This window comes from Macadamia integrifolia, chromosome 6, assembly GCF_013358625.1.
Source record: "Macadamia integrifolia cultivar HAES 741 chromosome 6, SCU_Mint_v3, whole genome shotgun sequence".
Classification (NCBI taxonomy): domain Eukaryota; kingdom Viridiplantae; phylum Streptophyta; class Magnoliopsida; order Proteales; family Proteaceae; genus Macadamia; species Macadamia integrifolia.
The window spans coordinates 4944218-5006790 of NC_056562.1; the positions used below are offsets into that span (position 1 = coordinate 4944218).

The 62573-nt window shown below is 36.4% G+C and overlaps 4 protein-coding genes across 7 annotated transcripts; 1 reads left to right on the forward strand and 3 right to left on the reverse strand.

The window, feature by feature from the left end:
* Positions 1-1890: 1890 nt before the first annotated feature.
* LOC122081679 (glycosyltransferase BC10-like) lies at positions 1891-9652 on the reverse strand. Its single transcript, XM_042648869.1, has 10 exons — positions 9364-9652; positions 7648-8186; positions 4543-4641; positions 3977-4077; positions 3803-3874; positions 3477-3567; positions 2682-2762; positions 2365-2424; positions 2149-2262; positions 1891-2034 (listed from the first exon to the last, which is right to left on the reverse strand). The coding sequence occupies exons 2-10, from the start codon at positions 8029-8031 to the stop codon at positions 1891-1893; spliced, it is 1146 nt and encodes a 381-aa protein (XP_042504803.1). The 5' UTR covers positions 8032-8186; positions 9364-9652.
* An 11031-nt stretch (positions 9653-20683) lies between these two features.
* LOC122082380 (pentatricopeptide repeat-containing protein At5g57250, mitochondrial) lies at positions 20684-37017 on the reverse strand. Of its 4 annotated transcripts, none has more exons than XM_042649892.1 (4): positions 33106-37017; positions 32959-33018; positions 21377-21973; positions 20684-21270 (listed from the first exon to the last, which is right to left on the reverse strand). In XM_042649892.1, exon 1 carries the CDS (start codon positions 36512-36514, stop codon positions 33182-33184), a length of 3333 nt encoding a protein of 1110 aa, XP_042505826.1. In that variant the 5' UTR covers positions 36515-37017; the 3' UTR covers positions 20684-21270; positions 21377-21973; positions 32959-33018; positions 33106-33181. The 4 variants fall into 4 exon arrangements, with proteins under 4 accessions (XP_042505826.1, XP_042505828.1, XP_042505827.1 ...); XM_042649894.1 differs by having other exon boundaries at positions 32959-36247; positions 36772-37016; XM_042649893.1 differs by having other exon boundaries at positions 21377-21954; positions 32959-37016.
* Positions 37018-37958: 941 nt separating this feature from the next.
* LOC122080871 (stage V sporulation protein K-like) lies at positions 37959-41637 on the reverse strand. Its single transcript, XM_042647743.1, has 6 exons — positions 41358-41637; positions 40105-40203; positions 39910-40020; positions 39502-39805; positions 38678-38817; positions 37959-38592 (listed from the first exon to the last, which is right to left on the reverse strand). The coding sequence occupies exons 1-6, from the start codon at positions 41526-41528 to the stop codon at positions 38041-38043; spliced, it is 1377 nt and encodes a 458-aa protein (XP_042503677.1). The 5' UTR covers positions 41529-41637; the 3' UTR covers positions 37959-38040.
* A 16842-nt stretch (positions 41638-58479) lies between these two features.
* Positions 58480-59904, forward strand: LOC122080883 (gamma-glutamyl peptidase 5-like). Its single transcript, XM_042647761.1, has 4 exons — positions 58480-58797; positions 58924-59088; positions 59481-59648; positions 59759-59904. The coding sequence occupies exons 1-4, from the start codon at positions 58480-58482 to the stop codon at positions 59867-59869; spliced, it is 762 nt and encodes a 253-aa protein (XP_042503695.1). The 3' UTR covers positions 59870-59904.
* Positions 59905-62573: the final 2669 nt, after the last annotated feature.

Consider the following 62573-nt stretch of genomic DNA (forward strand, 5'->3'; position numbering starts at 1 on the left):
AGATCCAATATCAGCCAAATGCATCCAATTTCATTAAAAAATAAAGCACTTGAAAATCCTTAAGAGCTTGGAACACGAATATGAGTTTGGTATTCTTTTACTGTTTTCGTGTATGTGTGGACAACTTAGCAGCTGACACATTAAATGAAGAAAGTTGCTGTCATTTAATTTTTTGAGTTTATTTATTTGATTTGATTTGATTTGATTTATAAGAGTGGAGCTGGGACTGGCTCATGAACCATGATTCATGAGGCAACCACATCGAGAAATTCCTTTTGGTGTGGAACTGTGAAGTGAATCATGAACTAATACTCCTCTTTCCCATCAACTCTAGTTCATAAATCATGAATCAAAACTCCTCTTTCCCATTAATTAACCACCTCTTTAACCCAGTGAAATTTAAAAAGGGTTTGAGACCTTGTTTTAGCCTTAAAATTCTTCACCCCAAAAAAGAAGAGATGAGCACAGAGAAACCTTTCTATGGTTACCCAAAAGGAAATGCCGAGAATCATGAAGGACTTCCAGTACATGGATGGAGTTGCAATGAAACCAATACTTTTAACAGATTCCAGTGCATAAATGATGATGGATTTTCTTCCTCACTCGAGCATTATTTCCGGAATAATTAACATGCCCAATGGGTAATAAGGGTTTTAAAATCAGTCATACATGGCTTTGTAGCGCACAAGAACAGAAGGAGAGAGGGAGAGAGGGCTTTCTCTGTTTCAACCAGCCAATTCGAGCGATGATGGGTTGAGGGAATTTTCACCGCTAGGCTACCAACCCCATTGTAAATTCATTATTGCAAATATATAACACGTCCTTTCATATGTCTTTTATACACACATTTTTATTATGATAAAGATCAGAAAAAGATCTCTAATTAGGCATCCAATTAGTGATATAACAGTTATGAAGACTTGATGATACATGTCCATGTATTGGGATGCCTATTTGAGATCCTCCCAACCCTTGGACGAGGTGTTTAATTATTTGGAGATGAGTCAAATCCCAGAGATCCAAGCTTGAAACTCAAGGAGAGAAAACTGATCTAGATCACATGAAAATACCCATGATTTTACGTTTAAAGTCACGTTTTTTGACTATTTTACCCCTAGACTGTATCGATTCACCAACATAATCTCGACTAAGAATTGGGATCGGTCAAGGCCGATACCAATCCATCCAATTCCAATTATCAAACCATGATTGGGTCAGCCCGTATCGGTCCAAAAAAAATAGTATTTAATGTAGTTCTTGTGTGAAATAAGAGGGTTTACACATTAAAAAAAATGTGTTATAATAAAAGCTCTTTTATATTTTAGGTGGGGGTGGGGGATTTCTCTTAATAGTGGCACAAACCTTGAATCCAAGCTCTTGAAAGGAAAGCTTTATAGAACACCACCAAATGAATTTGCTCAAGAAAAATTGATGTCATGATTTGAAATGAAAATTGGATACCACACTAAAAGTGCCTCCCTTTCATCATTTGTTTCAATTCAACCTTTAAGCTTTAACTTCACTTTTGCAAAATGGCAAAATGGGGTAGAGAAAGAGAGGTGATTTGCAATTTCACAATTCAAAGTTGTACAAAAATTAACAACCTTAAAATGCTTTTGCATAGATCTCCAAAATTTTCTATTGATGAGGAAAACAGCAAATCAACTACCCCTAAAGGAAGCACCAGTGCGAAACTATTTCGCAGCACCCTCCAGCCCCAGACAAGAAAAATCCTAGCTGCTCTGCCGATCACCCTTCCATAAAAAGAAACCTGGTTGGGGGGCATTTGAGCCAATCTAAAACATGGCATTTTACAACATATCAATATATTTACGGAGAAACCAGGGGGCTATAGCAGGGTCAATGCTGTGGATCCGACCAAAAATAAAATCACTGAGAAAACTCTGACATTGATGTGTAGTTTGATAACACTAACAGCAAGTTATCCAGAGTTTCCGGGTAGAACTTCCTCGCAAATAGGTAACACGGCCTTCTCATACCATTCCAAATGCAAGGCCTTATCTGCACTTCCTTCTGCACGAGCAGATGAGAACCAAATACTGCTGTTAGATTTTCCCAACACACAAGGATCAAATACTAAATGGCATGCTGCAATAGAAATATAAATGAGTTTTAAGAAATCATTACTGTGAGATTCCTCAGCAGCTCATAGGTGACCTCCTGAGCCCTTGGATGCCATTTTCCCTCAGACCAATCAACATGTGTGACTGACCAATTCGCAATGCCATCACGGTCAATCATCTGAAATGCAAAGAACCAGTTCAGTTACAAGGAAAAAAATAAGGGAGGAACAAAAAATTTGGTAAACTGAAGAAAAATAATGAAATAGTCTAGTGTGCTCACATGAAAAAGGGTTGGCAAGTAATGCTCATCAGCATAGCAATTTTTCCCATCCATCCCCGGCTATGAAAATCACAAGCATTCACATCAGCCCAGATCATATTGATACAGCTTATATTATGTATGTAGTCTATGCTAAATGCTCATGGTTGATTTGACTAGAACTGCGGAAGATATCCTCAAATGTACAGCTTTAATGCTTAAATATATCAACAGAAAACTTTTATTTTAGGCCAAAAAAGAACACGGAAATTTGCTTTTTTTTTTTTTTTTTCTTTTACTCAAAGATGATTTGCAAACCATCTTTGAGTAGAAAATACCTTGCAGTAAAGCTTGAACTTCGTGTAGTAAAGACTGTCTGCCATCACTATTAGAGCATGCTGCCGCTTCATCGAGAACCACTGCAAGAAATAGGAATTAGAGCCTATTAATTTCCTTCCACACGGTTCTTTCAAGTCTTAATGATAACATAATCCCCAAACCCTTATAAAAGTAAGAGTAAAGAGGGGGGGGGATGGTATACAATTGAAAGATGAACAATTTAAATATGACTAGCGCAATCAGCAATTTCAATATAAGTACTGCATGTAGATGTTTGCGATATTGAGAAACAGATATAAACCACCGGTTGAGCAGAAGCTGACCCTAAAAGGAGTGAAAAGGAAGAACATAACTGGTGCAGCAAACCCCATGATGGCTAGGATGGTGCTGATGATGAAACAAGAACAATGAATTACTATGTCTTTTCAACATAGCAGGATTTTGTAAAGAAAAAGTGTAATAGCCACACAGCTCCAATGGAACCCACCATGATTGACAGGTTGCCCCCACAAGGTTTGAAACAACATGTTGACCATAAATAAAAGTGGTTTGATAAAGACACAGCAGGAAACTTATAGACTTGCTAACGTGCATATAACCATGTCAATCTTTCAAAGCCCTAATAAACTGTTCAGCTTCGCGCATGGTAAGTTAGGGAAAATGAGAAGAAGATGAAAACATAATCTATCAGATACTGAGGAAAAGATCAACAAACAGTTACATGTACATCTCATACTCTTTGGTGAGAAACCCTAAGTTGAATGTTAACCACATTTACATGAATGCAGATGTACCTGTGCACCCTTCCTAAAATCCTTCTTTTCAACCTCCGGTAACATATGTTCTGAATATCTGCCAGAACCATGTGGGCCAGGATCCACAAAGCTGTTTAAATGGAAAATAGATAAGTGTATTAAGAAAGACAAAGAAGTTTGGACCTCATCCAGATGAGCCATGTATTAATGTTACTGGATAAAAAGCTTCAATCTTAATAATCCCCTAGCCATCCTCACAAAGTTTTAGGAGGACAGTTATTAATAAGAAATAGTTCAGCACTTTTTAACGTGTCAAACCAAATTATATCTCGAACAAAACCAATATGAGAGTAAAGCAGGCTTACCAGTCAACAAAACTCATGTTTGTATCCATCAAATAATTATACACATAATCAAAATCATGAAGCGGCACACAACTGCAAAAAAAAGAAAACAAGTACTCAAAAAATGAGCAAAGCACCATCAAGTGCAGATCAGCAAAGATGAGGAAGCTAAAACCAATTCAATGTCCCAATCACCTGTCAGAAAGTAAGACAAATTGTTGATTATCAGGGTCTTGTAGCGCATTAGCTAAAAGTCTCCTCTCAGCATCAACCATAGAAATTTTCCCCCATACGACCTGCACAGATCCTGTCCATGTCAGCACATGCCAATCATGTATTATTTTGCCAAATAAAGATGGAGTAAGATTAGCTCAGTTGCTCCATAACAGACTGACTTATTCCAACACAAAAGCAATAATCACAAACACATGCCAATCTCATTTACTAGATTGAAATGGAGAAAGATGCTCATTAGCTCCATAATAAATAAACTCATTAAGAAAAAAATCACAAAAAACAGATAAATCGTTCTTGAATATTAAAAAAATCCAATACTTTGACTGCGTGAAAAATACATTGGTGTAAGTGTCATATATAGGACTTCATATTCTTTTCACCCCTGTGGAAATGTTAATTCAATCTTTACTAATACATTCATTAATACAGAAAATTTTACCTTGGAACATAAATTACAGAGAAACAAGAAGAAAGAAAATATAGCTGCAGCAAATTTGAAAACAGAGTATGGATCTTTCGCATACCTTCTCACTACGAATTTCTCGATCAATGAAGTAACGACTCTTATGCACTGGCTTTTCCTTAGATGCATGTACATAAACAGTGAATCTGTCTTGATGGCCCTGCACAATCCAATGAAAATACTCATAATCAATCAACTCATAAAGTAAATCTTAAATCTGACCAGCAATATTCGTTTCAGATTGGCTGAAAAATCCCCAGTATTTTGTTTGATGAGCAAAACAAAATACTTGTTCCGCAGAAATTCTTCATTAAAGCATTTCAGCCAGTTTAGGTGTGTTTCGTTTCTTCAGGCTTTTTCAGCCATAATAAATCAGAGTCATGGATTCGAAATCTTTTTGTTGGGCTAAATATTATTTTGCTTCTAGGACTAAACAAGCCCATTTATAACTAAGCTTCAAAATACCTACCTTGTAGCCCATTTAAGGGATTTCCAATGCCCCAATACTTTTCAGTATCATTTGATATTATAGTATAATTCTTAAATAAAAAATAGGGATTGAGTTCTCTGTCCAGATGTATAGCATATGCTAGCATTTTCTAATTCTATCTCCTTCCTTCCACAAAAGAGGGGGCAGATATGTCATTTCAAAGTGGAGGAGAGAGACTTAGGAAGACGCTAGCATACGCCGCGCTCCCAGACAGAGTTCATTTTCCTTGAGAAATAATATTATTGCTCATTAAATTTTTTATTTTTTTTAATATATTTTTACCAAAAATGTTGCTACAACATTTCATCAAACCTAATGAAGTGCCAAAACATTTCATTTTGGAACCCTTGTCGAATAGGACAATTAAACAAAATTTATAACTAAGTTCTATATAGAGTTGATTGGTGACACAAGATTCGTGTAGTGGACCCCATTTAGTTAATTAAGGTAAGGCTTAATCAAGTTGAGTTGAGTTACCAACAAAGCAACAACATCGATCAAACTGACTATGGGTGCATTTTGCAATCTATGTTAAGGGTTAATGTGACAAGTACTATCCCACATTTCTATGTGACATATATTCACCATTATATATAGTTCTTGCATGCGACAAGATTGTTCCAGTCTGCCCCTATGCCATCTACAGTTGTAATAAATTACAACTTCTCAAAGACCATGTCAAGAATTCTGTCCATATCCAACAGTGAGGGTGCTGCATGTTGGTCCTGTGAAGGGCCAGATGTTCTCACAAAAGTGACAGCTCCTTGTGGCTCAAACATGTAAGTTCTTGAGCTATGCATTACTTTAATCCTCATTCCACAAAGTACACAACTTCCTCAGACCTCTTAATGATGTACGGGTAATTATTTTGTTATTTTGAAGGTTATGTTCTAAGGATGCCAATTCCCTAGACTACTTGAATGAACAAAAATTTCCACCAAGTTCTTTATAATCAAGTTTTCAAGCCCTACACTAATGAAGGTCCATAAAATCATCAGATCCTAGGAAGCCATCTCCCGATGCCTACCATATGAGGAATGTTGTACCTTAGAATTCCAGAAACCCCCATGCTGCAATCTGCATCAACTATCCTCAGTTAGACTGTCTCAAGTTGAATCCTTCCCCCACAATTCCCATGATCGGAGCAAAGCAAAATTCTTCTAGAAATCCCTTTTTTAGCCCAAGGCAAATGAGCTAGGCTGCCACAGGGTCAATTTTGACTATACATTAATGGTAACACATAAGACTACAACTCCACTTGCTGGGCAAAAGCACATCGATGCATAGTTTTCACGGCTTCTAGGCGACCCAAGGCATTGGAGGGGGGCCTAGACGCAAGGCGACACCAACAAAGCAACGAAGGTGTCCAGGCGCTTTAGGCAACCAAAGCGTCTGGACACCTAGGCGACACCTTGACAACTATGCATCTTCTATGCTTCTAGGTTGGTCAGAAGTAGTGTGGCCACTCATCTTCCTGCATTTTCCTCTAAATCTCCATTCTAATTGCAATGGACAATAAAATGTCATGAGAATTATCAATAGGTCATCAGGACTCATAACTCTGGTCAGTTCCCTAGCAGACGTCACGAATTTGTTCCATGATCTGTTCTTCTGACAAGATACCACCTTGTCCCAATTCTTTTCCCCATTCTATTGGCCACTAGGTAAAATTGGTACTGAGACTCCTTTCAGTTCTTCCTGAAAGCCACCCTCCTTCCCACCTTTTCCTGCCAACAGTACAACCCATTTACTTGAAGAAACCATAACATGTTATTTGGTTGCTTTAGAACCCTCTCTTGGTCTCATCATTCCTCTTAATTCATACTGTTCCCAAAACTTTAACCAGTTGAAGAATGACAATGTTCATGTCGTTTCTCTACAAAATGAAATTTGTAGCATGTGCCTTCCAAGATTTTATCCATATGTGGATCAATCTTTTCCTCCTCCTGCCTACTTGAAGCCCAATCTAACTAATTCCCTGTTTGCACAAACACTATTAACCATAAAAGAGAAGCTCATTTTCAATATACATTTAGACTATTTTCATGCTTTTTCCATCCATTCACTGTGTACATTGAAACATGTGAAGGAAAATTTATTGAAAGGCAATTTATAGCAAAACGTTTAACTGGGACATTATATATTCCAAAAATTCTTTCAACTAAACTTGCAACTAGTCAGGGCTACGGATCAAGTCAAATCTTATACAGGTTACTACATTTAATATGATTAAGACATCTTGACACAGCACCCAATCACTTTCACGGCTTTATTTCTTCTCCACTGTATACATTAATCCTTTTTCATGTTAGGTAACCTCTTCACATATATTCTCTATTAACTTTCTGTTCAGTTCAATTCTGTGCCCACTAGTTTCACCAGTTCTATATTTGACTGGAAATGGAATTTTATATCCAATGTGACATGACAATGAGGATTTATCAGAACTTGTAATCAGCACTAAGGATCAGCAGTAAAGACCTAAAAGCATTTTCTCTACAAATAATTTGGTGTTTTAATTTAATAAGTGTGGACAGATCAAATCTGGAATTCAAACTGAAATTATACAGAAATGGGTTATGGAAAAGTTAACACAAATCTCTATTTAGTACAGGGTAAAAAAAAGGCAACAGAACAAAAAAAGCAATGGAAAAATTATCATAAAGAAAGTCTTACATGGAAGAATTTGTCCCACAGCCTTTCGAAAGGTAATGGACCCGGAGTCAAGAACATGAAAGCAATCTTAGCAGTCTTTGACTGAACAGGCGGTGTTCTCAAAATATCACTAAAAACAACACTAGCTGCTCTCTCATCATCAGTTAACTCCCTGACAGGAACAGGCGGAAGCCAATCGGAAAAAGTCTTACAGCCATTTGAAGAAAACATATAACACGTTCCATAGCTTTGGGAAGGATAAATGTAAGCAGCAATTAGCAACATGCTCACAAAAGAAACTAAGACAATAATCCACACTGGCCTCTTTACAGGAGGCCGGTGGCGCGGCGCAGGCATGATATGGAAATCTCCAATGCCTAGCCGCCACGCCTTAGCTGCCTTCATTTAGAGTAATCACATCACAGTAGTAACTCCAACCATGTTCCTTCCTTTTCAAAGTCTAAGACCATCTTATTCCTGAATATATCAGATTACAGTTTAACCATCAACAGCTCCAGCCACAAAGCCTTCAATCAACTAAATTATTAAAACAAATGACCCTGTGAAACAAGAAGGAAAGAGGAAAAAAATTCATCAGCGGAGCATTTAAGTGAAATGAATGTTTTCAAAGGCGAGTGATTCATTGTGCAACATGACACTGAATTAATTAAGATGCCAATTCAACATAAGATCTACAAATTTACAAGGAAATTTTTTATCATACAAGGATAATATAAGTAGATAATATAAAAGTTGAAAGACAATGCAATCCAATTGTAAAATATCACAAATAGAAATCATACAAACTATGAAATACGAATCAATGACATGTAAAACAAACTAAACATAACATACAAAGTACGGAGGAGTTCAAGGACAAAATTGCTTGTCCAAAGATAACAAGCCAGTTGATGCCAATTGATATTAAAATTAATCAAAGACCTATCTATTGCTAAATTTCAAATCTTTCCCCAGATAATGCAAGTAAAAGAGACATCATCCAAAGGGCAAGACATAAAATCCTTAAAAGAATAGGAGGAGGACCTTGAAAAAATGAACGAAGGCCACTTCAGAGAGGGAGAGGGGGAAGCAACCAATTCAAATCCGACACAATTCGCACCCAATCGAAAACAAGAGAAACTGTTTGAAAAAAAAAAAAAAAAAGTTCCGTCCCCCTCAGCCGGCCAACAACATAAACCCAAGAAAGATCCCGAGCAAGTCATAAAGTGGAAGCAGTTATAGCAAAAGTCAAGTCAATCCAGCAAAATGAAAGTTCCCAGGAAGAAACTATTGAAAACCGAACATCTGGGGGAGGCAGAAACGAAATCCATCACCATTGTGAGCAAGGCAACCAACCAAGACTTTTAAATCCAGGTATCCGAAATAAATTCGAATGCCATCACTATTCCACCTTTAAAAATCCTCAAAAATATTTACCCTTCAAATCGGAACCCAAAATGGTAAAAGAAAACCAAACTACATGTAAATGCCATTAAAATCAAAACTCATATAATCCATCTAACCCGGAAAGCAAATCAAAACCCAGCTTCAAATATTTCAAGAAAATCCACTCTCAACAGAAAACGAACCGATCAAGAAAAAACAACCAAAAAAAAAAAAGGACTCGCCCACACCAGCTGAAACTCAACAATTCCCATTCCAATAAAAACCAGACGCTTCGAATTTCAAACACAGAACACAAACACGTCAATCGACGTGGATGCAAAAACGAAGTACCTGGTCAACCGCTAGCTGAAAAGAAAGCTCAAAAGAAAAGATCCCAGGCTTTCCAACTCAAATCAAGATTCAAAGATCTCAGATAAAGAATCCATCACAAAACACTTTCACTTCGATTGCTTGGGTTGTTTCGAGATCCAGGACAAGGAAAGAAGCAGATGAAAGAGAGGGGAAGGTGAATATAAAATAAAAGAAACAAAATAAAAGGCAACGAGAGAGTCCGTTTTTAGTCGATTCCTCTCTCTCTCTCTCTCTCTCTCTATTTCTATGTCTATGAGCGAAGCAGTAGTTTCGCTTTGTTTCCATCAGAGAACACTTCAGCCGGCGAATTAGAATATTTATTTATATGTTTTCGTATTCTTAATTTCTTATACTATTATTATATTCCCCATATACGGATACGCTGTATTTCATGCCCACGGTTCCTCTTTTGTTTTGAAATTACTTTATTACCCCTACTGGCCCATCTCTTTTCTTTCCTTCCTTAATTCCGTCACCTTGGGTTTTTGGTGTTGATTTTTAAGGTCAGAAATCACCATCGGCTTCCAAGAATATTGGAGTGTTGAAATGACATAAATACCCTTAAGAAATCTTAGTGTCTTGAGGAGGTTGGAATCCTTAAATGATGTGAATGCCCCTGATAATTCAACAATAGCGGATTTTGTGTCCAATCACCAATGTCAAGGGACTGTTGAACGGGTCTGGGGCATCCATGTCCTCCACGTGTTTCACGTCTAATAACGTGAAGACCAGAAAGTTTTATGTTAAAAAATTTAGAGTTCATATTACTTTCTAATGTATGGAGATGAATTACCTTCTTCACATGAGATCCCATTGTTCAAAGGTTGTTCGAAGTTTTTAGACTTTGAATCAAAGCATTTACTGCATTATTAATTCATAATTTAATACATCAAGATTTCAAATGAGTAAGTCATCACATTTGATGAGATTAGGGGTGTCAATTTGTGGCCCGAATCGGCTAAATCGATCGAGACCGACCATTTATAGATCGGCCCAGCCCGGACCATTTATTAAACGTGTCGGGCTTGAGCCCGACCCATTTATAAATGGTCGGTCTTGGTTTTGCTACTTGGACCGTCGGGCGCCCGATTGAGACCGACCGTTTAACACCCGACCGAGACTGACCTATTGTGCACCGGCCTAGCCCGACCCTTTAATGATTGTATAATACCTATTTTACCCCCCAAATTAAAAAGTAAAAACATGTTCACATTTTAAATAATGGTTATATTTGGTATCATTTATCAATTAATTGTCATTTTTTTGGGCTTGCATGAGTGGGTCGGAATATAAGAGCACATTTTAAAGAGGGCCCGTTTAAAAACCGGTTAAAGCCCGTTTAACATTAAACATGTCCGTAGCCCGGTTAAGGCCTGACTAAAGCCCGATTAAGGTGGTCCGATTATAGCCCGAGGTCGACCGACCGAATATAAAGCGTACCATGCCCTCAATAACTAAGCCCGATTAGTTAAATGGGCGGACACGGTGTAGCCTTCGAAAGTCTTCAAGCCCGATCGAAACCGAACCGGCCTGACCGGTTGACACCCCTAGATGAGATGATCTAGACTTGGAAAAGGAAAACGTGTGATCAAAAGTTCCAATATATAATTAGAAATGAAGAATGTTAAACTGCTCGTTTTTCCTATTATGCATTTCAATAGGGGGAGCACATATGGTATCTACTTGAGAGCATACAGGGGTGTAAGGGGTAATTTCATGGGACCTTGCGAGAGGGCGTAGGGATCATGACTAGTTAGTTTTTTTTTTTTCCATATATTTATGGGGGAGATGTTTCCGTGGTTATAAATATTAGTGTAATTTACAGCGCCATCCCTTAGAGAATGCCACAATTATAAGAACACCCATTTTGTTTCACCAAATTAGACTCAGACCCCCTACCGGTAGTTACTGTTAAGTCAAGAGTTAAAATGACTTTTATACCCTTTTCACTAAAATTCATTTTAACCTTATTCCTCTTCACCCATACCTCTTGTGCGTGATACGTGTCATATTCTAATCTAACGGTGGATCAAACCCCTTTTTCAAACATGAAAAAACATGAGTGAGAACTGAGTAGACGAGACTCATCGGAGTGAGATGAAGTTGTCGCGGACCTTTTATTTTGGGGGTTTCGAAGACACGGCTCTACACTAGCGAATGGCAATGGACTTGGACGATGCAGACCTGCTCGAGTTCTTAGCAAAGGGATTCTTCAATGTCAACCACAAGCTCCCCAGTTCTAATTTCTTCAACGCCTTTGAGGACGATTTTGATGATTCCGACATCTATTGCAACACAAAGATATCCCCTAAATCAACCGATGGTCGTCTCCCAACCTCAAATTTCATAATCGAAACCCTTCTTGAGTCCTCTCTCCATGGTCGTCTCCTTCGTTTCTTAGTCTTCTTATCTCCGACAAACCAAGCTGAACTACTTAATAATCTCTCTCCATCTCTCTTTTCAATTCATCAATTAATTTTTTTTAATAAATTTCCCCTCTCCGACAAACCAAGCTGAACTATTTAATAATCTCTCTTTTCAATTCATCAATTAGCATTTATTTATTTTTTAATAAAGTTCCGAAAGTTCAAGCTTTCCTCTGCATATGGATTCATGGTTTCTAAACAGAAAGAGTATAGAGGAAGAAGTGCGATTCGAAAGAGGTCTCAGTGGTGGAGACGATGACCGAGTCCTAAAATTGGAGGTCGGGGGATTTGCCCAGCGTAGGCGATCTGGCGCCTTTGTCTCAATCTTTGATCCATCCGAAGCTCGCCTTGGCTTTCAGTTTATCACCCCAGCCCTATCAAACCACGCTTGATGTGAATCACGCCTCCCAAAACAAGCTATAGAGCATCTGCCGCCACTCGCGGCCTTTTTGGTCGTTGAAGATGACAAAAATGATTATGAGAGTACCAATTGGAGGGAGTTTAATTCCGGCACCAGAAACCTTGCAGGGACAAAGTCTTGTTCTTTCAATTTTTTCTTCGTCGGTTTGGAACCATTATTCCACCTCAGATCGCTCCCACGACAATCCATTGCCGAGATTGCACCAGGAGCAAATCCAACTACATGAACTACACAAAAAGTAAAACAAAACCACGCACCTCATACCACCGTTGCTTGTTGCGTGTTGCACAATTTGGGTCAGATTGCAACTTAATTCAAGGGTATTTTACGTACTTCATATTTAATAAGGGCATTTTGGTATTTAAAATAAAATATAATTGCTAGTATCAGCATATAAAGTATATTCCTTAACGGTGACTGCCGATAAGGGGTCTAAGTCTAATTTGGTGAATAGAGGGGGTGTTTTTATAATTATGGCATTCTTCAGGGGGTGATTCTGTAAATTATCCTAAATGTTAACTGTACTTTAATTGCATCCAAATCCATGGGATTTGAAAAGTAAAATAAGAACTACATAAAAAGAATCATTTCTAAATAAGTTAAAAAAAAAATTAAAATAATTTATATGAGGGGAAGAACTTCCTATGGGGGAGTGCAATTCCGACACGTATGCAAGAGGGCTTAGGGATCATGACTAGTTAGCTTTATTTTTCTATATATTTATATGGGGAAAATGTTTTCGTGGTTATTACTGTACTTTGCATCTAATTCCATCGGGTTTGAAAAATAAAATAAAAATTACATAAAAAGAACCATTTGTAAATAAGTTAAAAAAATTAAAATAATTTATATGAGGAGAAGAACTCCCTATGGGGGAGTGCAGTGCCAACATGTACATGAGAGCCAATGGGAACACATGAGGAATCATCCATAGATATGTCATCTTCCATTTTATGGGTAGATTGGTCATTTCCCCATGTGTATGAGTGGCCAGGGACCCCTCCCAAGGTCCCCCCAAAAAAAAAAAAATATTCCTCTTCATATAATCATATTAGATAATGATTACCAACGTCCATTTTTTAGATTTAAAATTTTCACTACATTTCTGTTTAATTTTCGCCTTCAAGCTTTTAGGATGACACAATTATTCTACTTAGGAGTAGGTTTGCTTATTAAATTTTGAAATATCTTTTTTTTTAAGTAACAATCTTCAAATAGCAACTAAAAATTAGTAAAAACAATTTGAAGGAAAATATTAAACAATTACTCAATTTGATAAGAGGGGGAAAGCAATAATTCATTATTCACTCGAACCTCTTTTGACTAGGTCAAATCAAATTCCATTTTCGGCTTAACAAAGTTTTTTAAATTTTAAAACAGAAAAAGTTAGGGCTAAATTTGATTTGATATATGACTTTATTAAACCTTAATTAACCAAACGTGACCCATGATTGATTATCCACTTCTATTAAAAAGAAGAAGTTATTTTCCAAAAAAAAATTGATGGCTTGTGGCCCTACATAGACTGATCTTTAACAACTTAAAAAGTTAAGACTTGGGTATCACATAGAGTCCCATGTTTCGTAAAACCAAAGTGGCAAAATTTGTCTTAATATAAATTTCTACTCCTACTTAGTAGACTAAAGATGGGGGACCTATTCTATGGCTTTGTAACTTGAGAGTCTGTCCATAGAATTCAAAAACCTAATTTTTGTGAAGATTAGAGAGGGAAGGGACGACAATACCCTCCCGAACCAAAAAAATAAAATAAATAAAAATCAAATCTAACTCTTCTTTTAAACTTGACTGTTACTCAATATTAATTCCAATCTCTACCTCATATGAAGAAGGTCACTATTCTAGTAGAATTTTCTATTTGGTGCACATTCAATACACTTTGTTCATGAGTTATTACTATTCATTTTCTTTGTATCAGTGGTATTAGAGCAGACAACCCCCAATCCTGACCCTGACACAAAATGGACAATTTAGTGCTAGAGTGAAAGCCCCTAGGAAAGGGTTACCCTGATCCCAACCCTAACCTTGAAGCAAAGGTCAGTCATATGCAGGGCTGATCCCACAACCCTTTCAAATGAGATTTGGTGTGGGTTCACTCACTTTGTGAGTTAGTTTATAAGGTTGAGTTCTTCAAGGTTCATATTAGACCATTTTTTGAAATGAAAATCTAATATGGTATCAAATAATTGCAGATCCCGATCTTGCCATCGTGGGTATGAACCCATGACCCATGTTAGAATCCAAAACCAATGCAATATTTTTTTAAGACCTAAGACTATAATTAGTCCAAAATGACCAAGTTAATCTGGGTTGCCCAGCTTTAGGTTTCTTTCTGTGTAGTATTAGTCCTAATTTTGAGTGAGCCTAAATCAGATTAATATCACTTAAAGGCTTGTCAAGAAAATCTTGAAATTTTAAAATTTCATAATACGAATGGACCCATTTTAGCCTAGCTATTAGGAATCTAAATTTGACGGGCTTTAGGAATGGCCCATTGGATTGTGAAATGAAAGAGGAACAAGCAATGGGTTTGGGATATATTGTTAAATGACGCATATAAAAGGTGTAAAAATAAGACCGGATGGATTGAATTGACCAAAATTGATTGGATCGATCAAAATAGATTACAATCTAACTAATTATGTTAGGCAGTTGTTACCGCGATTGGTATTAGTTTTTCACTTTTTCATATGAGAACGTAAATTTTAAAAGGGAAAAAGAACTCTATTTGATTACATCTTCTATCTCCAAATACATGATGTTATGAAAAGACATCCTTACTCCTCTTATTGGATGCTTATGTACGTACTCCCATTGACACAGTGATCACGCAATCAAGTAGCGTTCTTTTTCCCGTTTCAAAATAACACAAAAAATAATCAAAATTCTGATTTTATAGTTTTGATTCGACAATTGAAAAAAACTATTTAAAAAAGAAAATAAAAAGTAATATAATGAGGCATACGATTAAGATGATTGATCTCATACAATGACGTATGATGCTTTCCTATCATTGGATTGGAATCCAATCCTAAAGTTTCAAGATGCACCCTCAGATGAAGAAAATCTTAGAAGTGAAAGTGGAACCCATTGGAATGGATTGGGTTGAGATTAGATCCGAACAAATTTTTGGGTTGGACATTTTGTCTTGTGGGGAACCCGGATCCAATTATGTAGTCCCATCCCCACATGTCCCACGTGTACCTGTCACATTAAAAAAAAATTAATATACCATCTTGTCGAGGACTCGGAAGAGACGAAAGGTTATTTTCGTCCACGTAAAAGCTGTCTACAATAATTTTAAGATTTGAATTACGTAAATGCCCTTACATTTAATTCAGGAATTTTGTAACTATCAGAATATCGAATTTTCTTTTTAATCCCATAAATGCCCCCTAATATCATATTCTAAAAGCTTATCCGGTCAATCAGGGGAATTGGGTATGGACAAGCCAATGGAATCGTGCCATGTAGCGTCATGTGAAATTAAGCCAATTTGTCTCATCAGCCAAAGTCCCATAATAAATGAAGGCTTCATTGGAATTGTCTCGTGTGGTATTACCTGGTCAGTCTGGCAAATTGGGTACAGATCAGCAAATGAAATTATGCCATGTGTAGACCCATTAAAATTAGTCAACTTTTCTTGATCATAATTAGTTCAAATGCATTTAAATGTTTATCAATTGAGCAAATACGTCTATAATGACTAGGGTAAATACCACGTATTCAAAAAGCAGAAGTTTCCCTGTCAATCCTTCAAAACCTAAATAAGTCAATTTTCGCCCATGAACTAGGTGTAGACAAAGAAATGATTCATAAGTGATTGTTAATGAGGTTGAAGTTACCAAATTCTGAGGAGTCAGTATAATGTTGTTTTCGATTTAATTTGAACATTATCGTTGCACTGAGGTCCATCATCTATTGCGAAAAATGAGTTTTTTTTGAAAATCATCAGTTTTTTTTTTTTTCAAATAATTAAAAGTTTAGGTTTAAATCATTTTTTTCTCTTTGCATCGTTTCACTTCTCTAGGGTGTGTATGAGGTTTCTCTTTTGACTCAAATTTTTTTTTTCATTATATAAATTTATATTGAATGCATTAGGAAATGTTGATTAACTTTAGAATTACATAATTTAAAATTTTTAATGGTATCATATGTTAATAGGTGATCTTTGCCATTGTTTTTAACCACTAGCATAATTTTTAATCTTTAGGTTTAATATATGTAATTTAAAAAAAAAAGTGTTGTTAATTTTTTATTTTATTTTCATATCATATATATGAAATTTTGTTGTAACCAATGTTGATAAAAAAAAATTGTAATCCTACTTTTTTGTGCTTTCAGAATAATATATATTTTTTTAATGAGGATAAATCATATCATTTTCTATGCATACTCTAAAAGTATGCAACTTTTAATAATGACATATTGACAAGTCACTTTTTATTACTTTGAAAATCCTTTTTTTTTTTCCTTTACATTAAATATTTTTTTGGAATAAAACAAGTGGTAATCAAAGAGGTCCAAATTTTCTTACTTCATTATTTTGTGAAGAAGAAAATGCACCCATAAATAAATATGAAGTAATATTCTCTATGGGAGAGCGGCCCCTACACCCAAACATAAGGGCATGTGAAATGACCATCGTGCCCTCGATTTCCACTGGTCGATACCCGTACATGTGTTGCCAATGGTCTGGGCGTAGGTGTAGGAGCCATGCTCCTAGGATGGGGTATCATTCAGGAAGGATACGATGGTCATTTCAAAAAGAAGAAGAGAGAGATAGACACAGTGGTGTTAGCATATGGTATGCTGGCAGCATACCCAACCTTTTCCCTATATATATATATATATCATAATACTATTGCCTAACCTCCTCCCTACTTATATATTCTCTAAATTTTACTTTCTTTATTTGCTCTCAATTTCTCACGGTCCACCTCCCTCTCTCTAGCTCTCTCCTACTTTCACATGATTTTGCTCATTTTTTTTTAATACCATATATTCATTTAATCCACTTTCCTTTTTTCTTTTCTTTTCTTCTCTTGGCTACCAAACATAACCTCAATGATTTGGATTTTTTTTATCCTTTTAGTATAACATATTTTTGTTTCCAATGAGGGTAATACTGTCCTTTCACATGTATGCTCGAAGAATATGAAAAACAATGATACTTTTTGATAATGACATAATAACAAGTCACTTTCAAATTATTTTTAAAAATCTTTTTGTACCCCTAATTTAAAGAATTTTGGGAATAAGACGAGTGGCAATTAAATGAAGGTAATATTTTATAAATAAAACTATTAAAAAAATAGTTCTTTATGTATTCTTAAGAATAAAATAAGGGAGGATTAAATGAAGGTACCATTTTCTAAATATAACTATTTGCAAAAGAAAAAAAGTTCAAAATATAACTTAATTTTTTTTAAGAATAAAATACGAGGCAATTAAATGAAGGTATCAAGTTTTAAATAGAAGTGTCATTTAGACACTCCCAAAAAAGTGAATTGAGCCCATCTCTAATATGGTCCCTCTCTATCTCATTGTTATAATTGTTACATCGGCCATCAACTGATTTAATAACTAAAAATTCCAAAAAACAGGAAATCTTCTCATAGTTGGTTTAAATGGTTGAGGTGGATCATCAAATTTCACATTAATGTATAGGAAAAAAAGGTATTCTATTTGTACTTAAGAAGATCATATGTTGAACTAGAAAAGACACCTAGTTTTGGTTTTTTGGCTAGGGGGTAAGATGGGAGAGGAAATACAATTTTTTTCGATTGAACTAGTGTTATATAGAAATGAACCTCTTGTCTTGAGAAACATTGAAAGATGTGGTGGTGAAGAAAAACTTTTGGCAAACAAAAAGATAAAATTCATGTATGTGATTTACCGAACTTGGATCCTCTGTGGGGCAACAGGGTGTTTCGCACGTATCTAACATCCAGAAATGTCTTAAGCTATGTGTGATCGCCTTAGACTCTGTGCATAAGCGTTTCTGACCGTTAAATACACAAACACACAGTTGCGTCACAAAGGAATTTAATCCTGATTGACCATGCTGAGCTATATATATATAGTTTGGGTTGTCTCAATCTTAGAAACGTGTAGCAGTTAACAACATTGTTAAGACAACTCACAGACAGGATCATTTTTCAACCCTAAAGAATCCAAAATTTGAAATTTGCTTCAACGAAATTCTTCGAAGGCATTTTTCATGTTCTAATTATTATTATCCGGAAAGTTCGGATCCAAATTCAAAACCCCACCGATGTCTTGTACGTGTACGCATGTGCGCATGTGCAGCTGAACTAACATCACCACCATGACCATATATCCCCACGAAGGAGTTATTTGTTTGGATTTGGCTATTACTACAGTATTACTCTCTCATATACTCATGCATGCATGATCAGTCATTAAAAGGGTGGAAGATATATATTTAAAAATAAAAAAAATAAATATTAGATGCTCATATGTATGACTAGGTGATTGTACGAGTAAAAGATTCAAAATTGTGATATTTTTTTTGTCTAATAGCTTCATAGATTTTTTAATGTAATAGAAAAGGGTCTCGATCGAGTCTTGAGTCTTGACTACTGATCAAGATCAAAGACTTCGAAAGTGCCAATTGATGTCAACACATGTGCTATTACTCTGCCACCACTTGTCCTGTTGTTTATGGCAAGGATTTAGAATATGTGATTCAATATTTGAGGAAATGGATCCTCTGAAGCATTCTTAGTGTTGCAGAGGTACTAGTAAGGACGTGAATTTAAAATCGAAACCGTTTATTGAAATTGAATCGAACCGTTTACACTGAAACCGTAAAATCATTTAGTAAATGATTCGGTTATGGTTTCAAGTTTCAAGTCGATTAGCTAAAACCGAGCCGTTTAACCCGTTGGTTTCAAACCGAATTGAAATCGTGAAAATCGAACCGTTTAAGCCATCAAAACTTATCCGATTAACCCGTTTAAAGATTAAATAAGGTGGTTGCAAAATATCATTAGTATCTCATTTGATTCAAAGATTGAGTGCTGCAAGCCTATAAGTAACTCTAGAGGTAGCTTGTTCATTTTTTGGAATGCCAATTAAATTAATCCAACACACTAAGTAGAATGTATACTGATAAAAATGCAAATTTTGCTTATATCATGGCATATTAAATATATATTTTTCAATATTGTAACACATTATTGGGGGAAGAAGGAAATCCCTGCTATAAGCATTACTTACTAACTTGTTAGATGTGCTTGAGACTATTTTCTATCAAAATATTTTCTTTTGCTTAGTTGTTTGGTTGTTTTGACAAAACATAATGGTTTGCGTTTCACATTCTCAAGATTGAATCGTTTATCATCAAAAGAAAATTTTAGTAAATATGCAAATAAACTAACAAACCAATTGTTAACCGTTTATAAACGATATGGAATAAATCGAAACCGAAACCGAAACCGTTTAAAACCGTGAAACTAAAACTAATTAAACACCATGGAAATCGAAACCGTTTACTAAATGGTTGCGATTTCAGAAAGTATAACCGTTTAGTAAATGATGCGGTTTTGGTTTCGGCCAAAATATATGTGAATCGAATCGAACCAATTAACACCCTTAGGTACTAGTGAGGATTTTGTGTCACCCTCTTGTTTTGTGGTTGTCTTTTTTCTCGCTAGTACCTCTACTGTACCAGGGGTATCCCAAAGGATCAATAAAAAAGGTCTATCTCTCTTCTCACTGGTACCTCTACTGCACCAGAGCACTGCAAAAATGGATCTAGGACAGAGAACTCGGAAGATAGATTGTCACAAAACCCTCATTGCAGCATCCCTTCCAAATCCAATATATGGAGATGGGATCTACAATTTGACTTATTGATATCCAGATCACACGCCCGATGTTGGCTTAATTTATTGAGAGTAGGGTGTGGGGCAGAGATGGAAAGTAGCCTCATTTTAATTCTGATCGGATGGTAGTCCAATCTAGATGTTTGAATCCCTGAACTGTGTTATAGCTTGGAATCATTGTATGGTGTGTACAGTATTTAAAATGGAATAATTATGAACACTAGCTTAGTTTAGCGGTGGTAGCTTCAACCTAAGAGCCCGTGCACAAGAGGGAGGGGAGGAGGAGGTTGTAGGATCTTAGTCACTAATCTTTTTTGGACGGGCAACTAGTACCATCACATGTCAAGAAAATCTGTATATTTTGACCATTAGATATCTAAGGAAGGGGCTTATTTAACCACATGTCAAATCCATACTCAAATTTAATCATATACCCACCCTTTAAGGGTGTCAAAACCTAACCTGAACCGATTAAACCAAATCAAAACCGTTGTATGACCATGTTTCAAACTGGGGTTTTGCAAGACCAAAACCAAACCAGACCACCAAATTGAACTTAAATAACTAGACTGAAACCAATATAACCTGATACTAGCTCTACATTCAAAAAATACTTTTTCTTACTTCAGAATATATTTACATGTTAAACCGAAACTAAACCAATAAGAGAACAAAACCAAAATCGGTCCATCCTTATTAGATCATGTTTTGTTTTCACCTATTCTCACACCGAAACCGATGAAACCAAACCGACCAATTGAGATCCCTACCTCCCATGTATAAGCAAGCACCTATTCCATTATTCAGCCATTCATGTATTGAAGTCCCAAGTGCTGTATTTTCAAAGGTCCATTCGGGCCTTGCAGTCTTTCATTCCACAGATTTCGGCTGCATCAGGCCTCAGGGTATATCTTCCTACACAAATCATGAAGCCAACCCATAAGTCAACAAGTCAACAAGTCAACAATGGACCACTTTTGAGTGGGCACAGATCACGAAGCCTCTGGCTTATTCTGCAATCACGAAGAGCTCCCTGTAACTGATCTATAGCTGAAGGGTTAATGGTTTCCGGCGGTTTAAGCCTCTGTAGTGTGCTTTAAGCAAGAGCCCACTGAGATTCTCTTTCCATTCTGCTGTTGTCTTACTTGGTGGGAACTGGGAAGGCAGTCTGTTTAACAAAAGGAAGAAAAAACATTCAGTCATAAAAACTTCTGGTAGCAAACTACAAGCAGAGAATAAATGCTCAAAGAAGCAGATTTTCAAATAATATGTACCTTCTCATCTTGCAGGTTAACACTGGCCTTTACACTTAGGACTGTAATGGATGGCAAACTTGAGGACGTGTAGTAGGACATCATGACAACATCTTGACACAAATCCAGATGAGTCGAGCCCATCCCAACTCATCTTTGTGAATGCAAACCCCGAGTGGGCATGGATGGCTATCAGAGCTTTGCAGCTGACAGTATATGCAGAAACAAACAAGTTCTCTCTCTCTCTCTCTTCCACCCCTTGAAGTGATGGTGCATTCATCCAATGATTTCACAATATGAACCCAGACGTGCAGATTGAATATCATGCTTCTTTTTGAGTCTTAGAAATGAGTCAAAAGCTGAAATGCCATTAATGGTGCATTCCAGAGATACTGAATAGGGAAATTAAAGAGGCTTACTTCTTTCACCAGTGAACAGTAGGAATGCCACCACATAAGGCACTCTAGGGCATCGAACAAAAGACCAGCTGCGAAACCAAATCATGAAGATGAGTGACTTGCTTCAATGCTAACCTGGAGGTACAAGCTTAAGATCCTTTCACAAGGTTCGAGTCCTTAATAATCTTGCATGGAGTTCATCTGCATTTATCAAGATCAGCTACAAGAAAAAGAAAAGAAAAAAAAAATTACTTCCAAAATCACTATAAATATATAAGAGTTCTGTTTATATATTTGCAAAGGAAACAGAATTAAATCTCAGTTTGGATTCCGGGGTCCAAACAGCCAGGTTTGGTAAATTTTTGCATGTAATTTGGTGATAATTAGTAGTCCAGCAGGCAAATCGATTCCTAATAAAGCACAAATGCCCACATCTCAATAGAAAACAAACTCAACTTTAGCTGGAAATATTGATTCCTATGTCAAAACACCAAGATGGAGGATGCACTTCCAAAGATGTATAAATCTATTATCCAATATGAATCAGCAAAGTTTCTAGCTGCTGGAATAATAATCCCGACTAAGCTTATTTCCCAGAAAAATAATTCCGTCATCAATGCAAGTAACCTCCAAGAGCTGCAATCTCCTCAGTCACAAACTGTCAAGCAGTGAGATTGTTCCACTCAATCCTTAGAGATAGTATGATTATTCCTAATAAAAAACGAAATGTAGATCCTCCTTGCAATATCAAAATACTTCCATGAGTCTACTAAGTAAATAAATTCTGCCGTGGATCTTCCTAGCATAAAACCAAATTGGTTTTCCGAAATAGTAGTTTCTTGTCCCAGGCGGGTTTCAATAACTCTCTCCCATAATTTCATAATATAACTCATTAATTTTATGCCTTTATAGTTATTGTAGCTAAAAATATCAAATTAATTTTTATAAATTGGAACCATAATGCTTCAACTTCATTCATCTAAACATTTTCCTTGTGCTCATAATCTTACTAAACATCTTGGTTAGCCAAGATAAACCACGGATTCCAAAGCTCTTCCACACTTCTATAGGGACACTGTCTGGACTTGGTGCCTTGCTTACTTTTATCCTCCTTAAAGCTTCTTTTACTTAAGGCACCCTAATTTTTTGTAGACATATACCACATGTGGTGTCATGATGGGTAATGCAGCCTTCTCAGACTCTATTACTCAAAATGAAAGGCACCAACCCATAATATAACTACCTAAAGGTCAATTTCATCCCATTGGACTGCTACCAATACTTTATGGGCCTAGCAAAGCTTGTGCAAAGGCGTACATACGAGATTAATGTCTAATGCAACTACATCAATACTCCCTTGATTTAAAAAAAAAAAAAAACTTCGTCCTTGAGTTTTGTAGAAGTAGAGGATCTTCAATGCACGATCAATAACTACTCTCCTTAACTCCACGAAACTAAAGATCAGGCCATGATCCAACAGTACAAAATCAGTGATAATCTGTTGTTTAAGTTGCATTATAGAACACAAATTTGACTAGTTCAACCAAAAGATCAGCCAGTTTATGCTCATCCATAGGTGATTCTTCAATGATAGTTGGAGGCACTACGTCTTCCATCGTCAATGGTTCGTTGTCTTGTTCTTCCATCCATTGTTCAACAACTGAGATCAATTTATCAAATGAAGATTCCATATGATCAGATGTGATCAGCAATTGGTTCTTAAATTCTTTTCATTGTCATCGAGTTTCTTCGAAATTCACTGCAACTGTTCGTGGTTCTCTTGTATGAGTTGAAGTTGATGGCGAATGGAAAACAAGAGGGCAGGATCCATGGTATTAACGGCCAGGTTTGGCTCTAATACCAATTAATGGAATCTGAAAATCCAATTTATGGATCTTAGATGCAAGCACACCCATGATCAAATCTGATCACATATTTGAGATAAAGCAAGCAACTGTGTTGTTAAGGGAAGAAATAAGATCGATGGAAAGAGAAGGAAAAGAAATGATCTCGATCTGCTCGGGAGGAGAAGACAAAAAAATCAGGCGTGGGATACCATTCCTATCTGCACTGCTCAACAACACCAAAACGCTTAAATCATCTCCAATTAATGGGAGGTGTATTACTTATATAAAGACTCTCTAAAATTCCTAAATTGACTCATAAAAAGAAATTCTAATCACTCTTAACACTCAATAAATTGACAATTGAAAATCCTACTTCACACAAGTGTGCGCATGACATAATCAGGGAACTGGGGATTTGGTTATCCAACAAAACTGTATAATGTCAATAATTTGAATCAGATCACCAATTAAAAACCTTTAGAGCCCATCAGTTTACGGGGCTCAGTCCATGACTCCATGTCACACCCGTCTTTTTGAAAATGCGCGTAGTAATTCTGTTGAGGTTTGGTTAGAAATCCAAAAAGTACTTGGTCTGGCGCAGTGGAATCTGGGCATCCACAAGCTCTGGCAGATCCAAAAAGAAGCTCTCATTAAACTCAATTGCGGACGGAAAGCCACCCATGATAGGCATTCGCCAGGCCTTAAATCAGTTTGTAAATTTTTTAAGCTTCTAAGTCCAGCCATCCAACTGTAATGTATTTAAATTGATTGTAATGAGCTAAGCTCTTCCCATTCTATCATATATATATATATATATATTCTTTTTCTACATCATTAATTGTTAATTATCAATAAAATGTCATGGATCTATAAGGTGTATGTACAATGTGCACTAAATGTAGGCTGTAAAAACAGCGTCATGCTTTGTGTAACCATGCACTGATTACATGGAGTTGTCAACGACAAATCGCATGATGGTCGAGCAAAGCAAAAGCTTTGGTTAGACCTTGAACAATAGGAGGTGGGTTATTTTGGGTAATCAAGATGTCATGATTACTTTAGACTCATGTTAGCTTCATAATGATTTTTTATGTTTTTATAATGGATATTTTGTCTTTTCTGTGCCACGTCGGCAGTGACAACTCTTTGTAACCAAGCATGGTTACATCTAAATATGTCAAGCTGTCAGGTCGGTCTGATTTCTATTACAGGTTGAACCGGTTTCAATTCTTATCGGTTTTTGTCATCAGATTTGATCCAATCCAGTTTCAATTTTACATGTATACATAGAAATTAATAGCAATCCTAGTTTTTTAGGTTTTTGGTTTCTTATCGGGTTATTATCAGTCCGATTTGGTTTCAATTTTTTCTATCAACTCCATAAAATCCAACCCAAAACCAAAATGATAAAGATTTGGTCCGAGATGAAACAATCTCTTTTGATCAATCCAACCAACCGACTAGCAAGGGCGGTGGAAGAGCAGGTTCTCTCCCAAAAGAGAGAACTCCCTTTTTGCTTCTCTGTTTGGTCTAGGATTTGAAGGATAGATTGACAAGCGGAAGGCCTCTTGCTTGCACTCCAACAGAAATCCAAACGACCATCAAAATACTGATATCAAAGGACTGAAGCTGCAATTGGCAGACAGATTCAAAGACCACCTGGTTGCAGGTCTGGTTCTCACGATCAGACAGGGGTTAGGGCCTTAAGAGATGAAACTAAGTGTATGGTCGCCCAGATGAGGGCTTACTGGAACAAGTAACAGTAAATATCAGCAAAGGAGAAGGAGGGGTATGGAAGAATTACGAGAAGAAGTAAAGAAACGAATAGCAGAGAAGGAAGACAGTGGATAATACCTGAAACAAAAGAAGATCAGAAGAGAAGAAATAACAGTACATGCACTCACAGCTCTTGGCAGCAACCAACCAAAAATTTCTCTCTATTCAAATCTATCCATCGATGGGTACTTCATATATGCTTGCATAAATAAAGGAAAGGAACAAAGACTCCAAATCTAATATTAAGACTAAAATGGAATTGAACTCTACCTCCTACCTAACCTACCCAAGTAAATCATAAGAAAATAAAAGAATAAAAAAGGAATAAGAATTCTCATAACCAAAATGTTGTACTTTCTTATCAAATAACCATGGTTGCCTGAGGAGGATGTGACAAACCTTCAGAGGTAGGACATCGCATTGCACTGTATCAATCAACCCACCAACAGAGTACGCGAGTGTTGATCTTAAGATTGGTATTCTTTACCTAGGCAACCATGTAGGGGTTAGGATGTGGTTCCATATTCAAACCAAGCTTGTGAATGACGTCTTCAAGATGACGTTGTAACATAATACTTGGACTGTCGTTGCACCATACTTTGGTCTGAAAAATACTGCTATGATGCCAATCATCCTTGTCAAAAACCTTGAGTGTAGCCTAAAGTGGATGAAGAACATAACAAAACTGCTATTCTCCATCACTATCACTGTTGTTGACTTCACTACGTTCATGTTCATGATACGCCTCCAAAAGTACTATCTTGTTCCATTGTTGCTCTTTAGAAGTAATGGCCATGAGTTCTTCCTTATCAGCAAAAGCAACCAGACAATTAGGACACTAAGCAGAGAAATTTCTGAACCCCCTGCATGTAAAACATTGCATCTCAGCCCACGACCTTGTAGGTCTGTCAGAACCAGATTGAGGTAGAGAATAAGGATGGTTCGTCCATGAGGATGTCATAGAGGAACCACTATTTTGTGGCTTGTTGAACCACTTCTCCGATTGATAAGTTTGCTAACTATCATCCTAAGAGAAACTGCCTATAAAAATCTTCCGAGTGTAAGGCCTGTTTAGACCATGGTTTAAAGTATCTCCGATACCGATACGATATCTTCTGATACGCATCTTAAATTTAGCTGACGAATACGATACACACCGATACGATACATGGAATTTTTAAAATCCTTTCGTATCGATATATATCCTACAATACATATCGATATGCACCAATACACTATCGATACGTACTGATACTCTATGGAAAATATAAAGTCGAGGTGAAATATACATTTTGGTATGTATCGGTACGTATCAGTGAGTATTTGTATGTATCAATCAGTACATATCGATGAATATCAGTACATATCGGTGAGTATCGGTGTATATCGATCAGTACGTATCGATGAGTATCGGTATGTACCGATACAGTGCGTTACGGTCATATAATGGCCAAGATGGGTATTTTTTTTCAGAAAACACGATTTTTTGTTCCAAAGTTGCTGACAGCCATATTTCTCTCTAACTAAAGTGGAAATCAAGGTTGGGAACAAGGATTTTACATTTATGGAACAACTACAAACCTTGAATTCTTAGTGCGATACCCTCAATTTAGTGTTTATGCATAATACATGTTATCAATAGCTTTTTTTAATAAATTTTTTATGCAAAAGTGTTTAAAAAGGTGTTTCATATCAATTTATGTGCGTATCTTAGGGTATCTCTAATACGATACGATACCCTCAGATACATATCTTAATTTTGGTCGACGGATATAGCGACCGATACCGATACTTTAATCCTTGCTTCAAACTCTCTTCTACCTGATATACCACTTGTATTGCGTCCTCCATCATAGGAAGTTCACTAGATCTAGTGCAACACTGATCCAAGAATGCAAGCCATTGCGAAACTGTTTTCACCAATACCTCCTCATTCCACTTAAAATCATATCGAGTGGCTAACTAATAAAATCTAGCCACAAACTCCTCAATAGTCATACTATCTTATCTCAATTATGTGAACTTGAGGTGCATCATCTGCTGCCTAAAGTTGATCGACAAGAATCTCTAGTTCATGGCTTTGTTCATCTCATCCCAATTAGTGACTGCCCCAATGCCTCGAGTTTGATTCTACTACTGGTACTTGATCCACCAGACTCGAGCCTTGCCCTTTAGTTTAGCCTCTACAAACTAAAAAGCACTGATTGGAGGATGCAAGCCATTGTGAAACTATTCCAGAAATACCTCTACATATCAATCAAAATCATATCGAGTAGCTAACTAATAAAACTTGGCAACATACTCCACAATAGTCATGCTGTCCTGTCTTAGTTGTGTAAACTTGAGGTGCATGCGCTGCTTACAGTCTATCGTCAAGAATCTCTCATTCATGGGTTCACTCATCTCACTCCAAGTAGTGACTACCCTGATGCCTCAAGTTTGATTCTACTGCTGTAGTCATGCCCTTAGTTTAGCTTATACAAATGAAATCTTTCTAGCCTCAATCAACCAATACCATTTGAAGAATGTCTCCAGGCTATGGACCTATCGAGATTCTACTCTGGGTTATTATCCCCATAGAATTGAGGACATCCAGCTTCAATGCCCTTTCAGCTCCATAAAGATGATCATCATGTTGTTTTCTAGTTGTTCTTGTTGGCAACCTCGGCCACATGGCAGCGATGATGTGGCCAGTTTGGGAGATGTGGCCGAAAGTGATGACACGGCAACATACTGTCTCTCCAATGGGATGGCAATGTTACATGAAGTCTCTGGAGTGGTTTGAGTCATCCATGATAGGTGGTGTGGAATTTCGGGTCAAAACTGACAAATTTGGCCAATTTAAGCTCGGGGGGCATTTTCGACAATGAAAATGACTTTTTTGGAAGATGGTTCCTCCATGTAAAAATGCGAGCGAAATTTATTCTTTCCAACTCATCTAATTTCGTCCCGTTTTGATACTGTATGAAGAACTTATGCCATCAACAGGAAAATTTGGCCTATTTTGCATTCGGGCCATTTTCCGCATTGAGAATGATTTTTCTAGAAGGCGGATCCTCCATGGGATGGTATGAGAAAAATATGTTATTTCCAACACACCTGGCTTCGTCTCGTTTCAATAACGTATGAAGAAGTTACGGCATCTGTAAAATTCAGGGGTAATTTGATTTTTTTGCATGACTAAGTCTGATGATCGGGTCTTCTGAAAAGTTGTAGAGCGTTAAGTCATGGTCATTACCCTTTTCGTTTTGCCTCAATCCAAAATCGTATGAAGAAGTTATGGCCATTTCCACATTATCAGTCCAAAAATTACAAACCGGAATCTGCCAATTGCTCTCGGTGTATAAGGGGGAGTTTTGGCATTAATTTTATGAAGTGAGGGGTTTTTGTGAAAATTTCGTAAGTGCAAGTTGTGGGGGTTTTCAGCATAAAAATATATGGCAAAAGGGGCTTTGTATTATTATTATTAAAAGCTCTGGGATCCAAGATCCAAGATCCACGACTGTGATGGTTCCATGCAACCCAAATGTGGATCGGATGGCTGGCGCATCTTTGTACTAACACATGGCGTGTTTTATGCCATCGCGAGGTACCCTAGTGGCCAGGTGCATAGCGGTTGATGGTCTGGTGTTTCACCAGATTAAGGATGGATTGGTGTGCTTCGCACTATGCTGAAGATTATAATCCAAGACATCTGAGTTGATCAAGGATCTGAATATTCAGATCTAAAGGATGCTGAGTCATCTCAGCCTTATTTAAGCACCGACAGCTTTCGGGGTTTTGCACTGAGCCATCCAATGGAGCTTTGACAATGCACCTGTGGCCTGACATCAGCGCTGATAGTTGCGTCAATGCATGCATTAGCGGATTCCCATCTAGTGGTCTTGATTAAATGACCGTTGTGCACATCCAATGGCCGAGATTTATGGTACCATTTCAATCTGATCTAATGGCTAGGATCAATGCCGATGTACCCTGCACCGCCAGCGCACTCCAAGCCAACCCCGAAAGATTCCATTTGGTCTGTTCTGGTTAGCCCACCTTTGAAAGGTCATAACTTTTGATTTCTATGGCCAAATTAGTCCATTCAAGTTGCTGATTTTCAAGAATTTCATCCTCTACTTAATGGACAGCTGAGAAGAGTTTCTTAGTGAGAGGAAGGCCACGTTTTTGAAGAGAGAAGCTCCCTTGTATGTTTGTTTGAAGGTGGTGAGATGTGTTTATGGGGGGCTTTGTCTACTCCATTAAAGCCCTCTTGAGAGGTTGTTGAGCTATGATAATGGTGAATTGATTCCACATCAAGAAAGTGAGAAAAGAAGAGAAGAGAGCAAGCTATGGTTTCATTGTCCATCAATGTCCAAGAAGACAAGGGGAGAGGAGGAATGAGAGCACATGCTTGCAGTTAACACTCGAACAACCAAGTTCCTCTTGAGAGAAGTTGAGATTCCAGCGATTAGTGGAGGTTCCCAGATCATAAAAAACAATCGGTTGTGAGATTCTCTAACCCTGGATTCAATTTACATATTTTTCCTATTATGTTTGGGGAGACCGAAATTTCGGTCAAACAGGGAATTTTTCCCAGTTGGGTGGAAACTTTGGTTTCGACCCCCAAAATGTGTTTTTTTTTTTGTCTGATTTTTTGTGCACGTCCTATTTTAGACATTTCTAACACATTCACATAATTAGTTTCATGGAAAAAACATCTAAAGTCATACTTGTGGGAAACAAAGTTTGCTAATGTACTTTGAGTCGTTGATTGAAATTATATTACATAAGTACATAGTCTACATTATATGTAGTCTACAATCTACATTAGTACATAATTGTGAAATACATGAATAAAAGTTTAAAACAAACAAAACATAATGCAAAGGATCCAAAATAACAATAATATTACATAATTGTGAGTTATCTCTTAAGTTTCAAGTCTCAACATTCAACACACTCAAAAGTCAAAAGTCAAGATCCAAGCTTAGATTGAAGTTTTTTGGGCACAAGGGGGGGAGAGGGTCAAAATTTTGAAATGAGAACACTTGGTTTCCCATTTAAGCATGTTTTTATAAAGGTTGGTTCCACCCAAAGGGTCGAACCCATTGGTCCACTTGAAATTTCCCACATTTCGGTCAAAATGTGAGAATTTCGGTCGATACCTTTCAAAACCAGTGACTTTTAAAAGTCACAGGCTATATGGTATCAAAGTCATGGGATACCGTCAAAATGCGAAAAATTTCGACGATATCGCTCGAGTTCTTGAACCATGGCAATAGGGGATTGATGTATACATGCTAGGCAAAGCTTGACTGTAGGGCATTGTGTCTAAGTGCCATTTTATTGTGTATTTTGTACTGGGTACTTGGAGGGTGCTAAGCATCGGGAGTGGGTGCTTCATTGCAATGGGTGTTGCAATTTGTACTGGCACTGCATGTGCCATCTTAGCTGTAGGTTGGAAAAACTGGGTGTGGGTGCTCCCAACTGTAGGTGCACTTAAAAATAATGTATTGAGTAGATATGAAGCCTTTACATGCACTACTCCGGGTACATAGGCATCTTGTTGAACCTTATAAAAGTCCCTGTGTTGTAGGTGTGGTCTTTGTTTGTACTGTATATTGTTTGAAGTGCATGACATGTGGAGTGAGTGTACACTTGGAAGTGCCTATGAGAGGCTGAGTGTGTATACAACTGTGTACGAACATGGACAGGTATTACAGGGTTTGCCAAGTCAGCATCAAGCCAATTCAGGGTTCGGAATTAGACTCACTAATTCACCGCCCCTCTTAGTGGCTGTCGGGTTACAACACATCATTCCAAAAAGCTCTATATGATAGTTATGGTGGTCAAGTATAATGTGGTGGTGGGGGTGGTTGCGGATCTTGAGATCAGCCTCTTAAGGAGACCCACTCTAGCAGAGTTGGGGAATGGAGTTGGAAGAATCCCAAAATAGAAGTGGACCCTTTCCCCAAAACTTGGATCTAAATCATTCCATTAAATTCTGAATCTTGTATAGGTACATTGACACATATATAAAGACCAACTATCCTAATGGTACTTGAACTCTAACTAAATAAAAGAAAGTACAACTCAAATACTAACTTGGATCCAATCTTGTAAACAAAGAAACTAACTAAAAGAACTCCAAACAGACCATATGACTGGATCTACTTAATTGATCTATTGCCTATTTTGGCCTACTAACCCTCTTTGGGGCTTAGACTTCAACCCTGTTTTGAGTCTTCAAAATCTATCAATAATAAAGTCCTCCAAGTTGAAAGCTATGTCGTCATACTCTAAATGATGGGTTTCCAAAACTTAATAAGCCAATGCTCATACTTTCTCAGCATTGAAAACATAATTTAGTTTCTGGGGGGAGACAATTGTAGAGAGAGAGGTGGTTTCCAATGGATAAGGAAATGGACGTGGATAAGAAATTTGGGGGTGGAGTGGGGAGAGGAGTTAGCAAAGTAAATTTTAAAGTGGAGGCTGATTTAACAGTTTGGTTGATCGTAAATAGTTATTTTTGTGTGGGGTGAGATTGACCAGATGAGATTTAAAAGAGATATGAGGAAATTACCCTTTAATTCATTTATAAAAGATAATAAATGTATTTGCTTGCTTTTTTTTTGGTGGAAAAGGACAAAGGCTGTCTTCACATACTAAACATTAAAGTAGGAACCCCACTTCCCTTAATCTAGTACTATAGATATGGGACAGTTGGGATAATTCTGTATACCTGTGAGTTAACTCAAAATATATAAGGTGTACTATGTTTCTAGGACTCTATTTTGGCTGTACAACATCATTGTATAGGTTATTTTTTTCGCTCAAAATTTTACTTAGAAAAAAAGAAATACAAAATTAGCTGCTTAACTCAGATTGTGAGCTAATCTGGACACTATCTCCAACAAACATTATGGCAACTAAAATTAATCATCGTAGAAACCAACATGTAAGAGGTGAGAAGATATTTGGTAAATATAATTTGACTGTCCACAGACCAGCACAAGGTCCTAGACAATTTGCTGATGTAAGAGATCCAAGCGAACTTTCTAGGCATAAGCATAGACTGACCCAACCAGGCTTATTGTGGGAACTCACAGTTTGTGAATTAATGGAATGAAATCCCAAAACAGCACTGGTGTCAAAACATATACTAGATGGATAAGAAAGGGCACGACTGATAAGGCTTATAAAATGACACTACCAATGTATTTTTTATATGAACATTCGTAGATTTAAGGGGTATTTTATCCCTTGTGTAACTTTTCATTATATTCGTGAAAAACAGGGGGAAAAAAATCATGTATTCAACAAACAAAAAATGTCCACAACTTTCACAGTTTGTGAATTAATGGAATGAAATCCCAAAACAGCACTGGTGTCAAAACAGATATTAGATGGATAAAGGGCAGGACTGATAAGGCTTATAAAATAACACTACCAATGTAATTTTTATATGAACATTCGTAGATTTAAAGGGTATTTTATCCCTTGTGTAACTTTTCATTATATTCGTGGAAAAAAAAAAAAAATCATGTATTCAACAAACAAAAAATGTCCACATCTTAAAGTTAATAAAATGTATTACCGATGCTTGAATCCAAAGTCTTGAGGGTCCATGCAGTCCAGGATTTCTTTTAACATCCTCCTACCCATGTGACATTGTGCAAACCTCCTGAAGTGAGCTTTGAACTGGATGGAGAGCAAGAAGTTCAACAAGGTATATAGCACATACCTATGGACAGTATCAGTGCAGCCTCAGAAAGAAAGTGCAGCTTGATCCAGGAGTCAACACTTCATTGGAAGTTTAATCAACAGCCCTTCTGCGAGTACAAAATCATTTCTTTTGCAACTCTATTAGCCTTTTGTGGCTCTCCCTTTGAACATAGGGATGAAACAAGGGCATAATAAGCATCAAAGTCAGAAAACAAGTGTTTTTTTATTAAATTATCCTCAATTCCATTTCCTTTCCCCACCTCAAGCAATTCCAAATCCAAATCAGTTGTACATGAGGAGGTCAAAGACTCCACAGTGACAGTATCAAACAAGCCCTCTTTGTGTAGCTTCTCTAGTTTTTCTGATCCACCGATGGCACCGAACCTCCTCCCAAAAGGGTAAACCAGAGAACCAACTTCATTAAGGACACTGATGGCTTCTTGAATACTTCCTCGCTCACATAAAAAGACAAGAATGTTTCCTATTGATTCTGTTTCAATCTCAGCTGCAGCTCTGTCTATCAGCTCCACAACAGATTGGATCTGAAGCATCTCTCTCAAGATATTCCTAGCCTCTTCTATCCTTCCCTTAGCAAGAAGCCCTTTTAATAAATAAATGAAACCAATCAAATCAGGTAAGACTCCTTTCCTTTTATAGTCAAGGTAGAATCCAAGGGCCCCTTCCATGTCACCTTTACGGCAACAGCCATTAATCACAGCACTGACAGTAAATGCATCAGGCCGATGACAACTTTTTTCCAAATCAAGAAGCAGCTCCATGGCTTCTTCCATTGACCCGAACTTGCAATACCCATCAATCAATGAGTTGTAAACACGTGTACTTGGAATGAAACCATTCAGAACCATCCTCTCAAGCAACTGTTTGGCATCTAGTAGGAACCCTTCTTTAGATAGAGCACTGATAAGTGTACCATATGTGATATCAGTCGGGACCAAATTGACTTTCTCCAATGAATCAAATAGCCTAAGTGCTTCAATAACACAACCCTGCCGACACAATCCATTGATCACTGAATTGTAAGTGACAATATTAGGTGCTATTCCTTTCTTTTTCATGGAGTCACAAAGATCTAAGGCCTTATCAAGATATCCTGATTTACAGAGTCCATCAATCACAATAGAATAAGTAACTATGTTCAGAAGAGTCTGATCTCCAACTTCCATGATGAGTTTATATGCATCTATAATTCTTCCTTGCTCTACAAGCGTTTCAACAACTGGGAATGGATCAAGGACACATATATCCTTTTTCTTCATCTTGTCAAGAAACCGGAGAGCTAGTTCCACATCCTTCTTACATAAGTAACGAACTAGAATCTTGCAAAATCTGAACTCTGACCATCCATAATCTTTAAGATAGGCATTCATCATCACTTGTTGAATCCAATTATTTCCTTTGGTAATAAGCCCTTTAAGAATTGAATAGTAACAATTGCTTGTCACGCCAAAGTTTTTCCTCTTCAACATCATAAATACATCAAATGCAGACTCAGCACAACCTCTCTTGCACAAGAAGTGAACAGCATCACTGCATATGTCACCATATATTTCTGGTTCTAATTTCTCAATCTCATGAAGAAAATTCAAAACTCCTTGTCCATTCCCTTGCTTAAGCAGTGATCTTATCACCTTCATATAGGTTGCTTTACTGGGAGACAGACCTTTCTCAATGAGTTCTGTAAATACTTTGATTGCCATATCTAACATGCCATTCTCACAGAGCCCGTGAATTATACAACTATAACACACCACATCAGGAAACAATGAAGTCCTATAGGCATCAAATAGTTCAAGTGCCTCATTGATCCTACCAACTTTACAGTAGCCATCAATCATTGTGTGATAAGTAACAGAATCAGCATGCAAACCCATCTCTGGCATCTCCTTGAAAATCATGTAAGCATCTTCCACCAAACCTCTCATAAATAATGCTTTAATTAGCACATTACACATGACTCCATCCATATGAACACCAGCCTCTTCCAGTCTCCTTTTTGTTTTCAAGATCCCTTCTACATTCTTTTCCTCAATGTACCCATGTAACAATGTACTGTATGTAAAGTTATCACCAGATATTCTCTTTGAGATCTCATCCGCTTCACATGTCCTCCCAACTTTGGACAAACCATTAATCACAGTGTTGTATGTAACAATTCCTGTACCAATCCCCTTCTTCTCCATTTCATCAAGCAAACAGAAGACTTGATCAAAATCTGCTTTCCTACACAATTCATCAATCAGGGTCGAGTATGTTACCTCGTCTGCTACAATTCCCAGTGCTTCCAACTTCCTAAACAAACTGATTGCCTCATCCAATTTCCCTTTCTGACAAAAACCGCGGATGACTGCAGTGTAAGTGACCAAATTAGGTTCCACTCCAACCATTTTCATCTCATTTAAAAACCCAACTGCCTTTTCCACATTCCCTTCCTTTGAGAACCCATCAATAAGAATGGTGTAACTAACTATATCGGGCTTTATTCCACTCTCTACCATCAACTTATGCTTCTGAAATGCCTCTTGTAAGATCCCTTCAATAAAATACCCACAAATCCAACTACTGTAAAATACAGCATCTAAAACAATTCCTTCCTTCTCCATTCTACAAACCAAGTTAGAAACCTCCTTAACTCTACCCTCTATACAAAGTGCACTCACAAGAGCCGTATATGTTACAACATTAGGCCGAAAAGTTTCAATTTTCTCAACTTTCTCATAAAACTTCAATGCGAGCTCAGGATTTCCAATTCTACTAAACCCTGAAATTATTGAACTACAAATGGAATTATTAACCGGGTGTCCAATTTTCTCGTCTGTCATCATCTCCAAGACTTCAATAGCTCTATCCATCTTACCCAGAGAACTAAAACTGTGAATCAACAAAGAAAAAGTAGAAAAAGAAGGCAAACTACCGCAATTTCTTAAGCAATCCCGCAAGACAGAGAATGCTTTTTCTGGGTTCTTTCCAGCAACGCAGATGCTTTGAATTAGAGAATCCCATATACCATTTCTGGAGAGAAACCCATATTTTCCCAATTGGATCACGAAAAGCTCAGCTTCTTCAAATCTCCTATCTTCAAGTAGAGCCCGCACCACGATTGAGTGAGTACAAGAGTTGCCGCTTATTTTGTTTGACTTCATCTGTGAAAAAAAGTGAAGAACAGATTTGAATCGTTGGTTTTCAGAGAGGAACTCCAGGAATTGGTTGAAGGCTTCGAGGGTGGGACTAAAACCTCTTTTCAAGAGGTTCTGAAGTGTTGGGATTTCGGGTAAGTTTCGAGGAGATGAAAAAGAAGAGAAGGTTTTGGCGATAATGATAGATGAAGTCATCGTCAAATTTTGAATTAAGAAACGATTGGGGAAGAAAGTTTCACAGAGACGAATGAGATTTGCAACTCCTTCCCTCATGAAGAAGTAAAGAACATACAAACATCGAAATGGAAGCCGACGATTTGATTTGAAGAGGTAGTAGTTATGTAATTTTTCCCGGTTACTAGGGTTGATTTCGTCATCTCATCTTTCAAGATTTGAGGGTTTTCGGAATTGGGTTTGAACAGTAAAAAGAAAAAAATTATATAATTCTTCCAAGATTTTCAAAAAGTTACAACTGTTTAGCAGCTAGAGTTTGAGATTTCTCACATTATGGGAAAAACCCTTTCTCCTACCTCAAAGACGAAGCACAACCGTTAACGGCCACTGTGTTGGCGGAGGCTTTGTTGACAGGTAGCATGGCCGTCGACGTCCGGTGGTGTTCATTTTCTGGGAAGAAGGACCATCGAGGGTTTTAATTTCAAATGGGTTCCTTTTTCTGAGAAGATTTCAGTTATAATCAGGGCAAACCCATTATACAGATACATTGTAAAAGAAAGCTACGAGTGCCCGTGTAAGTCAGACTTCCCTATCGAATCTTAGCAAATGGGGTCCGCTACAAGAATCCTCGCTCTATTGTCAGAATGATAACATAGTCATCAACTATTTCCAAACACAGAAGAAACTTAACCCTAAACCAGGATGCACCTTTCTGATAGGATTAAGGAGGGTTCAATATGTTGCAGTAGCTGGAACCTAGGAGTAATTAAATGGGATCGACTACATGGATCCCTATTCTCCTACGCTCTATCCAAGGTTAACTACCAAACCCAATGTTGGAAATCACTAAATGGGATCGACTGCATAGATCCTTATTCTCCTAGGCTCCATCTAAGGTTAGCTATCAAACCCAATGTTGGAAGTCAGTAAATGAGATCGACTAAATGGATCCTTGTTCTCTGAGGCTCTATCCGAGGTTACCTACCAAACCCAATCTTGTACTATTAGGTAACCCAAGAGAGGATGAATTGGACAGAATGAAATAGCAAATTAAAATTTAAGGAGGATGTTAGGAATGCCGTCAACTTTTCTAGAACTAGGAGGAGAGAGAGACACATATGGTTATGCAAGCATTTTCCCTAAAATTTAATATCCAAAATAAAAAATTAATGTAACTTTTTTCTTTTTTTTTAGGGCAATAAATTTGTTTGGTCGCTTGCCTAAATCAACTACTAAGTGATAAACTTTCACTAGGCTATCCCACTATGTAATCAATTTCCGAAAGGATTCCCTTCTCATCACTATGCCTAATGCCTAGTAAAGCATAGAGTGCTTCACTATTTGTCACATGGCCAGCTCTGTAAGTCCTCTTCTCTTTCTCTCGGGCTTGCACTTACAATGGAATCATTATTGTAGTAAAAAACAGAGCAATCTAGTGCACAAGGCTCCCGCTACTACGGGGTTTGGGAGGGATCATTATTACAGTATTGTACTCAAATATATATTGCGTGTTCAGTATGATCATTGATGATGGTGTTAGACCAATCGGTTGAAGGGCTTTGCTCCAATTCTATTGATTGAAAGAGGTTGTCATAATAATGATTTGAATCACAGGAATCAATATATTAGACTAAGAAATCTAATTGAGATAGTGATTTAAGACCTACTTCAAGATCTTCTATGGTGAAAGTTCTAAGATCATCTTCATCAGAAGAATCAAAATCAAGCCTAAGATCTAAGTTCTCTTTGGCATTGACTAGCATCAACTCTACTAACCCCCCATTCATCTTTTGCCTCTGCATCACTGTCGTTTCTATTTCAATCAATTCTTCCACAACTTCTAAGGTGCATTCTGGGTGCAATTTGAATCCAAATAGTGAGCTTGACACTGATTGATTGTTCATCTTCAGATGCAGGATCTGAGCTAGTTCTTCACAGCTGAAGTCATGGAAAGAGAAGAATTTAGTGACCCTTCTATATAATCCTTCATTTGAGGAGATTAAGCCCTTCATTGGTTTAGTATAACCAGCAAATATAGTGACGATTTTTCCACTATCCATCACAGACATGATCTCCTCTAAGGCCTCTAATCCGAAGTCTTTAGTACGTTGACAAGGCACTGGTACCAGCCTATATGCCTCATCAACGAAGAGAATTCCTCCCTCGGCTTCTTTAATCTGACAAGAAAAGACGAAAATATGATGAAACAATGATTAATTTATGAGTCTATCTCTCTCCTCAAATTCAAATTTTATGACGTACCACTTTCTTTGTCTTTGGTCCTGTCTGTCCAATATACTCGCCAACCAAATCAGTTCTTTGTACTTCCTTTACCTTATCTGTAGGTAAAATTCCCACTGTATGGAAAAGTTTCCCAAGAATCCGAGCTACCTTTGTTTTACCTGATGAACAAAATAAACAAGAAATTTTTATCTATTAGCAATTAATAAAAGGTAGTTGATCAAAATAAGAAACACATTATTAGTAGAAAATAGAAATAAAAACCTAGGGTTAGAAAATATTTAAAAGGGATTTAATTTCTCAAAATTTTAAATCCTTAGTGGTATTCATAATCTTTTAATTAAAAAAAATATACGGTCAGCCAAAAATAACTAACAAATTTACAATTAATAAAGATCTACATTCCTAGGTGAGCAATTTAATGCAATTGATTGCCAAAAGAAATATTTTTTTCTGCAATTAAACATCTAAGCTAGCAACTCCAGTCCTTTCCTAAGAATATGGTAAATTAAATTTAGATTTATGAATATATTGGAATTATTAGCAGATATGTCACATTGCTCAAAATTATTATGGGTTCTTTGATCATTTATATTTTCATATTAATATACATAGGGCTATCATATTAGGATGATTAGACATGAAATGAAAGTTTTATAAGTTTTGGTGAACATTTCATTTATGCTCCTACTAGATTGAAAGGGTTAAACTAAGTATAAAATCAAAAGACAATCTAAGCATCTCATCCATTTCTTATAAATTTTGATTTGGCCTCTAGGATATTATCTATCCCAAAAAAAAAAAAAAAAAAGAATCTTAAAGGTAAATAGAATGCTCTCAATTACCAGTTCCAGGATTGCCAAGAAATGCCATATGAGGTACCTTTGGAGTAGAAACTTGGATACCAAGGGCCCTGCGCTTCTTATCCAAAACCATTCCCTTCATCCATTTCCTTAGTTGTACTTTTAGCTCATGCAAACCCACAATTTTAGACAATTCTTGTTCAAGTTCATCCATCTTAGCTCTCATCTCACTACATAGTTCATTGGCTTTTCTTTTCCTTTGTTTCCCAAGATGGTTATGAAGGATCTCACTCAAATACTTTCTTTCTGGACCTTCTGAAAGATGATTTAGTGGTGTTCTTCCTTCCTGAAAAAAAGTTCAGTAGCCTTAGTAGATACCAGTTTTAATTTGAATACAACTTGTCTATAATTAATGTATGTAAATTTGAAAAAATTATGTGAGGCACATACATTATCTTCGACGCTACAATCAGCATTGTAGTCAAGCAATGTCCTCACAATTAAGCAATCGCCGGCCTTTTGTGAGTACAGTACAGCAAGGTGCAAGGGAGTCACTCCTTTCTGCATCAATGTAGTAAGTTATAAAACACCTCTCCTCTAGTCTAGTTAAGAGGAAACTGAATAGAGATAGAGAAAGAAATAAACATTATCTTTAGCTGCCACTGAAGCACCATGACAAAGAAGAAATCGCGCCACCTCATTGCAACCATCCTTCGCCGCCATGTGCAAGGGAGTTTCCCCATTCTACAAAAAATACCCCAAGAACAATTTATGAGATCAGTCTTTTAGAACTATTTGTTAAAAGTTTCCCAAATGATCAAATTGCTAATCTTATTGGATTCAATAAGGAAATCCATATGTAAGGTAAATCTCAAGTTAGGTTTGAGGTATATTGCAAGTATATTCAAGGATCCTGTCAAAGAGAGATTGCCTTCCTATCATGGGTTAAAGGGGCTTAAGCTATAAATAAGACTAGTCTATACCTTAGTAGCTAGCAACAATGCAATTCAGAAGTCCCTTCACTGTTGCAACAAACATTGGTTTCCATGGCTTCAGTTACATTTTGTATTTGGTTTATGGTTATTTATGTTCCATAATCCATGTCATGATCCTGTGTTTTAGATCTTACACTAGTGATTGGCTAATCCATTTGATATCAGATCCTATCACCCTTTTTCTCTTCTATAAACTAAGATCAATTTCTTGTTAAGTTACTCTAATGACTCCCACTCAAATAACTTAATTTTTTCTTTTGGGTATGAAATAAAAGTTAATAGGAAGATCATATGATCCACTCATGTTTATGCATTTCAATATTTTTCTTCCAATGGCTTCACATCTCACACATTTGGTAATCTTCATTCCAATATTGTTCAAGTTTCTTAGTGTCACATGGTTTTTGACATATCAAAGGAATCACATCCCCCCAAAAGATTCATTCTCTGACAGTCCAATCCTAGAAAGAGAGCACAAGTTTTCAAGCTTTAATATTATCCAAGGATGAATGAAGAACCTGAAGATTGAGCACAATGGACATGAATAGCAATATTCAAGTTATATGTTTCTTAACAAAGCCTTATCCCACCCTCTCTCTCTCTCTCTCTCTCTCTCTCTCTTGGGGTGGGGGGAAGATACATCTTCTACTACAATCACACACTCTCCAGTCCAAGTTAAACAGAAAGCCGTGAAAATGAAACATCAATGTATAAGATGAAAAACAAAGCACAACCCACCAATCTCAGATGTAATTGAGCATTTCTGACAGAAACCCAATCAAAGAAAACAGATTTTCAAAGACTTTTTTTGTTACATTATCGATCACTAATATAAACTTATCATGTATATATAAGATACTAATTATAGAGAGAGAGAGAGAGAGAGAGAGAGAGAGAGACTACATTATTTCTATCATTGACAATGGAAGGATCTTCTTGAAGCTTCTTTTTAAGGCCTACGAGATTTCTAGGCCTCAATCCAAGTATGTTTGTGGGTTCTGGTGATTGATCGGTGGGCTCTTCTGGCAACTCATCTTTGGATTTTGGTGTCTCCCTTTTTCTTCTTCTTGGCATCTTTCTCTTCCTTCTTCTTCTTCTTCTTCTCTTTCTTTGTTCTTCACAATTAGATACAGAAACTTCATCCGTTTAGAGTTCTCATGGAGTAAGGATTGATTGCAGACGGCGTTTAACAATTTTCAAGTTCTAACCTATCTTAATTAGGAGGATGCTCTATACCTTTTCCTTCGCGTAATGGGAAGAGCCCTTGTTAACCGTTCACTTAAGGTGGGGTATGGATGCTTTGTTGATTCCAATCTAACGCTCAGGTACGTCCCCCATCTAAGGAGACCACGTAAATGAATGGGAAAATTACATGATTATTCGTTTCTGGGTTTTCTTTACAAATCTACCCCTCAAAAGTTTCAATTAACAGAAATACCCAAAATTAGGTTTTAATTTGCAAAACTACCCACTTAACAGAAATATTCAAAATTGAGTTTGGATTTATAAAACTACTCACTCAAGGTTTCAATTATAAAAAATACCTAATTCACTGATTATAGGTGGAAGATGAAGAATCACTATGTCTGGGTAGTTTTGTAAACCCAAACCTGATTTTTGGTATTTTTATTAATTGAGATGGATAGTCTTGTAAATTCAAATTTAACTTTCAATATTTTTATTAACTTAAATTTTAAGTGAGTAATTTTGTAAGAGAAAACCCAAAAGTGATTAATCATATATTTTTTCCTAAATAAATTCATCAATAAATTTCCAAATATAGTGGTTCACTACGTTTCAGTAATGTATATGTAATCAGATTTTACTATTTTAGGAAAAAGTATCTGTGCATGGCCTAGACCCGATTTCCATTTCAATGCTTTTTCTTTGCCACTTGGCAAATTTGAATTGGGTTAAACCTCTAAATAAGATGTAATAATCTCTTTATTGGGTCAGGCAGCCAGTTTTGGTTTTTTTATCTTTCAAATGGAGCCCACATAAAGGGCAAATTATGTAGAAAACCCTATCAGAAGTTGGTTGCTTGGGAAACTCTTTCAGTACTTATGTGTACACGTGGGATTGGTAAAGTTCTTCTGCCCATAAATTGAATATCACTCCAACAACACCAAAGTTGAAGCTAAAGCCCAAAATGGAATTATGCAATCACTACCTAGAGAGTGTTTAGCATACAGCTCCTCCACATAGTGACAATGAAAAGTAAAAGAAAAAAATTAAAAAAAAAAAAAGGATAAGGTAGACCAGTGACCCTGTGAAGAGATCTCTAAAAGAGCCCAAACAATTGCTCAATGCACACTCAAACTTGAATGAGAAGTTAGGGTTTTGGTAGCTCTATCTGAAGGCCCTTCAACTTGTCAAATACCCCTCAAAATGTAAGAGATTAGCCTATTTAAGGACTCGATGCCATTTTTATTCTTTGTTCAGCCTACTATGGTTAATAGTAGGAAAGACTTCTTTCACTTTTTTTTAAATAATATTCGCATGGTGGAGGCGATTTTCTCTACCTTTTATGATTAAAAAAAAAAAGAAAAAATGACTCAATCCCATCTCAAAACTGTCAATCTTGGCTAAGGATTAGGCTGTTGAAGATGAATGGCCCAATAAGGGGGAAAATCCATTGGGCCAATCAAGTTTGTAGTGAAAACATCATTAACACATTAAGGGGTATTCTTGGCGGTCAAGCAATGAATCTAAAAAGCTTTTAGACTCGCAAGAGTTATCCACTACACATTGTGGTAGGGAATCAAATCCTCTCTAGTCGCTATGATGCCCAGTGCATTGATTGCTAGGAGGACTTGGGTTGTGCAGTTGTGTATTGAATTGTGTACATGGGTTCTCCCAACCGTTAGACGTTGCGTTGGTATCTCAAAGGATGGAAATGATCTGAATCCTTGTGGTAGTGGGTTCGCAAAATATAAGAGTCCACAATGATTGAAATACCTAGAACTCAATGTCGAATAAACTTTATTCAACATGAAAAGCATAAAATTATATCGGATGTGCATCTTAGAAACACACTAGGGCCTAGTGCATGTCGATATCCAACACTAAGAACCTTGCCAATATTGGTCAACACTTAATATAGGTTTTTGAAGATTGGTTAAGTAGTTCTCTGTGTGTGTAAAGATTGATTAAATTTATAAGAATGATTCTTTCAACACGCATCCTCCCTGTTTGGATATACTACATACACCATTTGACAAATGCGGGAGATTTTTCAAAAAAAAAAAAGATTTTATTTTGTTTTATTTTATTTTTTTATAAAAAGAAATATTATTGGTAGGGAGGGCATGAGTAGCACTCGATAATCTGATTACAAAGATCAAAGAGCCAAGGATAAAAAAAAATAGGCCATATCATCTTACATACCAAAGACAAGACGTGGCCATCCGAGATAGGACACATTTTATTCATCCATTGGAGTCAAGCGAGCAGTAGAATAAATAAATGATTTCAAATAATATAAGAAATATTTTCCACAAATTAAGATAGGAGAAACACAGAAAGATAAGATTATGTATATTCAAAGTTTAAAACCCTTCCTCACCTAACAGATTATGAATAAATTATTATACTAATGAGACCTTTCAACTGATGATATGCAAGTTCTTGCCGCCCATTAAACTCAACTGACCAATTCAAAAATAAAAGATTGGAGGTCAATGTGGAAAAAAAAAAAGGGAAATTTTTTTATTTTTTGAGCAGTGATTACATCACCCATAAGTGATTAATACAGCTTAATTGATTCTTGGCTGTGAATTCCAATTGGCAGGGATATACTCATGGGTGATCCCTTCATTAATTTGCATTTAATTTTTTCTTTCACACAAAAAGAAAAAAAAATCCTTTCATTTGAGTTTGTTATGCACAAAAATGTTAGGGCCATCTACTCAAGTAAAATTAAGATTCCGGAATTTTTTATAATAAAAAAGTGGACTATTGAAAAATATATATTTATATATTCAATTTAGGTATTTTTTTCACATTTCTAAACTGTTAAATGCTTAATAATTACTTTTTAAGCTTAATAAAGATTCAGAGAAGGAAAACGATTGGATCCCCCAATGTCAATTGAGAAAAAATAAAATACTATCGCTGTAATATCTCCTACGTGCACCATTTGTGGTCATAAATCCCCCAGATACTAGGTCCATGGGTTACTGTTTAAAAAGAAAAAAAAAAGGGCAGTATTATTAGTTTCTCAAATTATTTTTTAAATATACAAAAATTGAAACAGTTAATTTTTTAATTTTTTTTTTCAATATTTTGCATTGATTTGTATTCAAGCTGAATTAGTCACAAACGAAAACTTTCCTGAATTATTTGCAATTTTTAACTTATAGTCTTATCCTAATTTTTTCCTAAAATTGGTACGTGTCCTAATTATAGTTAATCGCTTTTTGTATTATTCGCATAAGTATTTGATTTCAGAAACAATGCTCATAATTAAGTATTTAGCATTTTCCAAATATATAGATATACAATTGCCTTTTCTTTTTGTTAACCAAGGTGTCCGGGTCAGTTTACGCGCACCTCGACTAATCCTCGGGGAGACTAACACAACAACCCACCGCCATGAATCGTAGATGCACAGATGGGGAATCGAACCTAAAACCGTGCGCCTAATCCACACAATCCCCAGTTCGCCCTAACCATCTGGGCAACTCACGGGTGGGTATAGAATAAATAAGAAAACACACACACACTCACAGAATGCGTACGACAGGATTCGATCCCACGACCTCCTCCCCTGGGTGCGACTCCACAAGCTGAAGCTACCACCATTAGGCTATCCTAATGTTCGTATATACAGTTGCCTTTATCTCTGAAAAAAATAATAAAATGAAATTATTATTATTTTTATCTTTATTTAAGGTTGCTCCTCATAAGTTTGAATCGAGAAAAAATCTCTCCATGAAGTAAGTGAAAGATTGCATACATTATGACTTTCCCCAGATCAATAGTGACGGCTGGGAGTGCGTTATTTTTATCATTCCGCGTCTTGTTCACATTACTTCATTTTTTACAACATAAATTTGAAATAAATAATATAAGTACATACTATATTACATATCTTAAATATTTCTATATAAATGCTAAAAATATCATAATCTTCAATAAAAACACTATAATTTATTCTTCATTGATACATTTGATCATGAGGATGATTAATTTACTAATTGTGTCCTAAGCCCCTAATTTCTCGTAGCAAATTGCAGCCTTTATTAAGCTTTTGAAAACCCCAAGCTAATACTTGTCAATTGTGAAATAAACATAGAATAAAAGTTTGAGAATTATTTGAAATTTTCTATGCTTTTATAACCTTAGACACCTTACAAAGCTAATAAAATTTAAATAAATAAATAACAATTTCTTCTAGTCATAACTCGTACAAAGGAAAGAGACACTATCCGCAAACACATAAAATTAGTGTTCTACATGTAAAATGCATTGAATATTTATTTGTTTTTATAACCACCTTAAATACCTGGCAAAGTCAAACCCACATACTACTTGATAGGTCCAAGTGTGTTATTAAACTCGAAAATTAGTTAGTGCCCTCTATGTCTCTCTTTCTCTCTAGCTTCTCCCTTTGAAATGAGCTCCTACCTTTCCTATACGATGCTTCGTCCTACGCCCTATTATTGTCACCCACTATATCATCACACATGAAAGGCATGTCTATTCCTATGTCATAATATAATAATATTCCTCTCTCATAATATAATAAACCCATTAAAAGAACATAACCAGCTAGACCCATATATGTATCCTTTCTTTTTTTAAATCTAAACCTATATATCCATATAACAAAAGAAGGGGAAAAAGCTGGGTGTAGGCTAGTATACCCAAATCTGTATTTATCTCTATTGTCATCCTCTTGAAAAAGTCTATATGCCCCACTTATTCTAGTCCTCCCAATGATTGGACCTCTAGCTCCAAAATATACCCAACCTCTTCCCAAACAAAGTATTAAAAAGATGCCCACACCCTATATCAGGCCACCTTAGTATCTCTATAAATAGCCTATTCTTCATATATGTTTGTGCATCTATTCTACGAGAGAGAGAGAGAGAGAGAGAGAGAGAGAGAGAGAGAGAGAGATGGGTTTGAGTTGCTGTTTATTTTACAAACCATCTTCTTCCTTCCATGGAATACGAGTTGTTCACCTCAATGGGTATGTAGAAGACTTTACCAATCCGATCAGTGTGGATGAACTCACCGGCACACCACCCAAGCACTTCGTTTGTACCTCAGAACAACTTGTATCTTTCAAATCCTCAAAAACTCTTCCACCTGATACCCAACTTCAGTTGGGGCAACTCTACTTCATATTACCCTTCTCTGTGTTAGAATCCGAGAATTCTCCGGTCGACCGCATATTTTTGTCGAACCGCCTGACCGCGGCGGCGAAACTCGGCGGTTCAGATACTCCTAGCAGGTCCCCAAAACAAGTTAAGCTGGGAAGAAGCAAGTCAACAAAAGAGAGGGTTAATCCATTTTCACCTTCCATGGAAAGAAGCAGTTCAACACCAGAAAGAGTTAGTAATACTACTATGGCACAACAGAATAAGTCTCCTCTTGATTTGTATGGAGATGATGATAAAATGTGTCATAGATCTAAGTCATGGAAACCAATCCTTGAGACTATCATTGAGAAATCATTTGGACGTCTAAGTGAGAGAAGTTTCAGCCACAGATCTGAATCTTTTGGACATAAGCTTTAGTTAATTCAAGGTTTGAATTCTATATATGTACTGTACTGTTCATAACATCTGGGGTGAGCCCTAAATGGGAATTCTGTAGTCATGGAAAGAAGTGGAATAGAAGAATTCCTATTCCTAGTATTGGAATTATTTGCCCGATGTATGTAGCTTGAAGCTGCGTTTGTTTCCATGGAAAGTTTCTATTTGGAGAGATCCTCAGCTCAGCTCAGCTCAGCACAGCATGGATCCTCAGTTTTCCCATCTACTATTTGGAATTCTCCCTCAGATATGCTCTTAATCTTCCTTTTCTCAGAAGTGTGTATTGACCATTAAGCTTGTAACTACCTGGTTGTTTTGATTGGTTTTTCTCTCTGCTGGTGGTAATACTGAAGTTGGAGGAAACGCTAGCTTTGGTTAGGGTTTTTTTTTTTTCTCTCTCTTAGGGATAACGTGTCTATCATATACATTCTTCTATCATTATCCTGATTCCTAGCCAAAAAAAAAAAGACGTTTGACAAAGCCCAGTCTCCCTCTTTGTTGGCCATGGACGTTATTCCCAATTCTTTTAATTATTTTAAGAACATTATCTGTATTTAAGTCTGCAAATTCAGGAGAAGGAACAACAATTTATATATAATACTCTATAAACTATCAATGATGGCTTGTAACACTTATGTAAAGTATATCCTCATTGGCCCCATATTAGCACAGAATTGCGCAATCAAAAAACTAGGGAAAATTATTAGATTACCCAACATTGGGTTTTCATTTACGAAATTACTCACGTAATCTTTAAGTGAACAAAATTACTCAAATTGAGTTTGGGTATTATAGTACTACCCAAATTGAGTTTGGGAAAACAGTGCACTTCCACACTACCTTTTTTTTTTTTCCCCTCTTCTTGACCTCCTTGGTTACTCACGTGATATTCATGACAAGCGAAGGTAAAACGCTGCAACCCTCACATGGCAACCCACTCATCGACAACCTGCTCTCTAACCCCCCCCTCTCAACCTCTCTTTCTTTCAACCACTACCTCTCCTTCTTCTCTGTAGTATTAGCAGAAGCCATCCCGACCAAGGAAAATCACGCGAGGGGGATGGCGAGGTGTGTTGGCATGGTGGTGAATCGGGAGGTGATGCGACAAGGGGTCAAGTTGCTGCGACAATGGGGCGGTTGCACAGAAGGGAAAACAGGGGCGGGAGTCTTGTGTAGAACTATTCCCCTGATTGTGATTATTCTAAGCCTACCATCCAATTGAGATTATCACTCTCAGCTGTGACGCTCCTTTGACTACTCCATTCTCATGTATTTTCAAGCTTGTAGGTAGAGAGGGGCAATAGTTGTGGTGGTGGGTTCCCATAGATGTATGTGTTTCTTGCAGGGAATGGAAGCACATGGCGGGGTTGCAGGGAAAGGAGGGAAAGGTAGGGGCAAGGTGAGGGTGTGGTTGCACTCTAGAGGTAGAATAGTGGGGTGGCCACTAGGACAGGGAAGGGTGGGTTGGACTAGGGAGGTGGCAAAGTGTCGATTAACCAGTGTTGCTGGAGAGAAACCGGACTTGTTTTTTATGATGTGATAATTTTCCCTCACCGTTAGTTTTCTAGCCTCTATTTTCCCATCTCTTCCTCCTCTGGGAATTGCAACCCTCATTGGCAATCTCTCGTGATACCTTCTCTTTGCTTGCAATGTCTCGATTTCAGGATGCCTCTCCAACAACGAGTTTGAAAACCTCTCTAGCAGAGATAGCAGGGAGAACAGGTCGAGCAGGGCAAGAGAGAGGGGCAAGGGAAAAAGGGGGGAGAGAGAGAAAAAGAGAGTGGCTGCCACCGCTGCCATGGAGGTGCAATAGAAGCGTTGATGTGAGAAAGCCAATGAGAGAAATAAATGAGGGTAAAAATGTAAAATGAATTGTAAAAGATGAGGGACACTGTTTTGGGTAATTTTGCAATACTAATGTTTGTTTTGAGTAAATATGTTGAAGGAAAGATTGAATAGGTATTTTGATAAATTAAAACTTAATTTTGAGTAATCTTTTAATTTTCCCTTTTTATTTCCCACCCAAAAAATTATAGAATGAAAATTATGGGGGGTCAAAGACTTTAGAGAACAGCTCAGGTTCTTGTACGAGAACCATTCTCGTAGAGATTGATCCACATAGATAGAATCTACCCAAGTAAAATCTTATGATGAATTCTATCTATGTGGATCAATCCGTACGACATGAACCACACTCAAGTCATTATACAAGAGTAGGATTATACTCTCAATGATTTAAGGTCTTATAATTGGTACTTTCTTCCCTCAAATCTTCCGTGGCATGAGGGATGGGAAATAATATTGTGGGCCGGCCCCTAGTCTGGGCCTGGGGCAACTTCCTATTCAATAAATTATGCACACGAAAATTTGGGCCTCAACTCAAACACAATGTTCCAACTAAAGGTCGTAATTACTGAATTACTTATATTGTACCTTTGTAGATTGACATAAAGTTTTGAACAATTTCACCTTTTTTTTTTTTCTGGGTATAGAACAATTTCATCGTAACCATAAGAGGGCTTGTTGGGCTTGTTGCTTGTATTAAATGGGGCAAGAGAACTCTACCTTATGATATAGGTATATGATCAATGGACGTGGTTAATGAGAGGGCATACGAGAGCATCTTCAAGGAGAGCTGATGTGATCTTTTAGCACCCACTGTGTCTAGGACTCTAGGCACAGGTACAAGTTCGAGGGTAGTGTTTCTTCCAAAATTAAAAATCTGAATCTATTTTATAGTTTAAAGTTTAAACAAAATGATTACGTGATGGGCTTTTGTGTGGATCCCTCATCAAGCTAATAGTGTTGGGCCTGAAATTGGACGAATCACAATTTGGCCCAGTCTTTCTTATTTCAACATAAATGCTTACGTTATGGGCTTGCACCTTATAATTTTTTTCATTAGATAAATGTCTACCATCCACTCATGTTGATTTCTTAGAAAGGGGATCGGTATTCACATCAATAGGGGTTTCAATTGGTCGTCTATGATCGGATTTCCTCACTATAGGATCTTGCATCATGATTGGCACATTTAAGTAATCGTGGGTACCGGTTTTTAATCAGACTACCTATAATCGGGCTAAATGGGTTTTATACAAGCCACTGAAACATTTGTTTCTAAACGGGCTTTAAATGTGTTGGTATTTATAAAATGGCTCTAAACGAATTATAAACGGGTTTTAAACATGTTGGACTATTAATCGATCGAACACCCGTAGTAGCATCCTTCCACTGAGAACTAATGTTAATCGGGCTGGGCTTGTACCCAACACGTTTAAAAATTGTCTGGATTGGTTTCAAGCTTTCCTATTCGGTCCTACGGGTGCGAATAGGAAATAGGAGATGATTTGAAAGTAAATCTCAATTTCTTGCATTTCTTAAATTTCTCAATGATTGGTAATTGGATTCAATAACGGTGAATCACTTCAAATCTCTATTAGTACATTGGTTATTCTCTCAAGGTGATGTATAAAATTAGGGCAAAAGATTTGCACGCTGTCCGCATACGAATTTTTGTGAACGCCCTCTCACCCTCTCACAAAAGTGAGAGACCCGCAATGTCTCTCTAAATAAATAAAAAAGAAGAAAAGAATCATGCCCCACTTGCGTGTGTTTGTGCCTAGACATAATGGGTGTAAAAATATTATGTTATTCCATGTTGAAGATGCTTGCACATGTCTTCCCATTGGCCATGCACGTTGGGGTGTACCTACACCAACGGGGTAGTTAGCGTTCTCTTACCCATAAAACAATGGATAGGGGATTGCTATCTGGTTGCATGGCCATTGCACTAGCACAAGGACCGACCATGGGATATGCACATACATCCAACTAGGGGTAGAGTGATCTTGTTGCCACCTCCCGCGTCTAGATGTAGCAATGCACGACAAGGTAGTGATCTTTACCCCTAAAAAAATAATATACCATTACAAGATGGAGGTAGGGGACCTCCCTTTTTTTGTTTTATAATAATAATAATAATAATAATAATAATAATAATAATAATAATAATAATAATAATATGAGCAAAGGATCCTAGCATCCGGGTCACTCAAAAAAAAAAAAAAAAACTTGGTGAACAAATAAGGGCAAGTGATTTTTGTCCGATAGCGACACATGGGCACACCCCAAGAAGGATACGATGATCATTGTACCCTTGTGTCTATGGCCTTGAGGCCAATTTCGGACAAAAAACTTTGTCTTAATAAATAATTTTTTTTTTTTTTTGATAAATAAAAACAGTGCTCCATGGTAGTGATCATAGCCCCCCAGAACGGTGATGGGTTGAGGGCATTTTCACCACTAGGCTACTAACCCCATTGGTGTCCCAATAAATAATTACATCAAAAGAAAAATCCATTAGATATTTAGATGTGGAATCATATTACGGCAAGGAATACAGAATTTAGACACTAGGGACCTAGGCCATCTTTCGCCTCATTTATATCCTTAGTCTAGAAGGAAACCAGAAGGCATACATGAATGACATTCTAAAGACTAAATTAAAGTGGCCTTTGCCTTACCTAAGGGAGCTAGCTAGGTATTACAATTGAGTGACCAAGTAAACAAACGAAAATGACCGGTAAGGGATCATCAATACATTCTAGATCAGGCACTTGAAAATCTCTACAGTTTTCCAAGTTTTAAATTGTCCACCTCCTCTTAAAACTCCAATTTATTAAAATCAAATAAAAAATAAAAATAAAAAGATGCATCCAGTGCACAAAACTATTTCCAGCATGTACAAGGTCCAGAAAGGTGAGAACAACGTAGTCTAATGAATATTGAGAGACTATTTCGACATTAAAATTGAATATATATTTATTATTAATATATTTCTAACAATTAAATATGTTATGTACTTTTTACATTGGAAAGTTTATAAGAACAATAAAAAATCCTTCAAAGAATGCCAACCGACCACTACAAGTCTTCTTGGGGTCAAGACATAGAAGTCTTCAACCCATATTTCATGAAAGAAAGATGGAACTTTGCTCACATCATTAATTTGTTAAGAGCTAGTCTCCAATGAGAGAGAGAGAGAGAGAGAGAGAGAGAGAGAGAGAGAGAGAGAGAGAGAGAGAGAGAGAGAGAGAGGACTGACCCCTGTTGGTCTAATTGGGATTGGGTCATATTTCCAATAGTGGTTTTGGAAAACCACTAGCATCAGTTGCGGATTGCTTTTACCATTCCATTCATGTTTTAATGAGTTCTAATGTGTAAGCCAAACGAGGTCATAGCGCCCACATCAGACTAACTGTAGAATTCTAAATTCTTCTTCTATTAAATTTTTGGAACGTTGGACCATCTACTAAGTCGAACGGAGACTGACCAGATTGGATTGACAATCATTTTTATTTTCCTTAATTATAGTCTCGTGCATCGGATACGTCTTTTTAAAAATAAAATAACATCACATTGACATCATATAATGAAAAATTGAGTCTAATTGTTTTTCTCGTATGGAAAAATGAAAATAATGCGCAATAGGAAATAAGGGCTTTAGCAATGGAATTCTTTGCCAACAAAAGTCAAGAAACTATAGCTAAAATCTTTCTTGGCAGCTTTTTTATTTTTTCATGTTTAGAATTTTGGCTTTAAATGTGATGTAACTATTGCCATGTGGTTGTTTTCTTTTGTCTCCCATATATGTATCTTTAAGCGGCAACAATTTTTACACCCACTAAATAAATAAATATATATATATATATATATATATATTCACTAAACTCATTAAGGGAGAAGCTTGTAGTAGCAATTTTCTACCATCTCTAAAGGTCATTTTTTAAAATAAATAAAAGACTTTTAGGGCTCTAAAACTAATTTGGTTTAAAAAAAAAAAAAAAACCTCCACTCTCACCTGTGGCAACCCCCTCCGATTCCCTTGACCCCACCTCAACCCCTTATGCAACCCATGGACCTATAATAGACACCTTAGCTAAGATTGCACTTCGTGCCACTATAAGACATATTTGGAGTGGATGGAATGCAAGGATAGTTCAGAACAAAACCAAAACAAAAGCTCATCTAATAATGTGAAAGGGAAGGGAGCCCTTATCAAGGGAAAAAGGTTTGAACGAAATTATTATTTGAGCCAAAAATGGGAAGTACAACTCTCATGGTCCCAACTCTAGGAGGAGTTGATTTTTTTTTTCATGTGAATTTTTTTGACTATGCTATTGTCATTGTAGTGTTGCCGATTTTTCCCCTCCTCATGGGCATGTCCTTGAAGTAATGCTGTTTCTCTTATTTGGTCCATTTTAGGTTTCTTTTTCCTTTTCTTTGCAACAAATTGATATTAACTATCAAATTAATAATAATAATAATAATAATAATAATAATAATAATAATAATAATAATAATAATAATAATAATAATAATAATAATAATAATAATAATAATAATAATAATAATAATAATAATAATAATAATAATAATAATAATAATAATAATAATAATAATAATAATAATAATAATAATAATACATCCAATAGATATGCAATTGTGTTAAGTTAAAGAATAAACTAATCAGATTTGAAATCAAACACTGCAGAGTCATTATGAAGACCACAAGGCATGAATGATAGCTAAAGACTAAAATGGTCTGCCTCAGAGAGGTATTACACATTTTTTTTTCTGATAAGAAACAGAAAAATAACATTACATAAGAGTCTAGACATCATGGCTATATATGGAGGATGGGATAGATATTCTCTTTTTAATAATCCAAAAAGCTAATTTTTTGACAAAAGAGATAGCCCCATCATGCTTTGGAGAGGTATTATAGTTGAGGCAAGAAAATTAAGACAAATGACAACCAAAAGTGACGTACTACACATTCTAGAGGCACTTGAGAGTCTCTAGAGTTTTCCAAGTTTTAAGTTTTCATGTTGTTCATTATATTAATCTTTTGGACCAAGTTTTCCTAAGGCCCTCCGTGGTTCATCATGTAACCCTAGACACTAGGGAAGAGGGGGGGTCATATCTCGATCATCCTATGGTTCAACCACTGGTGAAGGAAATTTTTCCCTACTCTTATTACTTGAAAACTTCTATTTATTGACCTTGGATGGCTTCCTATATTTTTCTAACGAATTATTTATTATTTATTAGATAGAAACGTGTATAAGAAAAATATTTCCTTCAAAGAATGCCAGCCCCACAAGTCTTCCTGAGATTAAGATACATATGATCAAAGAGCTTCGTAAACGAAGGCACTCCAACTATGTTTCTTTGAAACGATTTGCCATGAAAGTAAAAAGGAAGGAGAGAGAGAGAGAGAGAGAGCATTCCTCTTTGGGAGATGAGTGATAAGAAATAAGTTTGAAATGAGAGAGAGATCTAGAGAGAGAGAGAGAGATTGGATGGACCACAAGGCCTAGAGGTCTGATGGTGTAATGGGAATTGGTTAATAGTATTAGTTGGTAGTTTTGAATAGTGGTTTTGAAAAAGATAGCCTGGTGCATGCATGGGACTTGGTCCGATCAGATTGGCTGTAGGCTTTTTACTACTGAGTTTTAACGTATAAACAAAGGCAACCAATTCCGGTCGTCATAGCATTAGCACCCGCATGAGACTCTTATCGGTTCCATACTTCCATTCCATTATCTATCAATACAATTCATCAAAGACCCAATTAAGTTTAATTTTTAGGACTTTGGACCATCAACGCCTCAGACTGGAATGACCTTCATTTTTTTTATCTTTCTTAGTTCTACAAGTTACAGAGAAACCCTTACAATCCACAAGGAAAAAAATATCCCTATATTCTATATTCCAAGGTAGTGTTTAAGTTTATGGTATTTTTATAATTAATTTTGAATATATACGGGTCAAAATCATCTAAAATGTTATATTATTATTAGATTATATATATATATATATATATATACAGACTCAGACTAGGCTCAAATTTTTCCACTGAGATGGATATAAAATTCTCTACGACATGGGATAATTTTGTTTAGACTTCACGGGTCCTCTATTTGAATCTCATGGTAAGATGATGTGACAATTCTGATGTTTGGATAGACAATGATAGTTTTAGACTTTTTTTTGGGCTAACGATGGGTATCCAAGCCTTCTATCTGACGAATCCCACGGGCTCATACTGATCCCACAGCTGCATGGACCTATTCATAACGAGGTTAAATGAGAATCATTCAACTTTCACTGAAAGCAGTGAAAAGCACTAAACACTCTCGTGTGAGTGACCCAAGGTGTGCCTAGTGGGAGTCAAAATTAGGATGTCCGAGTTTACGACTCGTACCAAGTTCGTTAAATTTCAGAACTTAATTCAATCAAATACCCTCCGTTCATTCTTATAATATTTATGATGCATTCAATTAAACATGTGGCAAATATTTGAGCCATTGAGAGTTTTTTTCCCCTTAGAATATAGACCCTCACATGTCCACCTTTTCTTACTACATGATAACCAGCAGTGAACTTCTAGTGAGGTTTTTTAACAGTTTATTATTCATAGCTTAAGATTCCAAGAGTAACAGTTTAAGGTTCCAAAAGCTGAGGTTCCAATAAGTTCATATGCTTTCTACACTTTCATAATCTTGGACACAGCTATTATTTCCATTTTTTGGATAGGCAGGGAAGGAAGTAGCTAGATAACAACTTACTCAAGACTTCCAGTTATGTCTCTGATCAAGTAGCAGTGCAGCACCCATAATTTGTGGGGATGATGTTGAAAATATTCTCTATTCATGTGATTTTTTTATTTTTATTTTTTGTTAGAAACCATCATCACATATAGACAATATACAAGTCAATTAGTGATCAACACTTGGAATGATTTAAACATTAATAATCTTATACACAATTTGCCATATGATTGGTTTTGGTTATGGAAATTGATAAATGGCCAATCAATAGAGTCCCCTATCTATCCAATGCATAAAATAGTTATATTTTTTTTTCATAGTTTAATATATTAAGATGTAAGAAAAGAAAAAAATCTTCATTGACACATAATGGATTGTATCCATGAAGCGGTCCACAAAATTTAACATACGAGTATAATTGAAAGTATTTATGCTTTCACGTGCCCTCTCCCTTGCCTTTCAAACTATGTTGTCCAGCCTAAGAGTAATGCCAGACTTTGAGCATGAATGATGTTGGATTAGTTCTTCATTGATCATTCAGTGGGAAAACTTGTTGTGACTATTGATCTTGTGGTATCCCGTATGATATGAAAGTAACCTTAGAAGATGGACGGATAAGTAGAGGCCATATCATCAAATTTGAGAGTCTATTGGTTTTGAGGTCAAGGGGAGGCTTGGCCCCTACATTCCCACAGTCTCAGATAATGATAGGAACTGTCATGCACATTGTATTCTAGCTGGAAAATCCCTATCTCATTTTTGGATGTAATTCTTCCACCCTAATGGTTTTGTTGAATATATTTTTCATTCACCTAAAAGAGAAAGTATGCTTTGGCTATATGTGGGTTCAATTATGATGTTAGCATAAATTGACATGATAGTAATAATATGATTGCGATTATTTATAAAATTCGATATGTAGGTAATCCAAGGTATTCTTTAAAAATCAATGGTAGGATCACCTTACAATCTAGAGCAGTACTTGCACGCGCACACACACACAGACACCTTTCCGGAAAAAAAAAAAAAAAAAGGGCCATGTTATTGTTGAAGGTTGAGTTGACACAATTAACTCCGAGTGATGTTTGGGTTGGAGTGCATTTGAGCTGAACATAACACTAACTCACTCTTTGGCCCATGTAGCTCGGCCACTTTGAAATTGAAAGTTATATTTTCTTAAGGCTCCATATATTTTCAAGGTTACAATGTAGGAAGATCTAATTTCTTATACTAATTTTATTAGATAAGATTTTTTTTTTTATTCCATATGTTTCTAGATAAAAATTGTGTAGAAGGAAATTTTCAGGTAAGATCATAAGTTTGTGCATAAATTAAAAGGAAAAAAAAAAAACTCCAAAGATAATAGGGCATTTGGTTGAGAATTGAGATAGACAAACAAAATTTGATATGCCCATTGCCCCCAACCATGTAACCTATATAACCTACGTTAGAGTTGCTATATGATAGGGATGGACTAAAAAGCCTCCCACATGTGGGAGCAGTATGACTATTATTTTAACCAAATAAACAAAATAATAAGATTGAAGGCCTTTTTTTTTAATTTAAATATATTTAAACCCTTGTAAGGAACTTTGTTAAACTATTTTAGGTAAAAACTGATTTACCATAGATAAGCTACCCTCAAGAAAGAGGGCTCCCAAAATCCATTATAGGGTAACTCAATGGTTATTTATTAAAAATAAAAAATAAAATTTAACTTTCACGTAAGCACTTTGTACATAAAAGAAAACAAAGAGCAGGGAATATTCACATACGTGAATGTACGTGAACGACCCTAGTCCGTGGATATGACATATAATTTCTCTCTTTTAATTTAATAGATGTCATATCCACGGATCATGATCGTTCACATACATTCACGTACATGAATATTCACTTTCCTCAAGAAATAGACTCGATGAGAGTGGATCACTTTATTGCAGTTCTCAAGTGGGAATGATAAATAACTCACTTCTAAAGAGACAAACGTCTACGCATCGCTTGGTCTGATGATCTGTACTCATTTATCTCACAACCCATTTCACCAATATTGTTCCTAAAATTCTTCACTTAATTTCATGTCTTTTTCATGTCAAGTTTTTAAAACAAGACCACACTTTCTCAACTGTCATATGGATTTTTTTTTTTTCTTTCTTATTTAAGAAATATTTGAAGTGGGATCTATGTGGGTCCCAATTTTCATGACATAATTAAGATTCAGAGTAGAGACGCTATTGTCAATTGCTTTGGTCAAGAAATTTTTGTGACTTGAAAATTGAGGAACTGACTGACCAAAGAGAAACCACTGGAAGAAGAATAATGTTTGTCAAATCAATTCATAGAAAAACAATAACCAGGACTGGGAATGAGAGATTAAGAAAAAACAGAAAACACGATGGGTTGCGAAATGCGACCCTTTCAAAAAAGTGCTGGCGTTTGGGAAACCGCGTATTCTCATGGGAGTTAAGCTAATATTCACGTCCACCCCTCTATAAATACCACCTCAGTTCAGCCTCTTCTCCTTCACAGCAAAAACAATTCACAATCTTCTCTTTACATCTATAGAGTCTATAGCTTCCAGAGGCTTCAGATATCCTTTCCTTGTCTATTTCTGTTTCTTGTTATTTCTCTTTCTTGAAGAAGATGGAAGGTGTTGGGGAGAAGAGATATGCTTTATTGATGGCTGCAAGGGACTCTGATTATGTGAAGAAAGTGTATGGTGGCTACTTTAATGTGTTTCTTAATGCATTTGGAGATGAAGGGGAAACATGGGAGCTGTTTAGGGTTGTTGATGGAGTATTCCCTGACTTTGATGAGCTTCATAAGTACCATGGTTTTGTAATCAGTGGTAGTCCTTATGATGCTTATGGGAATGACCCATGGGTCTTGACTCTTTGCTCTCTGCTGAGAAAACTGGACTCCATGGGGAAGAAGGTGCTTGGAATATGTTTTGGCCATCAGGTACTATTCCTCTTCATGATATTTATATATATATATATATATATATATTAGAGTTCATATATTGATATCTACTTTGATCTGGTGGTTCTGATATCTTTTGATTTTGTTTCATTATTGGGTTATTAGGTTTTGTGCCGAGCATTGGGTGGTAAGGTTGAGAGAGCTTGTGGTGGATGGGACCTAGGGTTGAGGAAAGTCAACATGATTGGGGAGTTACCCCCTTGTAGCATCTTTGATGGTTTACAGGAAATTCCATCTACCCTCACTATTATTGAGTGTCATCAGGATGAGGTAACATATTCTCTCTCTCTCTCTCTCTCTGAAGGGGTCAGAGCTCTGGATCACCTCACCACATGGGGAGAGGAGTTACCCTCCCCACATGGGATCTCACTATCCAAACAGTATCCAGACCATGAGTATGGTAATTAGTGCATCATTGAATCATGATCTGATTGTTTATGAACGGTGGATCTCACGTGGAGAGAGGATCCAGACTTGCATATATATACTTTATGTATTTTGATTCTTGGCCTTAATTCCTGTGGTGGACTACCGATTGGGTCAAGTCAATATATGGTTGACAAAGCAGCAACCATTAATTTTGTATTTTTTGGAGAGAGAAATGAATCTGGACATCTTATATGGGCACTAATAAGATTTGACTACTGAACTTAATGGCACAGGTGAGGGAGGTCCCTACTGGAGCTAAAGTGATAGGGTTTTCGGACCAGACGGGAGTGGAGATGTTTGTTCTTGACCACCACATATTGGGGATTCAAGGCCATCCTGAATACACCAAAGACATCTTATGTAATATAATTGATCGTCTTGCTAACAATAACTCCATTAAGGTAAATAATTATCATCATCACCACTTATTGCTTGTATGCTTTATTTTCCATTAATTAAAATAATTCATTAATTAATTATTGGTTATTGATTTTTTTTCATAAATTTACAGAAGGAATTTGGTGAGATTGTGAAATCGAGATTGGAGATTGCTGAACCAGATAGGAAGTTTTGGTTGAAGATTTGCAAGAACTTTCTCAAGGGGGGACAGATGTTGTGTTAACTTTTTTTTTTTTTTTTTTTGAATAAAAATATTGTAGCTGCTTCTATGTGGTTAGAAACTGAATGAAGATCTCCTTCATTCTGATCAGTTTATAATGGGAAAAGTAAAAGGTGTTTAATTTGTATGTATTTTGTTGAATGAAGATCTCCTTCATTCTTTCTAATGGGAAATTGAAGTACAACTCTCTCTCTCTCTCTATTCGCTAAAAATTCCAAGAGTTGAATTAAAATCAGAAGAAAAGGGAAAAAAATACAAGAGAGTGACTGAGACTTCCTTACCTTCGACATTGCCATCTGTAAAAAAAAAAAATCATGTAGTAAATACGAAATCTAAATCTGGACCTAGACAGTGCATCATGCATCACCTCTCTGTCTCTTGTATTAGAGTCCTCAATTTTCAGTCAAATGAGCAAGATACAGGTGGGAGCTGATGATTAAGTGTGGCCAACCTTGTATGGATGCATGGCCCACTGGCCACTGCATCGCAGCCGTATCACTGCCTGTAAGTGATAGAAGCTGATCATGTTGCAAGCACTTCCCAAATTGATTAGCCTGCTATACTTATTTGGCCTTTACAGTTTATACAAAAGGGAATAAAACAAAGTTGCCCTACGAACTATGAACTAAGAAGGCAAAAAAGAGAAGTCTTCTCTATTGGGTAAGATAGAATAAAGTTACAAGGAAAAAAGAGAAATCTACTTTATCTATTAGGTAAAATAGAATAAAGTTTTAATAGAAAAATATTTTACTTTTAAATAGAATAATGATTTATTCCATCTAAGAAGCGTAACATACATAAGTTGAGTGTAGAGGAAATGAGGATCTTGAGATAGATTTACAGTAACACTAGGAGAGAAAGAGTGAGGAATAATCAATTTAGAGCTAATTAGAGAGCACCACCAAGGTTATAAAACTCAGGATCAGTCTGGAGTTTAGATCGGATTGTATGGAAAATATTTTAGCCTTACTTTTTAATAAAGATCAGTCTTTATTACATTTTTATCCTTGGTCATACCAGTGTATCATGATTGGATCGGTCAAAGTTGGGGATTGGTGAGTCAATTCTGCTTCAATCAGGCTTGTTCATAGATCAATCTGATCCGAGTTTTAGAGCCATCATCACCACAGGTGAGTGATCAAGGGTGGCAATTGCTTCAAATGATATTTTCTTCCATAAATCTACAACTTGGTCATTTTGGACCCAAGGTCACAAGATTAAACGCAATTTTGACATTCGTAAATAGAGAGAATAGAAAGGAATAATAATTGGTGGATTATTGTTGTGTAAAAATATTCAATTTTATATGGTCAACTTGTAATTTTTTCTCCTAATAATAATTATCAAATAAATAAAGGGAAATCTCTCTCTCCCACCCCCCCCCCTTTTGGATACTATGGTTTTAGCCTTAGGTATCAATTTTGGATCGATCGATTTTGGCCAACAATGATACCGATACTAATACAAGATCGTTGAATGGTGTAGAAATGAAAAACAAAGGGTATTATTGTCAAAATACAGTCTGATGTCAGTATCTTTAGGGGCAAAACCATCTTATATATATGATTGATCCAATTGGATGTGTTTTTTTACATAATTCGTTAGAGAGTCTTTCTAGTGAAACGCGATTCTCTTTCTTAAAAATTGTTTGGTTGTCTTTTGAGTTGGTTCTACTTTGAAATACTTATTCATTTGAAACACCTTGTAAAGCTAAATGTGATTCATTTGAGAAATAAGATAAGTAGCAAAACTCATATTTAACACATATAATCGTAACCCTCATATAAATAGTCCATGTTAAGTGGTGATTCAAAAGAATCACAAAATTCGAGATGGTAACCAAACAGTTTTTTAGAAAATCTTAAAAATAAATACGATTCAGCAGAAACACTCTCTATGGACTCATTGCCAAATCCAAAATAAAACTCCAACGAATTATATAATCGAACACATCCTAGCTAAAACTTTGTATCCTCGACACCCTTAATTGACAAACCGTGTTGCAACCCACCATTGATAGGGCATATAAATACTAAGGCATGCAGGCAGCATGAATGAATTTATAGAAATCAACTTTATTGAGAAAAAAGAGTATAAAGGAGGAGGAGACAGGAATTTACAAGTGAAAAACATGTTCATTCTACGACCCCAGTTTCACCTTCTAACGAAAATATTGAATTATATTTTATTCAACAAATTTATTCAAATAAAAAATTATTTATTACATCATCTTTCTCCCCTTGAGAAAGTTCTTGCAAATCTTCAACCAAAACTTCCTATCTGGTTCAGCAATCTCCAATCTTGATTTTACAATCTCAGCAAATTCTTTCTGTAAATTTATGAAATAATATCAACTAAACAATAAGTAATTAGTGAGAAGTAGATCATATATATATATAATTAAGAAATAAGTGATGATGATAATGATTATTTACCTTAATGGAGTTATTGTTAGCAAGACGATCAATAATATTACATAAGATGTCTTTAGTGTATTCAGGGTGGCCTTGAATCCCTAATATGTGGTGGTCAAGAATAAACATCTCCACTCCTGTCTGGTCTGAGAAGGCTATCACTTTAGCTCCAGTAGGGACCACCCTCACCTGTTCCATTCCATTGGGTTCAATCTTATTAGTGCCTACAAAACCGTCCAGATTCATTTATCAATGTCCCTTTCCCTCTCCATATATGAAATTAAGTAAGAAAG

Bases quoted from the DNA above. Each gene is read 5' to 3' on its own strand.
- LOC122081679 (XM_042648869.1), bottom strand. From the start codon at position 8,031: ATGAAGGCAGCTAAGGCGTGGCGGCTAGGCATTGGAGATTTCCATATC. The intron at 2,425-2,681 runs GTATTTTCTACT...TGATTTTCATAG, and splicing joins AGTTCAAGCTTTACTGCAAG to CCGGGGATGGATGGGAAAAA. The intron at 2,035-2,148 runs GTAATGATTTCT...CTGCTCGTGCAG, and splicing joins AGCTGCTGAGGAATCTCACA to AAGGAAGTGCAGATAAGGCC.
- LOC122080883 (XM_042647761.1), top strand. From the start codon at position 58,480: ATGGAAGGTGTTGGGGAGAAGAGATATGCTTTATTGATGGCTGCAAGG. The intron at 58,798-58,923 runs GTACTATTCCTC...TTGGGTTATTAG, and splicing joins GAATATGTTTTGGCCATCAG to GTTTTGTGCCGAGCATTGGG. The intron at 59,089-59,480 runs GTAACATATTCT...TTAATGGCACAG, and splicing joins TTGAGTGTCATCAGGATGAG to GTGAGGGAGGTCCCTACTGG.
- LOC122082380 (XM_042649892.1), bottom strand. From the start codon at position 36,514: ATGAGGGAAGGAGTTGCAAATCTCATTCGTCTCTGTGAAACTTTCTTC.
- LOC122080871 (XM_042647743.1), bottom strand. From the start codon at position 41,528: ATGCCAAGAAGAAGAAAAAGGGAGACACCAAAATCCAAAGATGAGTTG. The intron at 39,806-39,909 runs GTATGTGCCTCA...ACTTTTTTTCAG, and splicing joins ATTGTAGCGTCGAAGATAAT to GAAGGAAGAACACCACTAAA. The intron at 38,818-39,501 runs GTAATTGAGAGC...TTTGTTCATCAG, and splicing joins TCTTGGCAATCCTGGAACTG to GTAAAACAAAGGTAGCTCGG.